Raw genomic sequence first — 72,089 nt, forward strand, 5'->3', positions numbered from 1 at the left:
GCTAGCCAGTTCCGGCCAGTACCCAAAACTCTGGCTGTCAAAGATTGCTTTAAGTCACGGTTCATTCGCTCCACTACACTATTACCCTCAGGCCGGTATGGAGACGAAAATTTGACTTGGACCCCCAAATTTCTCATGGCCTCTTTGTACGCCTTAGAGGCGAACGCCGGGCCCTGATCAGAATGAAAGGTACCACATGCAAAACTCCCAACAAAGACACGCAAATCTTTTATGACAGTGCGAGAATCAGCACTCCTTTGTGGCCACACCCACAGAAAACGTGTGCACGAATCAAGTGCAACCAAGATGTATTTGTACGCAGTATCAGAGGTAAATGGACCGCAATAATCTAAATAAACACAACCCATTGGTTTATTAGATATGTACAACTGAGTTTGTGGTAGGCGCGCCGCAGTTGAAGGCTTAATCTGCTGGCAAATGTCGCAATTAAGAACATAAGCTCTGGCTTGTTTATACAAACCGCACCACCAGTAACGCTGTTGTAACAGAGATACAGTAGCTGCAACGCCGGCATGTGCGGACGCCATGCCCTCGTGAGCCGCTAATATCAAAGAAGGTCTGCAGTCCGCGTTGGGAATCAATCTGTCACCAATGTCGTTAATCCTCACTAATGGGACTTTATCAGGACTTAAGCGATAATGGTAACGAGCAGGGAAACCTCTTGGTGGCTTCGTTCCCTGCTCTGTAGCAGCAATAGCTGCCAAGATGTCATCATCAATCTTACTTTTGGATCTTGTAACTGCTGCTACTAAATATGTCGCCACTGCTGGTTTTGCTGCCTCGTCAGCTAGGCTGTTGCCGACAGCATGGACACCAACTCGTTGGTGACCAAGAGTGTGAATTACATTCACGAGAGGCAGACGTCCTTTAAGATCTGCCACTTGAACCCAAAGCAATTTATGCTTAATCGTGCTACCTTTGGAATCATGGTAGTCATTCTGAGACCAAAAATGTAGATTGTCGTTGTAAGATTGAACACAATAAAAGGAGTCACTCACTATAAGGGTAGTGACTCGGGGATCAGCAAACTCTAGCGCTAGCACTAGAGCACGAAGCTCCGCCAACTGCGCGGTACAATCACCCAATGACTGCGTATGCACGACATCGGACTGAAATTCTCCATTTACGAAAGTACCGACCACAATTGCGCAAGCCGCTGAATAGGCGTGCTTCGATCAAGTTGCCGGTTGCGCAGAACCGTCAGTGTATATGACACAATGGTAATCCTCGAGCGGGCGCAAGGACAGAGGAGCCGGATGAACAAATTCATACTGCAAAAACTCCTGAGTCTGAAGTGCCGCGTCAAAGATATATGTGACGTCCGGCGATGTCAAGGAAGTGGCCCATTGTATCCACCGTGGATGCAAAGCTTTAGAATTCGGTACACTTGCCTTTGTCACCACCTCAAGGGCAGGATACATGCGTTTATCTTGTGACAGCGCTCGTTCTTTCAGAATCGCCATCTGCACCGCCGTCAGAACTTTCTCGACAGCGGAAAAACGCAGTTCAGCTGAAGTGTACAAGTGAGATTTGTAAGCAATGGGGACGGTGTCGCCCTCATTGAACGTTAAGTACGTGAAACCCACTGCGCCAGGCACAATTCTAATGACCAGGTTAGTGTGGTTATCACGCGTCAGTAAGTATTTAGAAGCAAGAAGATCAGTTTGCAATGACTGCACTATAGCTGAATGCTCTGGCAGCCAACAAGATTTGGAAAAAGTAGGTTGTACCAAGGCATAAAGCGGCTTGATACGCTGGGCATAATCCGGGATGTAAGTTCGACCGAAATTCAGAAAACCCAGCAGAGATTGTAATTTCTTCAGCGACGTAGGAGCACGGAGGCATGCACACTTCTCTAGAAAGTGCGGAGCCAATCCTCGACCTTCATTGTTGAGTTCGTACCCCAAGAACAACACTGTATATTCCGCAATGTGAGACTTCGCAAATTTGAATTTGTAACCGAAGTCTGCAAACAAAACAATAATGCGATCAATGCGACGGAGATGCGGGTCCAACTCGTCATCTGTGAGATAAATGTCATCCCCATACGAGTACACATCAGGGTCTACACCCTCTAAGAGAGAGACCACGCAAGCGGCAAAGACTCCAGGGCTGTTTTTATAGCCCATTGGTAATCTTTTGAATTGTTTTTGTTTGCCACCCGAGGTGAACGCCGTCCACTCACTACTAAGAGAGGACAGGTTATGGCTGTAAAAGTCATTGGAAATGTCAAGTGTGGTTTCAAACCTTTTTCTCACGAGACTATCGACGAGAGCCGAACTGTGGGTGTTCTATACTGCACAGGTCCGGCAATGAGAGTTTAGGTGCCGGTAATCCAAAACTAGGTGGTCAACCCGTCAGGCTTCGTCACAGTGAACAAAGGGTTATTCATAGGTGACACACATGTTTCGATTACTCCTTGATATTCCAATTGTTCAAGGATCGACGCGACGTGAGGTCTAGCTTCGCGACGCATGGGGTATTGGGGTTGAGGTTGGGGCGTAGTCTGCAACGGAATCTCATGGCCGGGAGACAATTTATCCCAGCCAACCTGATTCCGATATAACGCAGGCGCTTGCACCTGAGCTCATTCCGCGGCGTACTTTTTAGCTAGGACCTTAGGCACTGTGTGCGCAAAGGACGGGAGGATTACCTCCTCCCCACTAGGTTCATCTAAAACGAAAGCCGGGGGCCAATCTGCCTCCGCCAATAGAACATCATAGGAAGTGGTCAGATTATCCAAAAAAAACCCTTGAATTGTACGTTGTATGTCACCTTCAATTTGAATGACTATATTATGCAGTCTATCGGGGAGACACCCGAGTGTCAGCAGTTTCAATATTCACGAATATTTCAGTTGCTGTCGCCACCAGATATGGACGCAGTGCTTGTCGCACTACTGTAACTTCCGCCGTGCTGTCTAGCAGCGTTAGCGCCCATGTCAGCTTCTGAAGCTGCGTCCGTACCATCTGAGGCATACCTCGCTGTCAGTGCAGCAACTCTCTTCTTCTGAAACGGGGGTCTTTGACGAGCAGATTCGTCCTGCTTGCCTTTGCCGTCTGACTGGCGGGGCTGCTCGCGACTCGGAGCACCCCTTCCTTTCCCACGGTCTCCGCCACCGGATTGTGAAGCGGATCTTTCCTGTGAAGAACGAGGAGAGCGTTGTTCAGAAACCTGAAATCTATCAGGTGACTTAATACAAGATCGATCGCGCAGATCATATGTGCGTTCGGTAGACGACTGTACCGGGGAGGCAGGACGTGACCCCTGTTTCTGTTGCTGTTTCCCCTGTTTCTTAGCTCTCCAACTTTGTTTAGGAAAGTTGGAGCGTTCGTCTTTCGTAGACGAGCTCACCTTAGTTTGCTGTACTATATCAGGAATGATCACAGTCGGTTTTACACCCAAGGCACTTCGACCCACGGTCCTATATGACTTCGCAATTACTTTAGCGAACTCTTTGGGCTTGTCGAGTTCATCCACGCGGTCCATCATATTTGCAACTTGGAACTGCATGGCATCTCCTTTGAGGTTGCCCATTACCATGGAGCATACCACATCGAAGCTGTCGACAAGCCTCATTCCCAATTCAATAGCAGCCTCCGGACCATGATTCTCCTGAACCTTTTTGATGACGGATGGTAGCACAGACATAGACGGAGTGCCATAGCACTTCGAATAGGTCGCGGCAAAGACCTTACCCCAGTTGTCACAATCGGCCATATCCGGGACTAGGTCTTTAGGCAAAGTAATGGTGAGGATCCTGTGTTTCTCCACAGGAGATGTATTTGGAAAAACCGCTTCCAACTGGTCAAATTTCTTAGCAAGCCAATAAGGAAATTCATCCTTACTTTGGGGGCGCTTGCCGACCACCGAATTAACCATAACAGGACTAATGACCACCGCGTGGTGGTCAGTAGGTTGTCCCGCAACAGCAGGTGCCCCCACCTGCACGTTACACGACACGTACTGCACTAAAGCTCTATGGACCGTAATCAGGGCTGTGTATAGTACACGCAACTCAGCCACCCCCACCGTGAGATAGCGGGAATGAGGCGTAAAGCCGGCCAGCACCGGCCATGTGGCCCCTGCAATAGACAACGGGCCCATTCTCGCCGGTGCAACCGAATGGGGAAGGGCACCATTAAACCAAATAGTATGCTGCCAGGCAGAGATTGGAATTTCCTGTGTCCTATATGGGGTATAGACCGCAGGCAGCTGTGTGGCAGTGTGGGTGTGAAACGTATCATCGTCATCCACCGCCGGAAAAGTCACCCATGAGTAAAACAACTCATATGGGTATGACGCATCAGCGCTTACCACAAAAATTACAGCCATCCCATCATCCGGCACCCGATACGTCGTCAAATGACGGCGCAGAGGTGCACGGCTATGCGCGGCTATGTCAACCGCCATCAGGACACACTAAAGAGTGTCAACGATTTCAACTGTAGCACTGGGGTTCAGAAAAAATAACCTTTTAATGATCAAGCTTGAAGGAACCTATTAGTCGAAACACAGGTAGGTTAAACCGTCACTCCCGTTATCCGGAAACCAGAGTGAGAGTGTTGTGGACTAATACAAGCACTACTAAGGCGTTTCAAATCAATAGACCAAACGTTAGGTGCGCCATGTTGCAGGGATTCTGCTTATGCACAGAACTATGCGCAGGAACCCAGGCCCTCAGTGAATTGTGGTGTACCAAAAACTCACCTCAGAACTCAGAACCCCTTATCCGGCCAGCATCAGTGTCCCATTCGTTATCCGAGGTTTAGCTCGGCGGTCCCAATGCAAAGACAACCCAGAACAAGCGACTTAGTATATTTCTCAGGAATGGTGGGAATCAGAAATACCTTTTCGTAATTATTCTCATACCAGTCCACAACAGAATAAACAGAGACACGTAAAAGTTTAAAGAGTTTATTTTATAAACCTCGTGTCCTAAGATGCAGCAGTTTGGCTAACATAAGCAGACAAACGATTAAAATCAAAACCATCATCATAGTTAAAATACCATAGAAAATGAAAGGAGTAATCATACTAAAATGACAGTGGATCTAAGCCACCTTCCCTTCTCTAGTAAACTAATAGTATTATTATTAGACTAGTAAAAGGTCTCTAGGCTTGAATGGGCAACCCCATACCGTAAAGATCAGCTCAGTGAGTTCACATCACAGGATCAGCTATGCTCTGCTCCTGGGAAAGCTCTTCTTCCGAATGTATTGAAAACATGCAACACTGCAATATTAAAAGCACTCGACTTTCAGGTATTTGCAGCTGCGTGCGTGTTATGGCTAAACTAGTGGGCCGATCAACCTGAACTCAACAACAGTTGCGACCCAAACTGTTTCTTTACACTGTGTATAGACCAAGGTCGCAGCTCACTGTTTGGGATGTGAACAACAGACAGTTCTCATGTGAAGCAAAGTCGAGCAAGCATTTCTCAATTTAATAACACGTGACTACAGTGTCGTGTGCAAAAGCAGCAAAAGCGGCAAGATGGCTTTCTAACATCTAACACGGTTGTGCTAACTTAGCATTGTACATATGTAGATAACGATCTTCACTACAAGGGGGGTACTAGAGGGGAGGTCTACCAAGGATCTAAGAAAGCAATTTTCAATGCTAGACAGACAATTTGTTTTGCCACGCGTACCCCAAAGTTCTGCTCCATAAAGTGCCCCCCCCAGAACCTTGATGTTATAAATTTCGAAAGCTGGTGTGACTTGCCTGGGCAGCGTTTTCCTGTGAATTCTACTAATATGAGCAGTCTGTTGAATTAGTAGCAATTTCACTTTCTCAATGTGGGCGGCCCAGTGAATTGATGGAGTCAGGCGAATACCTAAATAGTCAAAGACGTCAACTTGCTTTAGTTTGCTACTACCAACGTGCATGGGTCTTTTGGAGGGTTTAACCGCTCCCCTAGAGAAGATCATATATTTGGTTTTAGCCTCATTTAGCACCAGGCCTTGCTCGTCACAGAACCTTGTGAAATCGTTCAACAGTTGTTGTAGACCCTATGGGGATATAGAGATTAAAAGGGTATCGTCGGCAAAAAGAAGAGCAGGTGCTCTTCCCATACCAGTTTTAGGGGCATCACACAAAGAGTAAAAAGTGTGGGAGCTAACTCACATCCCTATCTCACTCCACGTTGGACTTGGAAGGTTTACGTGACTTGATTGTCACCCCCACCCCCGACCTGACCTGTGCTGTGTTAGATGAGTGTAGTCTAATAAAAACATCTAAAAGATTTCCCAGCAAACCCATCTCTTTTAAAACTCTCCGAAGGCTGGTTTGGGGGACTAGGTCGAACGCAGACCGTAAATCAACAAAGGCCACACAAAGCTTCCCTCCTTTAACAGCAACTTCCTTCCAGTAAATCAGAGGAGGCGGAAAGCCTGGTCCAGAGAATTAATTTTGGCACGGAAATCCGCTTGATAGTCACTCAGGATTCGGGAATCTAAGGGCCCGATTCACAGAACTAACTTAAGACAAAATCCTAAACTTACAACTTTTGGTATTCACAGAAGTTAGGATTTTGTCTTAAGTTTGTCTTAAGAAAAACTTAAGACAGACTTAAGTTAGGATTCTGTCTTAAGTTTGTCTTAAGTTTGTCTTAAGTCTGTCTTAAGTCTGTCTTCAGTTTGTCTTAAGTCTGTCTTAAGTCTGTCTTAAGTTTGTCTTAAGACAAACTTAAGACAAAATCCTAACTTCTGTGAATACCAAAAGTAGTAAGTTTAGGATTTTGTCTTAAGTTAGTTCTGTGAATCGGCCCTTAAGATTCAATCCTGGATTCTGCCTAAAATCTGTATGCTGAAGAATTTTGGGAGGGACTCAATAAGGCTAATAGGCCTGTCACTGTCCGGCTTTACTCTATCTTCCTTCTTGTAGATGGTAACTATTTCTGCTATTTTCCGCGAAGGGGGAAAAGCAGCGCTAGACATAATGGAGTTAGTAAATACATTTATGTAGAAGCTCCAAAGAGTTATGTCCTCTCTGTACAAATGGTTTGGAATTCTGTCAGGGCCGGGGGCACGTGCTGGAACACACAAACGAATTGCGGCTTGCGTTTCCTCAATAGAAAAAGCCAGAGATCACCTACTCCACCGGAAACCCTCCCCCACCAGTCACTAACTTCCTCTATTACCGTATGCCTGATTCATAAAGGGAACCATAATGCACTACCCACTCCTCAGGCTGGACTGTAAATTTCAAGGCCGACTTGTTACCCTTGAGCCAGTGCACTGCTTTTTTCCAAAACATTTTGGAGTCTTTGGCTGTCGAAGCCCTCTGTAAGGAGGACCACGGGAAACCCTCCCACTTCTTCTTGGATGTCTCTATTACCTGCCTATACTTGGCTCTACATACCGCTACCTCCGGGAGTGCTTTCAGTTTTTCTGCACGTACAAGCGCCCCCTTTGCATTTATGCAGTCCTGGTTATACCAAGCAACCTGGGGATCAGACCTCAAATGTGTGCCATTCCCCACTTTATTTTGAGCTTTAAGCGGTTGGCTTAGCATATCCCTAATCTCATTGTATAGTGACTCATGGCGTGATCCCAGGATCGTCACAACATCGTTAGGGGGGTATTTGGCTAGCTCCTCTAGTTCCAGGGGAACTTTACCTTTAACAGCAGCAATGGCACCGGGATGTTCCTCCACCCAGTCTCATCTAATTGATTTCTGATTATTTGTCAATGAGAGGACACCCAGATCAGGACTACCTCTAAGAAACGCGTTACTTACCTGTAACAGCAATTATCCAGTATTGGTGTCTTTCATAGATTCACATGCCTGAATCATTCCCCGTCGTCGAGACGGGAGCCTCCGGTACATAAAAAAGTAATGTCCTATAGACATACATAGAGAAAATAGGCCTAAGGGCCTCCCCTTAGTGGCCTATCCTTGTCCTTATGTAAAAAGGACCAAACTCTCAGAGCCAGCCAATCAGCCCTCACCTCCCTCTAGAACCTTCCTGACAGGAGCCTCAGTCCCTCAGATTTTCGTACGCACTAAGCTAGGTAGGCGTAATAAAGTTAGAGAGAGACGTGAGTCCTTCCAGGGGAGGCGGGAGGGTTGCATGTGAATCTATGAAAGACACCAATACTGGATAACTGCTGTTACAGGTAAGTAACGCGTTTCTTATCCAGTATTAGGGGTGTCTTTCATAGATTCACATGCCTGAATCAGAGTAGTCAGCAATACATTATGCACATTTCTGATGTAATCATGCCATATAGTCATTTTAGATAATACACATATTACCATGCAGGTTTGAAACATTGGCATACATCAATACATCATAGCAGCAAGAGATGTGCATACCAGGATGGCGGGATGTTGGAAGGCTCACCTCACTGGAATAGATGGCGAAGCACCGCCTGGCCCACTGCTGCATCCTTCATAAGTTCAGCATCCAGGCAGTAGTGTCTGGAGAAGGTGTGCGGTGACTTCCACGTCGCCGCTCTACATATGTCCAAAATCGGCACTCCAGCGAACAGCGCTGCTGATGTGGACATCGCTCTGGTGGAATGCGCTTCCACCCTAGCTCTCAAAGGCCGTCCGGCCCCGTCATGGCAGAATGCTATCGCTGAGGAGATCCACCGTGAGATGCTTTGTTTCGTTAGATGCATACCCAGCCTTGGCCTACTGTAGGCCACAAATAGCTGTGATGACTTCCTGAAGCTCTTTGTTTTGTCTATGTAAAACTTTAGACACCTTTTGAGGTCCAAGGAGTGGAGCGTCCTTTCTGCTGCGGTGGTAGGGTTTGCAAAGAAGGAACGTAGAACCACTGGTTCATTGAGGTGAAAGTCTGAAGGCACTTTAGGTATGAACCTGGGATTTGTCCTCAGCACCACCCTGTCCTGTTTGAACTGCATGAAGGGCTCCTGAATGGATAGAGCCTGTAGCTCGCTGACTCTCCTGGCAGATGTTAGAGCGAGCAGCAGAGCCGTTTTCCATGAGATGTACTTGATGGAAGCTCGATGAATGGGCTCAAAAGGGTGCTTCATGAGTTGGTTAAGGACTAAATTGAGGTGCCACGTCGGTGGGACCCGTCTAGGTCTTGGGAAGGACCTATATAGTCCCTTTAGGAACTGCTTGATAAGCCTACTGGACCAGAGAGACGGTCCTTTGTAAGTCCTGGTGAATCGTGAAATGGCCGCCAGATGCACCTTTATGGATGCGTGCGCCAATCCTGACTGTGCCAAGTGCAGTAGATATGGCAGTATCTGCTCGGGTTTGATATGGAGTGGTCTCAGGCCTTTCTCTGAACACCATGTGCAGAATCGTTTCCATTTTAGAGAGTAGGTTTTGTTGGTACTGACCGCTCTTGCTTTTGCCAGCACGTCCCTGCAGTCCTGCGGGATGTTTAAATGACAGAACTCTCTGTGCTCAGGAGCCAGGCCGATAACCTGAGCGATTGCAGGTTCGGGTACTGCACCTGCCCGTTGGACATTGTCAGCAGGTTCGGGTGCTGCCTCAGACGAATCGGTGTCCTGATGGAGAGGCGATGAAGATCCGAGAACCAGTGCTGTCTCGGCCAGAACGAGGCAATTAGGATCAGGGTACATGGCTCCGCCTTCATCTTCCTGAGAACCCTGGAAATCATCGGAAACGGTGGAAAAGCGTACGCAAATACGCTGAACCAACCTATGGAAAAGGCATTTCCGAGTGACCTTGGTTGGGGACGCCAGCTTGCGTAGCTTGGACATTTGGCGTTCTCCTTGGTGGCAAACAGGTCGATTCCTGGGACTCCCCATTCTGAGAATATGTGATCCAGCGTACTCTTGTCTAGCTCCCATTCGTGGGAGAGGGATTTCTGTCTGCTTAGGGCGTCCGCAATGGTGTTGTCCTTGCCCGGGACATAGTCCGCCCTGAGTGTGATCCCATGGAGTACAAGCCAGTTCCAGATTTTTTGCGATTCGCGTGATAGAGTGAGCGAACGCGTTCCTCCCTGTTTGTTGAGATAGTGCATCGTCGTGGTGTTGTCCGTTCTGACGAGCACCTGGGAGTTCTGGATGCGTGGTAAAAAGGCCTGCAGCGCCAGATACACAGCCCTCAATTCCAGGAGATTGATATGGAGATGCTTCTCCTGATCTGTCCATTTGCCGCTTACTTGGAGGTCCTGTAGGACGGCTCCCCAGCCTTCCAGGGATGCATCAGTGGTGATCACCAGCGGTGCTGCTGGAAGCAGGAATGGCAGTCCTATAGACAAATTCCTGCGATTTCTCCACCATTCCAGGCTCTTGGATATTTGCGGTGTTATCCTCACAATGTCTTCGAACGAACCTGTACTCTGCGTCCATTGGTTCGTGAGGGCTTCTTGCAATGGACGCATCCGGAGTCTGCAGTGAGGGATGAGGAGTATACAAGAAGACATCATTCCTAGGAGTGATTTGTAGGTTCGAACTCTTAGGGACTTCCTTGATGCCACAGCCGTGGCCAGAGATATTATCTTGTTTTTCCTTTCCTCTGAAGGAAATGCCCTTGCGCATTCCGTGTTCAAGGTCGCCCCGAGGAAGGTGATGCTTCTTGTTGGGGACATCTAGGATTTCTCGTGATTGAGAGTCAATCCTAGATGTTGAAAAAGATTGGTGCAGGCGTTGGAGGATTCTGTCGCGCCTGCAGCTGAAGGTGCCTTTACCAGCCAGTCGTCGAGGTAGGGGAAGACTTGGTGACCCATTTGACGCAGGAAAGCTGCCACAGGTGAAAGGCACTTGGTAAAAATCCGCGGAGCGGATTTGAGGCCAAACGGTAGGACCTTGAATTGGTAGTGTTGTCCTGCCACCTCGAATCTTAGAAACTTTCTGTGCCCCCTGAGTATCGGGATGTGGTAGTAGGCATCCTTCCAGCGGCACTCATCCTCCTAGACCTCTCCGCAGCATTTGACACTGTCTGCCACCGCACACTAGTCCAACGCCTCAACGACACCGGCATCCAAGGGAAGGCTCTGGAATGGATCATCTCATACCTCTCCGGCAGAACACAGAGAGTACGCCTCCCTCCGTTCCGCTCCGAGGCCACCGAAGTCATCTGCGGCGTCCCGCAAGGATCGTCGCTCAGCCCTACTCTCTTCAACATCTACATGAAACCCCTCGCTGCCATCGCACGCCAACACAACCTCAACATCATTTCCTACGCCGATGACACCCAGCTGATTCTCTCCCTCTCCAGAGACCCCGACACCGCCAAAGCCAGCCTGCACGAAGGGATGACAGACGTCGCTGAATGGATGAACATCAGCCGCCTGAAACTGAACACGGACAAGACAGAAGTCCTCATTCTGGGACCATCACCCTCCGCATGGGACGACTCCTGGTGGCCCCCGGCACTAGGCACCGCACCTGAACCGACGGACCACGCACGCAACTTGGGCGTCATACTGGATTCCTCCCTATCGATGACCAGACAAGTCAACGCCGTCTCCTCAGCTTGCTTCCACAACCTCCGCTTGCTCCGAAAGATCTTCCGATGGATCCCGACCGAGACCAGGAAGACGGTCACCCACGCTCTCGTCACCAGCAGACTAGACTACGGAAACACCCTCTACGCCGGTACTACAGCCAAGCTTCAGAAAAGACTTCAGCGTATCCAGAACGCCTCCGCCCGACTCATCCTGGACGTCCCCCGACGCAGCCACATCTCGTGCCACCTGAGAGACCTGCACTGGCTCCCTGTCAACAAGAGGATCACGTTCAGACTCCTCACCCACGCACACAAGTCCCTCCACGACCTAGGCCCAGGGTACCTCAACAGCCGCCTCACCTTCTACACGCCCACCCGCCGGCTACGTTCCGCTAACCTCGCCCTCGCCGTCGTCCCTCGCATCCAGAGAGCCACCGCTGGAGGAAGGTCATTCTCCTACCTGGCAGCTAAGACTTGGAACTCCCTACCCGTCCACCTGCGGATGACCCAGGACCACCTGGCCTTCAGGAAACAGCTCAAGACCTGGCTGTTCGAGCAGTAGCAGACCCCCTTCCCCAAGCGCCTTGAGACCCTTACGGGTGAGTAGTGCGCGATATAAGTTCCATGATTGATTGATTGATTGATTGAAGATCCAAAGATGTCATGAAATCTCCTTTTTCTAGAATGCCTAGTATTTCTTGGATCGTCACCATCCTGAAAGACTGACTCTTCAGGAAAGAGTTGAGTGCCCTGAGGTCTAGAATGGGCCTCCACTTTTTCTCTTTCTTGCGTATAAGAAAGAAGCGGGAATAGAATCCTTTCTCCCTTTGAGACGATGGAACTCGCTCGATCGCTCCTTTCTTCAACATCGCAGATATTTCTCGGAGTAGCAGTCGCAGATGTTTGTGTGGAAGCCTGCGGGGAGGGGTTGCAGGTGGGATGGTGGTGAATTCCAGGGAATGGCCGAATCTTATTAATTGAAGTACCCAGCGATCCGTGGTGATGAGATGCCAATTTTCTAGGAAATGGGTCAATTTTCCTCCAATCTTTGATGAGGGAAATAGTCGCTGGACTGGCTGGAGTAATTGGTCACTGGCGTCCGCCGGTGCCCCTCTTCTAGTTTTTACCCCTGAAGTTTGATCTCCCATAAGAAGTCTGACGACCTTGTTGCTGCTTCTGTTGGTACTGGGATTTATTCTGGTAGGAATACGAGGACCTATTTTGATAGGATCCCCTGTCGGAGGACTGGCCTCTGGATTTGTTGCCTCGAAAGGACTGATTCCTTGCCTGCAAAGTACCAAGCGCTCTAGCAGTATCAGTGTCTTTCTTGATTGCTTGGAGCGCCTCGTCAATCTTATCCCCGAAAAGGTGTTGGCCGTCGAAGGGCATGTCCAGCACTTTCGTCTGCACCTCCTGCCTGAATGATGTTGCCTTAAGCCATCCCTGACGGCGCAGGACTGCTGCCCCAGCTAGTTGTCGAAATCCTGTCATGGCCACATCTATGGCACAATCAATGATCTCCGCTGCCGAGGTTTGGCCCTCCGTAAGTAGTGCCTTGACCTCCTCCTGAACTGTGTTTGGCAGCTCCGCTATATATGGGGCTATATCTTCCCAAAGCTGGCGGTTATAACGCCCTAACAGGGCTATGGAGTTGGCCACCTTGATGGTCATGGCCGATGTCGTAGAAAACCTCTTACCGATCATGTCCAACTTCCTGCCTTTCTTGTCTGGTGGGGCTGACAGAGGAGAGGAAGGGTTGCGAGAATTCTTCTGGGCCGCCTGGGTTACGACCGAATCCGGTTTCGGGTGCCCAGTAAGGCAAGCTGGCGCCGTGGTTGGAGCCTTGTACTTTTTATCCAGGCGTGGAACAACCGCAGGTACAAAGGCCGGCGTCAGCATCAGTTTCTTTCCCTGGTCCCAGAGAAAGTCAATTATTGGGATCTACTTCGTTGTCTTCTTTGTTTGCTCCTTGAAGTCATGTAAGAAGCACTCGGTCTCAGTCGATTCCATCACCATATGAAACCGCGTCGCTGCTCTTTCCACTATCCTATGGAAACCGCCAATGTCCACTGGCGGTGAATCTGCTTGGCGCGGTTGCGGTGAAGCTGGGGAGGATGCCACATACTCTTCCTCCTCATCGTGATCCGTCCGGTCTTCCTGGACTTCCCCCTCTTCTATTTCCTCAGCCTCCTCATCTGATGATTCTATCACCTGAGGTGGCACTTTCTCCTGGCGGACCTGAGTAGTTGGCCGTGTCTGTTTTGGGGCTGTCGCTGGTGTAATTGTAGTAGGCGTCGGGCCCCCTGTCTCAGTTGCTGGTGATTCCGGGAAACGTTGTTTGTAGTCCCGGATAAGGTATTTGAGGTCATTTACAATTGACACTGGAAGGCATACCATCTGGGTGACCTCCGTGCGAACCTGATCCCGGAAAGGGTGTTCCTGGTAGCTCATCTCCTCCTGGTCTTCGTCCGTGCTCTGACATTTGACGTGCAGCTCTGAAGGGGAAGTAGCCTGATCCAGGAATTCTTCTTCAGATTCCTCACTCTGGAGAATCTCCATAGGCAAATGAGTTTGCACCTTACTTGGAGACGTTGTTTCTGGTGTAATCTGCTTCCTGGTCAGTTTGCCAGACACAGAATCCTGTGCAGGATCCCCTGCCGTCGTCCGTGGTGTTGTCGACGGTGGTAGGGTCATAAAACATAAACAGCAAAAGGCGCACCACTTCCACAAATATAAATAATATCAAATTAGTCCATGTACATGAGATATTTTCTTTTTCAAATTGATCTTCTTTATTGTTCATTTGTTAAAATGACATTTAAGAACAGCCAAAGCAGCCGACGCGTTTCGTCCAACTTGGGACTTCTTCAGGGCTGCAAAGTATATATATAAAACAATGTATAAATACCACGAATACCCACATCAAATATATAGAAATCCAACATACATAGTCATTAATATTAAACAAAATCAAAAACGTATTACAAAAAAAGAAACGACACTATTAACAGTACATAGAAGACATAAACAAGTTAAAAACAGGATTGTAAGTGAATTAACCATTATTGTAAATTCATGTTCATTAATTTTCGATAAGAACAGATTATCAACTTACTGACATGTTTCTGGTTAAATAACAATTTAAGATTGTACATTAATGAAGTACAACTGGTTTCTTTAAACCAAGTCTCATTCCTCAGCCAAGTTTGCATCGACCATAATTAATTGGGTCAGAAAGGATTAAGAATTTATTATCAACAGGCTCAATGAAGTTTCAAAGAAAGCAGCAAGAGAAAGGGGAGACTCAAGAGTGTACCCACCGTAATAGACAATGCATCTGTTTGTGTATGTTTTTCTTGAAATTTCTAAAACGTCATTCAAAAATCACTAGAAAAAGTCAAAGTGAGAGGGCATTACTCAACAGAATACCCTAGTGATTGTAAGTAACAAATTGCCAAAAGGTGCGTAATATGTTGTGATGGCCTAAGTCCTGACTAGAAGAAGTTAAACAAGGAGATAAGCGTAAAGCAAAAGGTCATATAAAGGATTTCATAGTACGAATTAGCAAACGTATAACTCCTAATCAAGTGTCCCATATATACCCCTAAGGAAACGTTTTCTATATATATGTACAAATGTACAAAGGGGCTAGAGGAGACAACAAAATCCCCCTGGGGGTATATGTACTTACATTCAAAATATAAAGAATGTGTCGAATAGGATACTGGTCTAAATCCGACAAATGGTAATCGTTGGTCCCGTCTTTTTTTATCAATGATATAGCACCGGGTCAAAAGTTTATCCAATGATAAGGATAGGAGTCAAATTCTTTATGATGCCTAAAAATGAAAGCACGGTAAACTGATAATCCAAAAGAAAACAGAGCGTGTTGAGTTAAATAGACACACTCACTCATTAGTTTCTATGTAGGTATACCCATATTTAAAAACAGAAAAAATCAAGGAGTATTAAAGAGTAACCTAACGAACCAAATAAGATGTCTGATCAGCCTATTTGTAATCAAATTAACAATCTAAGATGGGATGGTCTAAGTGTTACCATCCGTAGTATTTTAAAAGCGATAATTAAAGGCAAGTATCCGGTGCTAGCATAGAAAATCGGGTTAATGTAATATTGACATGAAGACATGTTACTAAATTGCCACCAGCCCTTAGATCTATGCTTAGTAAAGATTTAAGTTAATTAGAAGAAAAAAGATTAACAAATTAGGTTATCCAAAAGATCACAAAATAAGGCACAATACAAAGTTCCTACAGAACCTACCCGATTCAGCATATTCCAAATCCTGGACGGGACCCTATCCTTTGGCAATCTGTAACAAACGGGACTCGCGCTCGTATGTTTAAATAGTAATTGACCCCATGTAAACTCAAAACACCTGGGATTCACGTCATAGCGTAATCGCTAAGAACTGTATGTAAACCAAGTTGCCATCTTGGAAGGGTAAAAAGTATCAAACATTCCTATGTGGCAAACATACAATAAGAAGTTTTATGATTGATGAAAGAAAGCAATAAACCAACGAAGCGCAATTTAAATACCGTATGACTAGTAAAGTAACAGTCATTTACAGTTGTATTGGTACAAACAAGTCACCACTCCGTATCGATTTAGAAGCCAACAACCCAGCGGCCATGTTGGAATGGGCATGTTTTGAAAGTATCGACTGTATGGGTAAACAACTTTACAAACCATTATCTCGGCTCCAATATATTTAATGGTTTAGAAAAGCAAAGAGACTAACCGAATTTACATCGATGACATCAAATTTCGGTTTTCTCGTGGCACGCGCTGCGTATTTTAGCGAGCATCAAAGCCGGCTGCCATATTGGGAAGGTAAATTGCACCATATTCACCAAGTGAAGCCGGTTTAGTATTTCCGAAATCAAGAGACAACAATGTACCTAGGGAAAGTACATCATCTTCACCAAATGAAGCCGGTCAAGTCTATACGAAAGCAAGAGAAAATAATGTACCTAGAGAGTGAGTGCCCCAGGGATTATAGATCTAAACCATTTTAAGTTTATTCCTAGCACGTGCATCGCATAACAGTAAGGGTCTAAAAATGGCGGTAATATTAGTAGGGCAAAGTACATCATATCTTCTCGAAAGCTCAAGTCCATATCATAAGATATAAAAAACAGATGTGCATATCGGATGTATTTCAAGGTATCAACTCATATGTGTGGTGTCGCTCTAGGTGTAAGTGTCTAACGGGTCATATGGAAAAAACCGATGTGCTACATTTTGTTTATGGGGTCACCCAACGGTGTTCAGCAAATCCAGTGACATAGCCTGACGTTCCAAGAGGAACCAACACAATTAATGTAATTGTCATTAATGAGAGATTAACAGGCAATAACTGTGGTGAGAATGAAATTCAAACACAGGGACCGAGGGTTGAACAGTTGTAAATAGATGGCAAAACATTGACTATACCAAAAAGATAGCAGTAATTGCAACTGAATGACAACACGATGCGTAGCAATTATCAGGATGCTATGTTGCAAATTCATACATAGGGACCCATAGGTCCAACAAGATTGTACACAATCACATAAACATTGGCATTACTCTATTAACAGTCAAGGAGCGATGAGGTTAAGTTAGTAGGCACTGATGGTGAAATGATACAAAAGATTCATGTGCTAACAAACATAGTAATATGCAGTAAACCCGAGTTATTCTTTCATGAATTCATTTCTACAGGAAATAATGCATTTCGGATTCAGTGTTGTGCCCCATTTCCACACATCGAAGCCTACATATCCAACCTGCCTCATTTCGTCTTAATTCCAGCTCTCTATTTCCCCCTCTAGGGGATGGTGGTATATGGTCTATCCCAAAGAACCACAATTCATTGGGCTTATGCCCTTTGTCCTGGATATGTGTGGTAAGGGGATACTTAGAGTCACCCTTCACTGCCGCTCTCAGATGTTCCTGTATCCTGATCTTAAGTTCCCTTTTGGTGCTGCCTACATAGATGATGTCACACGGACAGCCCAATATGTATGTAACAAAGTTTGATTTACACGTGATGGTATGTTTGATCTTATGTGTTTTGTCAGTGTTATATCGGAACGTACGTGTTCTATTTTTTCCCAGTTTGCACACATTGCATTTCATGCATGTGAAAAAAAACCCTTGGCCCTCTGTCAGCCAGTTTGAAGGTTTGGGGGACGTTACAAAACTAGGGCATAGCAGATTCCTCAGGTTTTGACCTCGTCTATAGGTGACCCTGGGTGTCCTAGGAATTTCATCCTTTAAGCCTGGTATTTCACAGAGCAATCTCCAGGGTCATAGACGACGTTTCTATGAGCTTGGATTTCTTCCATGGCTCAGTAATCGGTCGATGACGATTCCTCCGCCGACGATACCCTCGTCGACGGTATGGCCTTCGTCGACGGTGCCCCCGTCGACGATATTTTCTTCGTCGACGATGCGCTCGTCGACGATGCGCTCGTCGACGATTCATTTGTCGTCGACGCCTTCATCGTCGACGACGAAGGCGTCGACGATGAAGGCGTCGACGTCTTCGTCGTCGACCCTCCCGTCGACGGGGGGCTCCTCATCGACGATGTCGTCGTCGACGGGACAATCTTCGTCGTCGACGAGGTCTTGGACGTCGACGACGGCTTTAGCAGTATTACAGATGAAATGGGTGTACCTGCTGACGACGATGAAGGAGTGGTCGTCGTCGACGAGAAGACTGACGACGCTGTCGTCGTTGACATAGTGGTCGTCGCTGTGGAGACATAACCTGGCGCCCCAACTCTTTTTTGCGCTGAGGAGGTTGTCGCCAATTTGCTGGCCGACTGAGTAGGCTTCTTAAAAGTCTGAGCATCCTTTTCAGACACTGAAGATTTTGAAGATCTTGCCTCTGAAGACTTCTTGTGTGCCTTCATAGGAGGAGTGTCTGAGGGGCCAGGAGACGCCACTCTTGGCCTCTTCAGGGAGACTTCAGAGGTCCTTGAAAAGCTTCCCTCTGAGGATACCACACTCTCCCTGTCCTTAAGCCTGTCCAGCCAGATAAGCAGACGACCTTCTCTGTCCCTCAAGGTCTTGTGAGGGAAAGACCTACATATCTTACAGTCCTTAGGTACGTGGTCAGGATAAAGGCAATATAGGCAGAGGTCATGCTTGTCGTCCACATGTAGCCTTTTCTTCCCACATGAAGAGCAGGCCCTGAAAAGGGCTTTCTTCTGGGATTCAGACATGCCAGAATTTAGAAGAAATAAATCACTCACTGCAGTGATAAGTGGCTTGAAGCAATCTCTGTTCAAGTCCTTGAAGAAATAAGTCGCTTTTAAAAGTGAACAAGTTGGTTTTGAAGAAATCCTGAGGAGAACTCAGGCTGGAGACTCCCTAGCACAACGTGCGGTAGAAAATCTGATGGACTGAGGCTCCTGTCAGGAAGGTTCTAGAGGGAGGTGAGGGCTGATTGGCTGGCTCTGAGAGTTTGGTCCTTTTTACATAAGGACAAGGATAGGCCACTAAGGGGAGGCCCTTAGGCCTATTTTCTCTATGTATGTCTATAGGACATTACTTTTTTATGTACCGGAGGCTCCCGTCTCGACGACGGGGAATGATTCAGGCATGTGAATCTATGAAAGACACCCCTAATACTGGATAATGTCAGGTTCTTGAGTGCGCTGCTTGATAAAGGTAAGGGCAAGGGGGTTGTGGTCACTGTCAGATCTTTTAACCACTGCCATATTATCGACTATGGGCCATAGTTTAAGACCGACCAAACAATAGGTGATTCTACTAGCGTGGCCAGGTCTGTTAAAATAAGTTTCTCCTTTCAAATCAGAATTGATCCTCCCATTTGTGGCTATGAAGTCATGCTGCAAAGTAAGAGCCAACACCTGACCTCCTCTCTTTGTCCTCCTGACTATAGGGAGATCTAACTGTGGAATATGCCACTCCCGGTCCCACTCCTCAGTCAAGTCTGGGGGAATGAGGGTAATGGGTTCAAAGGTACAATTAAGATCACCTGCCACTAATACAGGAAAGGTATCTGAGAATTGGGACAGGAAGTGATCTATGAAGCGGATTGTGTTGGTTTCATCAGAGCCCCGCACCACTGTATAATATACATGAAAAATCCAGATTTTCAAGCCACTGTAGTTCAAGAGCTAATATATCTTGTGATTCAACGTGGAGAAGCTTGACTTTGGACCCCAGTGCAGATTTGTCCCAGACTGCTAAACCTCCTGAGGGTCTGCCCACCTCGGTCCTGGTGGCATTGATATTATAGGCAGAAAAAACACTTCTGGGTGGAGTGCACAAACTCCAGGTTTCCTGAAATAATCACATCATGGGAATCCACAAAGGAACATCAATCCGGGTCAGCTATTAGCTTGGAAATCCATGCCACATTCCAAACAAGTAACCTTAAATGAGTGATCAGTGGATTCACCCCCTCCCGCAATACCAGGTGAGATGGAAACCCTGCAACTACTTATGTCCGGGGCGGTTGGGTCACAAGGGACCTCGGTAGTAGGTGTGAGCCCTAGTGGCGGTGAGGCTTCTAGTTGGGGCAGGTTTGGTGGTGCCCCTAAGCTAGTGTCTAGGGATACCCAGTCCCTAATCTGAAGTCATCTTTGCCCTCTCCACTCACCCATATTTCGTGTGAAAAGACCCGCTATGGAGGGTTTGAAGGACACTGTAGTCCAGTAACCATATCCTTGTCAAAGAAACTTACTTCAATCGTATCCCATAGTGACCCTGGGAGGGGCAGTCTTTCTACAGACTAGATATCATCTCTGATGATTGAATAACAGTGTTGGGTAGACCTGAACCAATGAATGACTTTATTTTCAAGTGACTCCTGATCTTAGTGTTTAACCCTGGAGAGTTTGGGAACCTCTGTGAGGTGGATCAGGTATAGACACCATCCCTAACTGCGCCCTTTCCCAATACTTTCCTATGGTCTAAGGATCAGTTACTTACCTGTAATCCTAGTTCTCTTCCAGGGGTATACTCATCAAAGTCATAAGCACCGAATAGCCCCGCCCACGTGCGGGGACCCCGGAGCAATAACAAATTATATATATATATATATCTATATATATATATATATATATAAAAGAAGCAGAGAACTCTGGGTAGTTCTCAAGTTTAGGTGGAAAGCAGCTCCTATATAGAGCACACTCAACACCAGCAACACTCCAGATCTGCAAACCTCAAATGTCTGCTTTTCTATCATAGTTTTTAAGCATAGGATTAGCACAGTGCCATCCACGCCGAGATAGAAAGGAACAAAGTCTTTTGCCATTTCTACAGCAAAGTCTTTAAGCATAGGACTACCTCAGTGCTGTCCTTGCCGAGCTGTAAAATGACAAAAGCCGTTTACCACTCCAGGCACAATACTACAGCTTTGAATTGGTAAAATACCAACCAAGCCAACCTGAAATGAGTAAAAGCAACCCCTGATACAGTGTTTCGCTATAATTCGAGCACTTCAGAGAGTGATAGCTTTGTCCAGACACAAGGGTGCACCCAGTATAAGTAAAAAACATACCCTTTCAGGCATAGAGTGACAAATAAATTATGCAAAAAAGAAACAGAGAACTCTGGGTAGTTCTCAAGTTTAGGTGGAAAGCAGCTCCTGTATAGAGCACTCTCAACACCAGCAACACTCTAGATCTGCTCACTTCAAATGTCTGCTTTTCTATCAAAGTTTTTAAGCATAGGATTAGCACAGTGCCATCCACTATGAGATAGAAAGGGACAAAATCTTTTGCCATTTCTACAGCAAAGGCTTTAAGAATAGGACTAGCACAGTGCTATCCTTGCTGCGTTGTAAAATGACAAAAGCCATTTACCACTTGAGGCACAATACTACAGTTTTGAATAGGTAAAATACCAATCAAGCCAACCTGAAATGAGTAAAAGCAACCCCTGACACAGTGTTTCGCTCTAATTAGAGCTCTTCAGAGAGGTATAGCTTTGTCCAGACACAAGGGAGCACTCAGTATAAGTAAAAAAAATACCCTTTCAGGCATGGAATGACAAATAAATTATGAAAAAAATAAACAGAGAACTCTGGGTAGTTCTCAAGTTTAGGTGGAAAGCAGCTCCTGTATAGAACACTCTTAACAGCAGCGACACTCTAGATCTGCTCACCTCAAATGTCTGCTTTTCTATCAACGTTTTTAAGCATAGAATTAGCACAGTGCCATCCACACCGAGATAGAAAGGGACAAAGTCTTTTGCCATTTCTACCTACCATTTCTAACTACCACAAACAACAGGGGAATTAGGAAGCGAATCGGACATTAGTGTAAGCGAAAATGAGGCCACAACCAGTAAAAACATACCAAGCACGATCACTTTTTTAGAAGAGATGTGCCTTGCCAACCTGGACCAAAATCTATCACGAAACCAGGGACAGGGCAGAGGCAGAGGCAGAGGGTTTGGAAGAGGCAATACACAGTCTTCAGAAGCCTCAGCAAAACCAGAAGATCCAAGCATAAAAAGACAATATCCACTCAGGAACGAACCAAGAGGAATTAAACTCTGAGAACCTAATAATCAACTTATCTGACTACACTCCTACAAAAATAGAATGCCAAGTACTAAATAAAGGTCTTTCCTTCTGTGCTCAAAAGCATTTCAATTACCCTAACACCAAAATCGATATGTACAAGTATGTGCGCAAACTAAAACTAGCTAAAGTCCATGCCAACAAACATGCGCCCAGCAACCAATTGCAAAACGCTCAAGACATATCAAACTGCCAAACCAATAATGATGCATCATTAACAATAGAAGAAATACCTCATCTCCAAACTCTATATGATCTAGCCAATGATTTGGAAAATGATGAAACCACAGAGATTGAAATACTCCAAAATCTTCAAATCAATACAAAACAACATGAAAGTAGTGGCCTGAAGAACAAATCAAAATACTGCCCATAGTTATCTCCAGGCAATAAAATCGACTCCTTTTCAGAAGTAATAATGAATGAAATCGATAAAATGGAAAAATTGAGAAATAGTAAATCAAGAGAGAACACATAATGAAGTGAAAATCAAGCAATTCAAACATTGGCTAATAACACAAACATAATCATTAAGCCCGCAGACAAGGGCAGAAATATTGTAATCCAAAATACGTGTGACTACAAAAAGAAGGCATAACGGCAACTACATGATCTGGACAAATACAGACAATTAACCACCAATCAAATCTAAAAAATGATTGAAGAAATCAAAAGACATCTAGATGAATGGCACAAACAAAAGCTAATTGATGTCGAAGAGCGCAAATTCCTCTTCAAGGAGAACCCAACAATCCCCACAATATATTTTCTGCCGAAGGTCCACAAAACTCTGATTGACCCTCCCGGCAGACCAATCGTGTCTTAGTTCAACTATTTGTATGAAAGCATCTCCTCTTATGTAGACCACTATCTAGCCCAAATGGTCAGAAATTTGAACTCATATATCCAAGACACAGGAGATTTTCTTCGGGTACTCTCGAATACAACATGGAGCCCGTCCTACCTGATGATCACGATTGATGTAGTCTCTCTATACACATCTATTGAACACCTCAGTGGGATTATTGAACACCTCAGTGGGATTATGTGCATGAAGCAGAGAAACGTAAGTGAACTGGAACACTCTGCGATGTTACTCACAATGATACAGATGTGCCTAAATAACATCTTCTTTTTCGACCATGAGCTGTGCCATGGGCATTTCCATCTCCCCCAACTACGCAAACCTGACTATGGGTTGGTGGGAGAAGGAAATAGCCTGGGGCACAAACAACAGAAAGGCCCTGGAAAAGATGTTATGTTATTTTAATTTATTCAGCGCACAGCTACTCGGAAGTGTCCCGGTGCAACTCGTCCTGGCTATCCCTGTGAGATGGTCCCTTTCTGGGTATCTCCAAGGTGAAACCAGGCATCCCCGGCGTCTGTGGGGGGCCGTTGTAGAGATGAGGCAAGCTTAATGCCCAGAGTTGCCAAGTGTGTTCCAGGTTAGAGTAGGTACCGAGGCGAGAATTATCGAGTCCGTTTTTACCCTGGTCCACAACCCTGCCGCATCGGGAATTAAACCCTGGTCCCTGGCCGATTCTCTGCTTACAGGTCTGCCGCCTCTAACCAGTGAGCCACACCTCTCTACAAGATAATACTCTGGTCACGATACATAGATGATCTGTTCCTAATCTGGAATGGGAACAAGGATGAGTTCATGGAATATTTTGAATCACTTAACAAAAACAAGCATTTGCAATGCAATAGGTCTCGCATTTGTTGCAGTTGGAGCTACTGGCATTGTAAATGGCAGTGTTTTTTTATCAATGTTTTTGTTTGCAGTGGAGTGATTATTTAAAAATTACACACTATACCATATTATAAGCTATTCTAGCAACTGTACAGTAAAGCTATGGCTATTTTAACGTAAAGGAGTGTGAATGGATGAATAAAAATACAAAAAACAGGATCTAAAAATTTACGATGGAATGTATAGCAGGGGACAGGGACTACCGATCACAACAAATGTACTTGAAGTGATTGGGGCATCATATGCAATAAAAAAATCGGTAGTACGGGGTGTCAGCGACGCTTGTGCAAATGTTGTTCAGCTGGTGAAGTGGTGATCTCTGTTTGCAGATGCAAAGTGGTGAAAGGTGAAGTATTCAGCTCTGTTTGCAGGCACAAAAGGATGAATGGTGAAGTGGTCACTCTCTTCAGTGGTAAACATGCTCTTTACTGTTGCTCATGGGCATCAAGAGACTCTGCCGGGTCTAAGGCATTCCAGAGACCTTATATGATGGCTGGGGTTTGTAAATGAACCTACATTAAACACCACTAAGAGATGAAGCGATTTCTGCAACATCACATGATTTTTCTCCAAAATGTGTTTTTTCAGTTTTACTTTTTGGATTCCTGGGATGCTCTGGCATAAGATTCCCGGTTCCACCATGATTCATTTGGTACAGTAAATAAACACAATAACCAAAAATACTCTCAAACTGCAGTTTAACGGAGACGTGGTTTTCTGTGTAACAGACAATCGCCTGACCATGGTCCCAGCAGGGGCACGTGCAACCTAATCTAGAGACACTTCTCTCACAGGAGTTGTGCCAACTCACCTGCAGCCAAAGCTATGGGTCACAGGAAAATGGGATGGAGAGTAAGGGGGGTACAGGGAGAGAGAGAAAGGGGGCACAGGGAGAGAGAAATGGGGGCATGGAGAGAAATGGCGGACCGAGAGAGAACGAGGGAAGAGAGGCTGGAAGGGTGAAAACGAAAGGGAGAGAGGGCACTAGTGAGGGGGGTACCGGAAGGGGAAGGAGGTGGACAGGTGATATACATTTTAAAAAGCAGGTCTTTGGCAGTAGGTGATGACTGCTGGCAAGGACCTACACCCGGAAAGGAGGTTTGACATCCGAGCCCCCACTATTATAATGTGAAACTATCATGCAACTACAATATCTACAAGATTCTTATAAGTCCCAAGAACATAAAGACAAATTCATCTGGCACATTGGAAAAAAATTATACTTTTCAAATAGCCCTCCGTATTAAATTTGCTCCATTTCTACGCTCGGTTGACAGATATAACTACTACCCAATCAATGGTATTCAATTGATCCACCTCGGAAGAATGAAGGCTGAGGCAGACTTGCCGGGAGTGTAACCTCTGCCCCTTACAAGTGTACGTCTCACTGAGCCCTTCTGCCGGTATTGTGTTGGACAGCTGGTTACAATTCGATCAGTTGAGCCCCTTATGTGTAGCCTTTAAACAGAAACACAGCAAAGCCCGCTTTTGTATTCGCCAGATAACTAGGAAAACCAGCTATAAACAAGGCGCGAGCAGCAACCGGAGTCACAGAGGTAGAGAGACCAGCCTTGGCTCCGCCGGTTATGAATAACTTAACATCCACGTACCTACCAAACATGAATGTGTCCTTCTATAATGGATGTGGTATACATGTAAAGTGCTCCAATACCTACGGATTGAGTTTGCGCTAAATAAAAAAAACTAAAAAATAAATACAAACACCTAACAGATCTGTTCCAGGTCAGGCAGCGGAGTCATAGTTCGCCCGACCCTTGTGAAGACAGAGCAGCCGTCCCTGAAAATCAGCAGGGCAAGGGCGAGGATGTGGTCCGTCGGCTAAACTGCCGACTTTGGTGCTGGAAACCAGAGTTTGAGGCCCGAGGTCGCATCAACATCCTGTGATTCTGGGTAAATCACTTCATCTCCCCGTGCCTGAATGTGTAATGTAAATACGGTGCTCGTGTAAAGCGCTCCAATAAACTTCGGGTCGAGTTCGTGCTATATATATCTGCAAAAAAAAAATAGTGCAAAGGCAAGTAACAGTACAAGGACATGTCGCCAGCTAGTCACATGCACTCATAACCACACCTACAGGCGACGCAACAGCACAGTGAACCCATCCGCCCAACACCGGACATTTTGCAACTTGCTTTTATATGGTGTACGCATAATTATACATTTGCCACACTTGCCTCATACCATCATCTCCTGCATATTTTTCCTTTTCTCGCATAATTTAGCCAACCCTGCCAGTTATACTATAATAAAGTAAACAAACTAAACAGTTCACAGAACTTACCCCAGTAAAACAAGCGTCTTCAAATAGGTTGTGTCTCCAATGAATGTCGCTGATTCGCCTTCTTTGAAAATGTTCAGTGCTGCACGTTTAAATAGAGCATTGGATGCACGAAAGATATCACTAATAGCACTAAGTAAACAAAGTAATTGCTAAAAATGTCCTAAAACATGCCGCCCTAATTATCGCTTGCCATGCAGCTTTTATGACTAATAAAGGCGTGGCGGTGGTGCCAGTAATACGCCTGCTCCCGATCACAACACAGAAAGTGAGAATTATCACAGCATGAGACCCCACAGTAATCATTAGCACAGCATGTCGACAGGCGCCCCAGGCTGCTGGAGCACTCAACTATAATTAATATGCAGCACGTCTTCCGGAGACGAGCACTCAACTGGAATTAACGCGCACAAGCTGTTCCACTGTGAAGCGCGTTCACAGACCAGAATCGGCTCGTGTCCAGACCAGAATCGGCTCGTGCAGAGGTCTGTCTCCCTTGGGAGTAAACACGGCAACAATAGTCTCGTTGAAAGCAGCGCTTCGCGCTGCAACGCCAGCGAGACCTAATGAAATGGGACTCTCCTTTACCTGCACTGTCAGCCACCACAAAATAGACTTTTTGGACATCTCAGTCTACATTGATAAAGGGCAAATACAAACTACACTATATAGAAAACTGCAACAAACAGTATCCTCCTCGCTGAAAGCTTCCATCCCAAGCCCCTAATAAGGAGCATCCCCTTCGGGGAATTCATCAGGATGAGAAGGAACTGCTCGGAAAATGAAGATGCGGAAAATGAAATTCAGAAGAGTGCAAACAGATTAGGAAAAAGAGAACGAGACCTCAACAAAAGCATGAAGAAAATCAAAGAGATGACACAAACTGAAATCCTGGTCAAAAAATCTACACAAACAAGTGACATGAACAAAGAAGTAAAACAACCAGCACCCAGACTGATACTGACAATCAGCAAAGAGGCACACAAACTAAGACAAAGTGTTCAAAAATTCCTGCCACTGTTGCAACAGGACCAAGACCTGGAGAAAATTATTGGTACCAAACCGCAAATCACCTTCAGAAAGGCACCTTCAATCAAAGATACAATAGTTCAGAGCCATTATCAATCTAAAGGAAAAGCAAAGAACTGGCTGGAACTACAACAGAATGGGTTCAAAAGATGTAACAATTGCAAAGCCTGTAAGATTGGTGTAAACAAGAAAAATATAAGAGATCCAGAAGGAAGAATCATTCAGATCAATCAAAAAATAACATGCTCAACAAAATATGTAATCTACGCCACACAATATAACTGTGGCATGATGTACATAGGCAGCACCATCTGCATGTTGAAGAAACGGATACTGGAGCACATCAGGGCAGTGAAAAATAAAGATCTAACATATGCAACTGCCAAACATCGATTCACTTGCCAGGGCGGGGACTGGCGCAACATGAGCTTCTTTGCTATAGATACAGTAGAATACAATGAAAGGATGGGAGACCGAAAGAAGAAACTTAGACAGCTCGAGTCTAAATACATCATTAGACTGCCTACAAAGAATCCGAAGGGAATGAACGTGGATGAAGAACTTTATGTTCATTTATAAGAATATTACGAATGATATGGACTGATCTGTGTAATTGACACTCTCGGAATCATGAATAAAGTCCCACAGTACGAACTGTGAAAACAGATTTTTGCTCAACCATGATGGCCAATATATAGAACAATTTGGACAGCATCGAGGGTACTATACCGATCACAGTTGGACTTATAAAGCCAAAATCCAAAAGTACACAGGATGGTAATGAATATCACAAATGTACTCCACATCCAGTTTTTGTTTCATACATATGAACCATGGGCGAAATACACGAAAAATTGCCCAAAAATATTTATACTATGATATATGTGTAATTGGGTTATAATGCCAGTGAAACTTGACCGGTAATTGTGAAATGTAAACATCACAGTGTTTTATATATATAAAATAACGTATCTGTCACAAGGTGATCTGTATGGAACAATAATGAAACTACAAATCCCAGAAGTCAATGGGATGACGTAATGACAGGAGATGTAATAAAAAAGCAAAAAGTAGTGCCACCTACCGTGAGAAAGGCCGTCTAGGCCGAAACGTGTCGGTGTGACAGACTGGGCTCTGTACAATAAAATCTAGAAATACAAGTTCCAGAGTGCGGTGTCCTTTGTTGCAAAATTGATTTTGGCCATTGGTTTGGCCCAACGCCTGCACCCGCTGCTGAGTGATCCGGCAGTAAACCACATTGAGGAGAAATATATAGGAGGAGAAGTTTTTTCGTCGACTTTCACGATCGGAGGATTGCGGAAGGAGAGCAAAAGCACCCGACAGAAGGCTCCGGTAAGCGTGGCGAAATTGGGAGGGCTCGGGAGTCGAATTGGACACATTGAACTGTCACGAGAAGGCTTTCCGTGGTTATAAGAGCAGTGTGAAGAAACTAGGGGAATACATCGGCGATAAAATGTGTGATGAGGAATATGCGGCACGCGAGGAGGAAGCTAAAAAGCTTTTTGAAAACATGCCAAAAACGCAAGAGAAAAACAGCAATGTCTCTAATGTGGGAGGAGTTAATGATTTGACAAAACAGTTACATGACTTTGAGAAATTAAAAAAAAGAGAAATATCTCGGTGATGGGAGGTGGCCTCCCTAAGGCAGTATTTACAAGTAGGAAGAGTCCCGAGAGGACTACGAATAATGATTACGCCAACGTATGAGAATCCCCATGTTGATATGTTGAGCGAATGGGCAGAAAACAATGCGAACAGCTCGACTAATATGATGCGCATATTGTTGAAGTATGCTGATAAAGAGCATGGGGAAGTGGTGGAGAAGATCAAGGAATTAAATGAAATCTTTGGGAAACATGCTGAGAAAGCAAAAATAGAGAAATTCAGAACAGATCTTAAAATACGGCTAGAAAAATATGAGAAGCGCATCAAAGATAGAAAAGCCACAAAATTCACGCGTGACCGACTCGATTATGAGACAGGAAGAATATACACTTTTGCCAAAAAATTTGATTCCGTTAGACGGAAGCAAATTCAAAGTGGGACTGCAACACCACAAGAGGCCTCATGCAGTGAATTAAGCTCCGATACAGGCTCGGAACAGGAGCAGGAACCTGATAGAAGGAAGGGGCAAAGTGATATTCGTCTGGCGGTAACAGATGAGTTCCGTTTTTTACAAATGGAACTGCAGACAGACCACCGACCTTCGAGGGGCCGCGGAAGGGGAAGAGGTGCAGGAAGAGGAAACAGAGAAGGGGAGGAGAAGGATACAGGAGGAGCACCAGATTGGCAAGCAAAACGCTCAATGCGCTCGAACATGAAAAAATCAACAAAGTAACCTCAAACAAGACCATTATAAATCTGAGCACCATTAATCTAACAACAGAAGAGCAATCTGTGTTAGAATTAGGGTTATCATACTGTGACGATAATGAATTTAATTATCCCCATAGTAGAATGGACTTGTACTTGTACGTGCGAAAATTAAAACTTGCCAAAATGTTTGCGAATAAACGACCTGACAGAACCCCTACAGATCAGTCACAAACTATTCTAACTACGAATTCGAGTGGCTTAAATACCTGGGATGCTGCAATTCTTGGCGATTTAATGGAACTGTGTAATGAAAATGACTGTCCTTCCATAGACTCTTCGCAGATAGAAACTTTGAATGAAGGAGATACACTCGGATTATTGAGTAGCGACCACACACCATTTCGACCACGATCTAAATTCTTGCCACAAACAGTGCGAGATAATTTGGACATTTTCTCTGAAAACGTGACGAGGGATCTGAAATCACTGTATAGGAATTTAGCGGATCAGAAGAAGGAAAGAGACCCTCAAAAAGAAATCATACAGCAAACGGTGGAGAAATTGATTAAAGATGATGGTGTGTTGGTGAAACCCTCCGACAAAGGAGGAAATGTTGTATTATGGGGACGAGAATTATATAAGAAAGAAGCCCTTACTCAATTAAATAATACTGAATGTTATATAAGGATTGACATGCGAGAGTTTACTTTGGTGAAAGAAAAATACCATGCTAGATTAGATGTTTGGAAGGCAGAGGATTTATTGAACTGGGATGAGTACAAATTTATAAAACAAAATAATCCAATTCTCCCAGTTTTTTATATGCTCCCCAAAGTTCACAAGAGTATGGCTTCACCACCAGGAAGACCCATCATTTCCTCTTGTGGAAGCCTCTTTGAAAATACCTCAAAATATATAGATTATTTTTTAAACCCTATAGTTAAGACCTTGACCTCTTATATTAAGGATTCCACTGATTTTTTAAAATGTATCTATGATATAAGATGGGATGAAAACAGTATGATATTATTAACGCTTGACATTGCTACTCTGTATACGAGTATACGACATACTGAGGGTTTGAGAGCAACTGAATTTTATCTAAACAGGAGGCCTCTGAGGTTTTTTAAACAAAATGAAATGATTTTAGAAATGATGCAATGGTGTTTAACCAAAAATATGTTTTTGTTTGGGGAAGAAATGTTCCAACAGGAACAAGGAACAGCGATGGGCACCTGCTTCGCCCCCAGTTATGCCAGTCTACATCTGGGCTGGTGGGAGGAGCAGGTGCTCAGAGGCCCACAATTAGAACATTGGAGTAACAACATACTTTTGTGGGTGCGATTTATCGATGATGTTTTTGTGCTGTGGGAGGGCACGGAAGCATCAATTGAGGTATTTATTAATGAGATAAATTGTAACACCCTTAACCTGAAATTCACTGGACAACACAGTAAATCCTGTATAGATTTTTTGGACATAAGAGTAAAGACTGCTGAGGGAAAACTAGAAACTACTGTTTTTAGGAAGCCCACCTCAGGAAATACAATTTTACATGCGGAGAGCGCTCATCCGGCCCCGTTAATTAGAAGTATTCCCTTTGGTGAGTTTTATAGAGCCAGAAGAACATGTAGCAGCCTTGAAGAATACATAAAAATTGAGGAGGAAATGAGCGAAAGATTCCTACAGAGAGGCTACCCACAGAATATAATAGAAGGGGCAGCCTCAAAAGCAAGAAAACTAGACAGGAAAAAGGTTTTATTTGAACCCTCGAAAACTGAACAGAAAAAGAAAAAGAGGAATCTGGGACAAAGACAAAGTGATTGTAGATTTATCACTACATTCAATAAGAATCACAAAGAAGTCAGAATGATTTTAAACAAACACTGGCATCTTGTGAAGAATGATCCAATACTTGGTCCTAATATGAAAACGCATCCTGAGTTGACCTTTCGCAAATCTAAATCATTAAAGGATCGAATTGTAAACAGTGAATATACTGAAAGAAAGAAATTGGGACCGCCTACTTGGTTGACACCGAAAATGGGTTTTAGGAAATGTTTTAAATGTAAGGCGTGCCAGCATGGAGTGAATCGGACGCATTTTAAAACATCTTTTAACAAAACCATTAAAATCAGAGGCTTTTTAACGTGTAGATCCAGTTTTGTGGTTTATGCCTTACAGTGCCCCTGCCAAAAGATGTATATAGGGAGTACCACCTTACCAGTGTTCCAACGAGTACTGCAACACAGGAGAGCGATTGTAAATAAAGATAGAACGTATCCAATCGCAAGACATTTCGAAAGGTGTCATCAGAGTGATCCAACAGGCCTACAATACAGTTGTATTGCAGAAATCCCAATGAAAACACGAGGAGGGGATAGAGAGAAGGAACTCCGCAAATTAGAAACTTATTATATTTTGGAGTTCGACTGCAAAGAACCACAGGGTTTGAATGTGGATGAAGATCTACACACGTGTCTGTATTAAGAAATGAAATAGTTGCTAATAAAAAAGTATAGTCAAGGTAACTGAAAAAGTTCAATGAAACTCCGACTTGAATTAATATTAAAATAAGAGATGCCGCTTATTTAATGAATTATTCGTTTTTGAGAGGATGCTATACAAATTTTATGGCAGTCAGGTGGGAGATTGTATATACATCAAAAACCTTTTTTAACCTTTTAAAAGTCTACACTGATTCACTTGAAGCACTAGCACTTTATTAAAATAGATCAATAAAGATAATTTGTTTACATGGAAAGCACTAGCACTTTGTAAACAGAAAAGGTATATGCACTGGCACTTTAGTTGAAATCAAGTGTAAAAGTTTACATCGACAAGCACTAGCACTTTATAAATAAATCAAGATAATCGTCGGTACTTGCGATTAGTCTTTTGAAAAAAGGTTGAGAAATTGAAAAATTTCGAGGTTTTGATTTTTGTATATAGAAATCAATTAAGGATTAATAAATTGCATGTAGAAATAATTGCAAGCAATTTACGCCAATGAAAATGTTATGTTGGAATAACAATTCATAATGTCATTGTAATGATTGAGTGCAAGGCATTGACATGGAAAGACGTTCCAAAATGGCGGGAGCTTTTGACCTACCGTTTACCATGGTTGATAAAACAATTTGATAGCCCCTCTTTTATGTTTTATATGTCACATGTCTGTTTTAAAAAGAGGAACGAATGGTTTTTTTCATTATCGTGAACAAGGTGGCGAGAGGCCATCGAAACGCGTTGATGTGAAACTCATCAATAAAAAGCCGAATGAAATAATCCCCCTGGGAGTGCAGTGTGGTTTTTGCTGAAAACGACTTGAACCGTATGCTGAATATATATATATATATATATATATATATATATATATCCAGCTCGGGCTTGTTTCCAACACAGTGAGAGGCACTCGAGCGCAGACACGAGCCTCAAGCGGCAGCTCAATCTTGTGTCAGGAACTCCGGACTTCCGATACCTTTGGCAGCCCAACCACCACTGCCTGACGCGTTTCAATAATCTTCCTCAGAGGCTGTTCGTGGAAAGGAACACGCACAGTCCGGAACTGCAGGTGAGAGATTTCTTTAATTGCGCGCCCCCTATAGGCTGCTTCAATAAGACTGCGCATTGTCTGCTGGTACCTGTAGTTCCAGAGGGATACAGATATCCCCTCTAAAGTGCGTTTGAATGTTCTGCCGGAATATATAAGCCCCCAATGAGCCTCAGAAGTCGGGGGTTCCCTCAATTTAGTGTCTTACGCCCCACATCACGAGGCTGCTGAATGTACTCCTCTGCGGCCCCCAGGTTCCCGGGGTGGTGCACTCTCGGCGGCTTGGCAACCGCCTATAGATCCAGCTCGGGCTTGTTTCCAACACAGTGAGAGGCACTCGAGCGCAGACACGAGCCTCAAGCAGCAGCTCAATCTTGTGTCAGGAACTCCGGACTTCCGATACCTTTGGCAGCCCAACCACCACTGCCTGACGCGTTTCAATAATCTTCCTCAGAGGCTGTTCGTGGAAAGGAACACGCACAGTCCGGAACTGCAGGTGAGAGATTTCTTTAATTGCGCGCCCCCTATAGGCTGCTTCAATAAGACTGCGCATTGTCTGCTGGTACCTGTAGTTCCAGAGGGATACAGATATCCCCTCTAAAGTGCGTTTGAATGTTCTGCCGGAATATATAAGCCCCCAATGAGCCTCAGAAGTCGGGGGTTCCCTCAATTTAGTGTCTTACGCCCCACATCACGAGGCTGCTGAATGTACTCCTCTGCGGCCCCCAGGTTCCCGGGGTGGTGCACTCTCGGCGGCTTGGCAACCGCCTATAGATCCAGCTCGGGCTTGTTTCCAACACAGTGAGAGGCACTCGAGCGCAGACACGAGCCTCAAGCGGCAGCTCAATCTTGTGTCAGGAACTCCGGACTTCCGATACCTTTGGCAGCCCAACCACCACTGCCTGACGCGTTTCAATAATCTTCCTCAGAGGCTGTTCGTGGAAAGGAACACGCACAGTCCGGAACTGCAGGTGAGAGATTTCTTTAATTGCGCGCCCCCTATAGGCTGCTTCAATAAGACTGCGCATTGTCTGCTGGTACCTGTAGTTCCAGAGGGATACAGATATCCCCTCTAAAGTGCGTTTGAATGTTCTGCCGGAATATATAAGCCCCCAATGAGCCTCAGAAGTCGGGGGTTCCCTCAATTTAGTGTCTTACGCCCCACATCACGAGGCTGCTGAATGTACTCCTCTGCGGCCCCCAGGTTCCCGGGGTGGTGCACTCTCGGCGGCTTGGCAACCGCCTATAGATCCAGCTCGGGCTTGTTTCCAACACAGTGAGAGGCACTCGAGCGCAGACACGAGCCTCAAGCGGCAGCTCAATCTTGTGTCAGGAACTCCGGACTTCCGATACCTTTGGCAGCCCAACCACCACTGCCTGACGCGTTTCAATAATCTTCCTCAGAGGCTGTTCGTGGAAAGGAACACGCACAGTCCGGAACTGCAGGTGAGAGATTTCTTTAATTGCGCGCCCCCTATAGGCTGCTTCAATAAGACTGCGCATTGTCTGCTGGTACCTGTAGTTCCAGAGGGATACAGATATCCCCTCTAAAGTGCGTTTGAATGTTCTGCCGGAATATATAAGCCCCCAATGAGCCTCAGAAGTCGGGGGTTCCCTCAATTTAGTGTCTTACGCCCCACATCACGAGGCTGCTGAATGTACTCCTCTGCGGCCCCCAGGTTCCCGGGGTGGTGCACTCTCGGCGGCTTGGCAACCGCCTATAGATCCAGCTCGGGCTTGTTTCCAACACAGTGAGAGGCACTCGAGCGCAGACACGAGCCTCAAGCGGCAGCTCAATCTTGTGTCAGGAACTCCGGACTTCCGATACCTTTGGCAGCCCAACCACCACTGCCTGACGCGTTTCAATAATCTTCCTCAGAGGCTGTTCGTGGAAAGGAACACGCACAGTCCGGAACTGCAGGTGAGAGATTTCTTTAATTGCGCGTTGGAAACAAGCCCGAGCTGGATCTATAGGCGGTTGCCAAGCCGCCGAGAGTGCACCACCCCGGGAACCTGGGGGCCGCAGAGGAGTACATTCAGCAGCCTCGTGATGTGGGGCGTAAGACACTAAATTGAGGGAACCCCCGACTTCTGAGGCTCATTGGGGGCTTATATATTCCGGCAGAACATTCAAACGCACTTTAGAGGGGATATCTGCATCCCTCTGGAACTACAGGTACCAGCAGACAATGCGCAGTCTTATTGAAGCAGCCTATAGGGGGCGCGCAATTAAAGAAATCTCTCACCTGCAGTTCCGGACTGTGCGTGTTCCTTTCCACGAACAGCCTCTGAGGAAGATTATTGAAACGCGTCAGGCAGTGGTGGTTGGGCTGCCAAAGGTATCGGAAGTCCGGAGTTCCTGACACAAGATTGAGCTGCCGCTTGAGGCTCGTGTCTGCGCTCGAGTGCCTCTCACTGTGTTGGAAACAAGCCCGAGCTGGATCTATAGGCGGTTGCCAAGCCGCCGAGAGTGCACCACCCCGGGAACCTGGGGGCCGCAGAGGAGTACATTCAGCAGCCTCGTGATGTGGGGCGTAAGACACTAAATTGAGGGAACCCCCGACTTCTGAGGCTCATTGGGGGCTTATATATTCCGGCAGAACATTCAAACGCACTTTAGAGGGGATATCTGCATCCCTCTGGAACTACAGGTACCAGCAGACAATGCGCAGTCTTATTGAAGCAGCCTATAGGGGGCGCGCAATTAAAGAAATCTCTCACCTGCAGTTCCGGACTGTGCGTGTTCCTTTCCACGAACAGCCTCTGAGGAAGATTATTGAAACGCGTCAGGCAGTGGTGGTTGGGCTGCCAAAGGTATCGGAAGTCCGGAGTTCCTGACACAAGATTGAGCTGCCGCTTGAGGCTCGTGTCTGCGCTCGAGTGCCTCTCACTGTGTTGGAAACAAGCCCGAGCTGGATCTATAGGCGGTTGCCAAGCCGCCGAGAGTGCACCACCCCGGGAACCTGGGGGCCGCAGAGGAGTACATTCAGCAGCCTCGTGATGTGGGGCGTAAGACACTAAATTGAGGGAACCCCCGACTTCTGAGGCTCATTGGGGGCTTATATATTCCGGCAGAACATTCAAACGCACTTTAGAGGGGATATCTGCATCCCTCTGGAACTACAGGTACCAGCAGACAATGCGCAGTCTTATTGAAGCAGCCTATAGGGGGCGCGCAATTAAAGAAATCTCTCACCTGCAGTTCCGGACTGTGCGTGTTCCTTTCCACGAACAGCCTCTGAGGAAGATTATTGAAACGCGTCAGGCAGTGGTGGTTGGGCTGCCAAAGGTATCGGAAGTCCGGAGTTCCTGACACAAGATTGAGCTGCCGCTTGAGGCTCGTGTCTGCGCTCGAGTGCCTCTCACTGTGTTGGAAACAAGCCCGAGCTGGATCTATAGGCGGTTGCCAAGCCGCCGAGAGTGCACCACCCCGGGAACCTGGGGGCCGCAGAGGAGTACATTCAGCAGCCTCGTGATGTGGGGCGTAAGACACTAAATTGAGGGAACCCCCGACTTCTGAGGCTCATTGGGGGCTTATATATTCCGGCAGAACATTCAAACGCACTTTAGAGGGGATATCTGCATCCCTCTGGAACTACAGGTACCAGCAGACAATGCGCAGTCTTATTGAAGCAGCCTATAGGGGGCGCGCAATTAAAGAAATCTCTCACCTGCAGTTCCGGACTGTGCGTGTTCCTTTCCACGAACAGCCTCTGAGGAAGATTATTGAAACGCGTCAGGCAGTGGTGGTTGGGCTGCCAAAGGTATCGGAAGTCCGGAGTTCCTGACACAAGATTGAGCTGCCGCTTGAGGCTCGTGTCTGCGCTCGAGTGCCTCTCACTGTGTTGGAAACAAGCCCGAGCTGGATCTATAGGCGGTTGCCAAGCCGCCGAGAGTGCACCACCCCGGGAACCTGGGGGCCGCAGAGGAGTACATTCAGCAGCCTCGTGATGTGGGGCGTAAGACACTAAATTGAGGGAACCCCCGACTTCTGAGGCTCATTGGGGGCTTATATATTCCGGCAGAACATTCAAACGCACTTTAGAGGGTATATCTGCATCCCTCTGGAACTACAGGTACCAGCAGACAATGCGCAGTCTTATTGAAGCAGCCTATAGGGGGCGCGCAATTAAAGAAATCTCTCACCTGCAGTTCCGGACTGTGCGTGTTCCTTTCCACGAACAGCCTCTGAGGAAGATTATTGAAACGCGTCAGGCAGTGGTGGTTGGGCTGCCAAAGGTATCGGAAGTCCGGAGTTCCTGACACAAGATTGAGCTGCCGCTTGAGGCTCGTGTCTGCGCTCGAGTGCCTCTCACTGTGTTGGAAACAAGCCCGAGCTGGATATATATATATATATATATATATATTTCTGATCTCCTGCAGGACGTCCAGTGTGTCTTATCATGTATCAGTTGCTGCTTGTTTATTAATCAGTATTATTCATTCATTTGATGAGTATTAATCAGTATTATTCATACATTTCCATTATAGTTTGCTATATATATTTGAATCGTGTGCATTTGGCATCTGAGACAGCCTTTGTTTAGAGAGCATTGTGTAATAGAACCCAAGCCTTATTCTAAAAGAGAGAGAGTATTTGCATTTTGGTTAAATAAAACCCCTTTTCAAAAGGTGCTATTTGTTTTGTGTTGAAGTCTTTGCTGCACCAGGGGTGGTAAGACATTCATTACATGCTCAAAAGTGTATATAATTTAAAGGTGCAGTGGTAAATTAGCCTCCCAGAGTGGGAGTGCAGGGTTTGGGTGTGTCCTTTTAGTGAAAAGCAGATTCATTACATCTTGGCGTCATTCTCGTTGAATTTTAAAAGGGAAAATGCTTTCTAAAATGCTTACAGAGTCCCAGATGCCAACTGAGTTATTTAAGAGGGAGCTGGTCTTTCTCAAAGGAGGAAAACAATTTGGTATTTCAGACAGAGACAGTGGTGTCATCTTGAATTTGTTGTTAAGCATGTATCAAAAATGTTAACACTTAGAACAAGAATGTATTATTTGATTTGATAATACGATCTGAAAGACCTAGATCCGCCCCCGTTACTCCTGCAGTGTTATCTATAGTGGTGGGCGAAGGCCAAGCCTTGACGGCGCAAGTTAGAGACGGTGATGGCAATGGTGTAATATCTCCTATATTCCCTATAAATCTGGAAAGCGCAGAGACTTTTGCAACTCACATCATTCAAACTTCTTCTGTAGCGACCCCGGTCTCACGCATAGATAAAAAACGAGAAAAGGAAGATCAAACTAATAGCGCAGGGGAGCAGCAGTCCTCCTCAACCTCTCAGACTCTGGGCTTGGCATCTCCGACATCTGTTTGCACGGCGGTGGCCGTTGAGTCAGCTGAGAACTGTAGTAGTGAAGCCTCGAATCTTAAGATAGCTCTGCAATTGGAACCTACTTTACCTACAGTACTCTCAGTGCTGGCGGCCCAACATGAGGAGACACAGCGCTACTTCCAACAGGCTAGAACAGACAGACAAGAGATCAAGCTTGCTCTGGAGGAGGTCGTTACTAAGGTCTCCAACCTTGGTATCGAAGTTTTAGATCTCCAACAGCGCGTTGCTGAAGTAGAGGAGGTTAATGCTGCCACCTGTGCCTCAATTAAGGTCCAAGATCAGCGGATGATGACTATGCAATCCAAGGTCGAGGATTTAGAAAATCGGCAAAGACGCCAGAATTTGAGGGTCTTTGGGGTACCTGAAGGAAGAGAGGGCGCTGATGCTCGGGTATTTATTGTTAATCTCTTTTCTAAGGTATTTACTGATCTCGCCGATTGGGACATGGACACGCAAGTTCAGAGAGCGCATCGGCTCCCTCTCACAGCTAACACCTCTCGATCCTCAAAATTTCCCCGACCAATATTGGTGTGTATAGGGAATTTTTTATTGAGACAAGCCATCTTCTTGAAAGCTCGACCAACGACCCCAGTACAATACGACTCAATGACTATTTTTGTCCGTTCTGATCTATGCAAACAAACTATGGACAGAAGGTGGCAGTTAAGGCAGCTTATCGACTCTTTTAAGGCTGTCGGTGCATCAGTATTTTTACAAGATCCTGCCCGCCTGAAGGTGATTAAAGATGGGCGCCCGCACATTTTTTTTAATGAGCAACAACTACCAAAGAAATGAAAGGGGGGTCTTGTAATGGCCTTGGTACTCATATGTTTTCTTTTTTGTTTGAGATTTAATCTTTTATGAGCTGTGATTTATGTGTCTGGTGGGGCTTCGTAATGTATTTTCATCTTGCTGTGCTTATTAGCCAGAAGGGCAGTCGGAGGAGGGAGGGGGCTATCTGGGGGTGCACTTCGGTGTAGTGCTGTCTCAGTGACAGCAGAGTAGGGGGTGATTCCGTTCCGTAGGTACAGGGCTGTGGGGGGGTGGACACAGGTCCAACCGTTTTGAGAATTGGTGGATTTAATTTGTACGATTGCACTGGTTCAGGTGGGTGTTTTTGGAGTGGGTAGGGCAGGGGGAGGGGGGTGGGGTGGGTGAAAAATGAAAAAAGCCAAAGGAGTGTTAAAAGTATACAAAGGAACTTTCTTGCAGGGGTTTGGAGGGACTGTGGCTTAGAGCAATATTTGGAAGACAATGCCTAGAACTCGTATAATGTGTTGGAATGTAGCTGGTCTGAACTCCCCTATTAAGCGTCGATTAGTATCGGAGGAACTAAATGCATATAAACCACAGATTGTTGGACTAATAGAGACTCATTTGGCTTTTAAGGACCGTAATTTTTTCAAGCAAATGGGGTTTGAGTTGTTAACATGTACTTCTCAGACTGTTTCGATACGCGGTGTTGCTCTTTTGCAAGCTCGAACCACTAAATTTACGCTACTACGCTCACTTAGCGACAGCAAAGGGCGATGGGTTATTGCTCAACTCTTGGTCTACGGTCATAAACTTACAATCTGTGTGGTTTATGGCCCGAATAACGCCTGTCCAGAGGATATTTCTTTTTTAAATTCAGAACTGCTGGGTTGGGATGGTGAAATTATACTAATGGGAGACTTTAATTGCGTTTTAGATCAGAAAATAGATTCCTCAAATGTCATGGGCCGGGTTAGAATGGTATCTACTAGGGCTGCTATAAAAGATTTATTGCGTATACACCAGTTGGCTGACTTATGGCGGGAGGTTTACCCATCAGTTAACGGTTTTACATATTTTTCGCAACCACATCGCCAATATTCTAGGATAGATATGGTGTTTGTTAATCAAGTTCGTTTAGTTGACTCTAATATCTAGATTTGTCAAAAAATTACATCGGATCACAATCCCTTATTGTTTTCAATATTTTTAGGATTAACAACTCAGCGGACGGTGAGGGGTTTTACATTTCCTAAAAATTTGCTTAAAAGCTACGACTATATTAATTACATGCAAGGACAATTAGCGGACTTTATAAATATAAATGCCCACACTGCTTTATGGTCTATGGTCTGGGATAGTCTCAAGGCTTATATTAGGGGTATTACCCAACAGTATTTATTTTGTCAAAATCAGGTTAGATTTCGGCTTGCAGTGGCTGGGCGCAGGGAATGTTTGGAATTAGAACAGCGTCATATTAAAGCAATACTAAATAAAGAACCTCGAGAAACTGATATTTATCAGCAACTTATAATAGCGAGAGCTAAGATTACTCGTGAGTTAAGGGAGAAAGTTGCTAACCAGTATTATAAATTCAGGCTGCGACAGTATGAATACGGAGAGAGGATTGGACGGGTACTAGCTTACCAGTTGGCGGACTCCAGGGCACATACGCAAATTAAGAGCATTACTGGGGGGGATGGTTTAATGTACCACCAACCTGTAGAGATTTTGGAGCAATTTAGGCAATTCTATATTGATCTCTATAGAGATGATTCGACGTGTGACCAACAAGCGTTGGCAGCCTATCTACAGGAGAGTGGTCTGAATGTATTAAATCCTCTTGCCACTCTTTCAATGGATAGGGATGTGGATGGAGCTGAAATTTTGGAAGCAATTAAGGCTTTACCCTCAGGGAAAGCTGTTGGGGGGGATGCTCTACCTTTGGAGCTCTATAGATCTTTTTTAGGAATTCTGGGTCCGGTTTTTCTGAAGGTGGTGAACGACATACTGAACGGTAGGGACGCTCCCCCGTCTTGGAAACAGACTAATATAATTATGTTTCTTAAAAAAGGGAAGCCCTCAATGGAGAGAGGCTCTTATCGTCCAATCTCACTCATTAATCATGACGCCAAAATCTTTTCCAAAATTCTGTCCTCCCGACTTGCCCCATCTATACAGTTAATAGTGTCAGATCAACAGCGCGGTTTTGTCCCCGGGCGGGATACCACAAAGCATATTAATATTGCCATAGCTGTGTTTGATGCTGCTCAATGTTTGGGTGGCAAAGCAGCCATGCTAATGTTGGATGCCGAGAAGGCGTTCGATCGAGTTACGCGGGGGACACTCTGGGCTAATGCTGGAAGTAGGAATCGGTAGTAAGTTTGTCACAGCCATTCAGAAAATCTATGCAAACTCGCAGGCTGGTATTAGGCTTAATAGACTGACTTCGGGCTCATTTTTCATTCAGAGGGGCACCCGGCAGGGGTGTCCCCTTTCACCTTTGCTTTTTGCAATTTACATTGAACCTTTTATCCGTCATTTGTTACAGAATCAGCATATTAGCCCGGTTTCTTATAATCAAGTACACATTAAAGTAACCGCTTATGCGGACGACATAGCCGTCTTTACAACAGATCCGGTTCAAGCGATGGGGGAGATTGTTTTGGAAGCACAGCGATTTGGATTAATTTCAGGGTACAAGCTTATTACTAATAAAACCAAAACAATAACTAATATTGAACGCATTCCTTGCACACCCATTTTGGGCGTCACTCAAAAAGCTACTTATTTAGGAGTTTGTCTGAATAGTCACACGGAAGAAATAGTGAAGCTTAATTATGAGCCACTATTTAAGAAAGTTGCTACGGACCTACGCAAGTGGCATCAATTGCCCTTAACTATATGGGGGCGTTGTAATATCATTAAGATGAATGTCCTTCCAAAGTTTCTGTATTTGTTTAGGAGCATTCCCCTGCGGGTTCCTTTTGCTTTTTTTAAAAGACTGGGTGGCATCATTGGCAGTTTTATTTGGGGGTATAAAAGGGCTAGGCGGGCTATCAAACTTCTTAAACTGCCATACGAAAGGGGGGGTTTCGGATTACCGGATTTTAAATTATACTTTTGGGCTGCCTTTGCTACACGTCTACAGAGGTTGATGGAAGGTTTTGGTATGTCTCAAATGTGGCTCGCATATCAGTTAGTATGCGGGACGGAGTATAGGTTTGTACTTTCTAGGATGTCTGACCCGAATTACTTTAAACGCGTTCGATTCAAGATATTGAGACACGCTGTTTGGATTTGGCGGGACATTGTAAAGCTGTATAATATCCCTGATTTACATGCTAGCACTTACCTAAGGGGGAATCCCCGTTTGGGGGTTATATTTGGGGATTCTGCTTGGAAGATCTGGCAACATTGCGGTGTACTACAGTTAGGGCAACTGTATGATCAAGACGGATTTAGATCATTTTCTTCTCTTAGAGATGAATTTGGGGTTCCGAACCACTCTTTCTTTAAATTTTTGCAAATCAGAGATCTTCTCATTAACGGGGAAGGTTTAGTGACTGCTAATTTGCTGGGGGAATCTGTAAGCTCATTTTTACAACTTAGGGGCAGGGGCTGTATAGGAAAAATATATAAACACTTAATTATAGGTGTAGCTGATGATGATGTTCAGGCTGTAGAAAAACTAAATCGTTATTTTGGAATAAGTATTACCACAGCTGATTTGCACAGGTCATTATTGACTATTAATACATGTGTTACTTCTAATAATTTAAAACTTCAGCAACATCGTATGTTATTTCTTTTGTACTACACGCCGGAAATTATCTCTAAATGGGCTGCGCCTAATGTGACACCTAAAGCCCACTGCCCTAAATGTCTACTCTTTGCTGCGGATATTAGACATATGTTTATTACGTGTCCAGCACTCTCTGTTTTTTGGTCACTGATTGCAAAGGAGCTATGTAATCTGTCAGGCAGTAACATTATTATCTCTGAGAAAGAGATACTTCTGGGGCTAATAGAGGACACTGGTTCAATATCAGCTGCTTTATTTTCTATTATTATGGCTTGCTGTCGTTTATGTATTGCTAGGGTTTGGATTGAGCCTAAACCTCCAACGCTTGCGGAGTTTTGGCAGTTAATAAGAGGAGTATATGAGATGGAGACTGCCCTAGCCAATGTCAGGGGTCTCTCTTCCCAAATTAGATTAGAACGAACCTGGCTTTGCTTACAATGGGACTAAGTGTTACAGATTGTTAATGCTTTTTCTCCCCTTTTTTCTTTTTGTGCTTGTTTACTGTTTGCATTTATCCAGTCCTGATGCCATGTTATGATATGTAATTTCTTTTGGTTTTTTCTCTTTTGGCAAAATAAAAAATAAAAAAATAAAAATAAAAAACAAGAATGTAGTGAGCTGAAAAGAGAGTTGGCTGATGTTCAATTTAAACATACGTTTTTGAAAACAGAATTAAGCATGTGCCAGGCTCTGAACCCGTTTGCTTTGAACAGCGATGAGTCATACGAGTCATGTGTAAAAAAATGGGAAATGGGAACGTGCCAGTTAATCTGCTGGCTTCACAGACAGTCTTAATTAATTCTTCTGAGGAGGTTATTCAGCCAGAAAGGAATGTAAAGGGAGATAAAAAGACCCGTTTTTTAGACTTAGCGATCGCTGGTTCCAGGTATAAATCAGACATGGCAGAGAACGATGAATCTTGCTTTACATGGAAAGAAGCTATTTTTAAAAATGAAATGCAGCAATGTATTTTTGAACCTGCACAACAGACTGTGCAGAATATTTCAAACATGTGGCCAATTCAGAAATGTGACGATGTATCTTGTGTGCCAGTCCAAGAGCAGTGTGATATTTTTAGTTATTGTGAGGAACAGGGAAAGAAAAATATGCTTTTTAAAGTTGAGGACTGTAACATTTCTTAACGCTGAACAAATACAGATTCTTTTGTGTTTTTGCACATTGAAAGATTCTGGGCAGAGGGCAATAGAATACAATGTGATTTATCAATGGGAGGAAGCAATGGTTATAAAGTGGCAACAGGGACACAGAGGGGTGGTGCCCCAAGCAAAACAAAAGATTAGAGAATTTGCAGTGCCACGAAACAGAAAGGAAGCTCAGAGGTTCATTGGTTTGGTTGGTTTTTGGAGACAGCACATCCCTCACTTGAGTCAGATTTTGGCCCCTTTTTACAAAGTTACGCGAAAGAAAAATGCATTTGAGTGGGGAGAGCAGCAGCAGACTGCATTTGAATTAGCAAAAGAGGCTATACAGCACGCTTTGAATTTGTGGCCAGTGCGAGAGGGGGATGATGAACTGAATGTAACAGTGCAAGGACCATACGCTAATTGGAGTTTGTGGCAGAAGCAGGGAAGAACAAAAGTACCTTTAGGGTTCTGGGCAAAGAAACTGCCAGATGCTGGAGAGAGGTACACCCCCTTTGAAAAACAGTTGTTTGCATGCTATTGGGCTCTGGTGGATACTGAGCAAGTGACCCAAGGGCACAATGTGATTCTGAGACCTGAGATTCCTATAATGCAGTGGGTGATGAGTTCCCCCAAAACTCACAGAATTGGACATGCGCAGGAAGCCAGCAAAATCAAATGGAAGTGGTATATACAGGATAGGGCCCGAATATGTCTCAAAGGCACTGTGGTGTTGCATGAGCAGGTGACGCAGGTGCCAATGGGAGAGAGAGAGGTGTTACATGATGTACACGAAATACAGGAGATTCCTATAAAGTGGGGTGAGCCATTTAGCGAATTGTCCGTAGAGGACAAGAAGTATATGTGGTTTACTGATGGTGCAGCCAGGTATACAGGGGCTAAGAGGCACTGGAAGGCGGTGTCATACAATCCTGTGACCCAGAAATTGTTGACTACTACTGGAGAAGGAAAGAGTATCTAGTTCACAGAACTATATGCTGTGTATCAAGCTTTGAAACAAGAATTGCCAGGAACATTCCATTTTTACACTGATTCGTGCTCCACTGCCAATGGGTTAGCAACTTGACTTCCCACGTGGCATGCTTATAGTTGGATGATAAATGCAAAGGAGGTGTGGGGCAAGGAATTGTGGCAAGAGATTTGGACGATGTTGACACAAAGTACAGTTACTGTGTATCTTGTAGATGCTCATTGCTCCACTGACTCACTTGACCGCTGGTTTAATTTCCTCACAGATGAAAAAGCTAAGATTTCAGAGGTTGAGGTTGAGGTTGGGATTGCGAAGTGGGCACATCAGAAATGCGGACACTTTGGAGAACAGATTACTAGCAGGTGGGCAGAGAATAGAGGGATACACATTCCCCTAGACTTGATGAAAACCATGATTTTGCAGTGTCCTGTTTGTCAGCATGCCCTACATAGATCAGCCTCACAGAAGGTGAAGGGCGAGTTGAAGAAAGGAAAATTACCAGAGCAGCCAGAGCAGCTGGAATGCCTTGGGCCTCTGCCAGTTAATAAAGGGAGCACGTATTCAGCAGTGAGTGGAGAAATAGCCAGGAAGGAGACTGTCCAAGCCCTTTTTGCTGTGCAGGGAAAAAGAGAGTTTCATCCTAAGACCAAGAGTTCAGAGGCTAAAGAATGGGTAGAATTCTCAGACAATTCCCCAGAGCCAGCAGCTTCTGAAAAATGTTTTTTGCAAGAAGAGTGATGCTTGTTTCTTTTCCAGGTCATCATACTGCGAAGTGCTGGTGTGCTTGATGCCCGTGCCCCCGTGTGGATGGGACAGGGGAAATATAACCCTGTTGTATTTCCCCCATCAGTGACTTCCATATCTGCGTTTCAACTTGCTTCTATACCCTTCACCACCCATGCTCATGTTGCTTCTTCACCTTCTGATCCCCCTCAGCAACCATTGTGTTGCTGCATTCGTCCCTCCCCTTAAGTTGTGTTGCCTTCCCCTCCACCCGCCATAACAGAAAAAAAAGCGTTGACGTGGCCAGAGCTGGCTACCGAATAGCGCTTTTTATTCTAACTTTACTTTTAGCCATACTGCACAGCGGCACTGTACAACAGGACTAAAAGATTAAGGCACAAAGCTAATTGCTCTGGCATAGGCGAGACCTATTAGCTTTGACAATGTTTATTTTGACTTTTATTGTAGAACTTGTAGGCCACGATTTATAACGTGGAAAGCAAATACCAGAATGAAAAGTAGAAGTGGATTACCTACCACACCGGACACTACAACTCACAGCTCGGTCTCCTGCGCCCCCTGCCCGCGCAGTGACACTTCAGGATTGAAATGGTGGCTGGATAGCTCCGCAGCTCCGGTTCCTGCTGCAGCCATGTGTATACACCACGAGTTCCAACCTGGAAGCGCCTCCTCCCGAAAGTGGCCACATGCACTGGGGAACGTTTTGAAGGCGTGGGTGTCATCTCAAGTGTCATGAGAGCAGAAAACTCAATCTCTTTTCAAATGTATTTGCAGAAGAAAACACGTTGTGGGCACTCCTAACTCCAACGGAGGGATTACTTTCTAGCCGATTATGTTTGCAACGAAGAACACACATTTTTAGAGTGTACGCTGCTGTGATTTCAGTACAAGAACAGATTGACTCCGGGGGCGGGGATGGCCATTTCCAAACAGCAGCGAGGGTTACATAGAAAGAGGGGTGTCTGTGTTAATTGGTCTCCCTTCTCAAGGTATACTCAGTGCAGTGGCTAAGGAAACTTGAGGGGGCCCACCTTCACAGTACATGAAGGGGGCCCCCTCCGACCACACTCAGGAGCTGAGCTCTGAGTTGGTTTGTAAACTCAGGGTTAGTGCAAGTGGAATATGATCACTAAAGCTAGTAGCTTCTGCCACAAGTGAGCCAAAAAGATTTACGCCATTCACTGAAAGCATTATATGATCAATATATGAACGACTCCTATTCCCTTGGAAGGCTGGGAAAGGAGCTTTCCCTCTAGAATATTTTTGTGCCAACAATTCCGAATCATACTCATACAGTATTTCATTTAGACAATCACCGTAGCTATTGTGTGCCTAGTTATTTCCTATGACATCAGTGTAACCAGAAATTCCTGTTGATGAATACAAACAGGCGCTAATATTAAAATCTCCCACCCAAATATAAACACACTCTGCCTCAAAGCCCTTTGTAAATACTTTTGCCGACCAATGTGCTGATGTGGTAGCAGGGATTATAACTGCAACGAAACCATCAACCGTAAAGATTTCTAGATATCATGTCTCCTGTAAGAATAACAAGTTAGCTTTGTAGATGGGAGATTGCCAGTCTTTGTTATTTAGCTATTTTTTCACACCCATAGTATTCCAAGATCTAAGAGTTAATGTGCGTCTCAGGTACGGCACCTTAATTGTGTGCTGCCGGTCCACACTCGCAGTTCTTACATTTCCCCCAAACAAGCTTTACCATCATCATTCTCCTGACGTCAGTCTTGTTCCTCAAGGCTTGAGAGGGGGACAAATCTGTTTGCAGATGTCATGGTGTTACATATTCAGAGGTTGCTCTGGTCAAATGGTGTCATGGGGCCCTGGGATCTGAGAGTTAGGTCTGATGGTACATGAAAACTCAAGTCTGAGTAAAAGGTACTGGGCTGAAGGGGCCCCCAGGAGCTCGGGTGCCCCCCGCACAACGGGGGCTGCGGGGGCCTTTGTTACGCCCCTGAGTTACGACTTGCTTTGAATTAATCATCACATGCTTTTATGATTTCAGTGCTTCAAACATAGTTGTGCTTTTAATTGTGAAATCAGGTTTTTCAATAGTTTTTGTGTCTTTCAATTGAGAAATGCAGTTTTTGTGCTTTCAGTTAAGTAATGCAATTTTTCATTCGTAGTTGTGTCTTTAGTTAAGAGATTCCGTTTTTGATATATGTGAGTGGTGATAGTCGAAGGTCATGGGGTGAAATGTAATAAAAGAGACACTTTTGTGGTTTGGCACCCAATAATGACCCTCAACTACCACCATTTTAACAGACTTTAACGTGTTATTTTGCCCTAGCCTTGATGTAGGACGGTCCTGCATATGCCTGCTTCTCTTCTTTCTTGTAATCTTGCTGTCTTTCAGTGGGAGCTGTCACGGAGTAGAATAGTCTTGCCAAGAACAGAAGGTGTGGGATGTGCATTTGAAAGCGTGAGAGGGAGAGAGAGGTGTGGAATATACTTTTTGGTCTTGAACTGCAGTGTTGTGAGCGGTGGTGCACACATGTGCTCGGTGTTGTACATTGAGAGGTAAAGTATGTAATGCTATTAGCAGTTGTGCAGAAATGTGTATGGTGTTGTTTGGGTTATGTGAATTATGAGTGCTGACTATTGGCTTTGACATGGCCTCATGTCATCTTGTTTTCGGACTTTGACTATTGGCTTTGACATGACCTTATGTCTGACTTTGCCTTACTCCTGCGTGCACAGCAGTGCTTGCAAGTTGTTAATTATAGGTGCTTACTATTGGCTTTGACATGGCCTTATGTCTTCTTGCTTTCTGACTCTGCCTTGCTGCTGCGTGCACAGCAGTGCTTGCAAGTTGTTTGGGTTATTCACATTCAAGGTCTTTCTGTTGTTCTAGCGATTGCTTTTGTTTAATGTACTCCGAAAGGCCTTGTGGGAGTTTCGTTAAGATAGAGGCTGGAAGATGTGAAAAAAGAGGAAGGGACGTGAGAGCTCCTTACTGCCATGGAGATGCTTGCTTGGAACTTGGCCAGTTCTGGTAAAATTCCTCTGGCACTGGGAGGAGGTCTTTCATGAATCTTCTAGTGTGTTTAAAGCTGAGGGTTGCACACTGAGAAACTGGGAGTTTGGAATACGAGCGATGGCGGTCGTGTCTATCTCGGACCCTGGTTGCTGAGCTCTGAACCCCGGCTATGAGAACTCCCCCGGCCAGAAGTGGGTGAAGATGCAGATGCAGTGTTTGCACCAGGTGATGGATTGAGTGTTGTAGTTATTGTCATTGTGATGTTTAGCCAGTGGCTTTGATCATTTGAGGTGTTTTCCTTGTGGTGTGGGAGGTGCACATCCAGAGTAATCCTCCGCTGTATATATATATGTAGGAAGGTGGATATCTGACTATGGTTACCCCCAACTTTTTGCCTAGTGTCTAGCTGGTTTTTCGACTTAGTTGGCCTGAGATCCTGCCATTCAGGGTCTCAGGCTGTCTGCTCTCTCTTTAAAATGGACTCCATGTACCCTAGGTACATACCCAATTGGTAAGGATCACCTTATTGGACCCTGTACAGTGTACCCTAGGTACCCAGGGAATAGGTGTACCCTAGGCCTCCCAGGGGCTGCAGCATGTATTATGCCACCCCTGGTCTGGCCTTCCAATCAGACACAACTGGCTGATCACTCAGCTGGGGCAAGGTCGTGTAATCACCCCTTGCTTAGATATAGTATACCTATATCTACCCTTATATATAGACACTTGTGTACCTATCAGCCACTCCTATGGCAGGCCTTAACAATCCTGGAGGCAGAGTGCTTGGTAACATGTGAGATGGTGCTCTAGCATGAGCTGAGCCTGTCTGCAGCTTTCGGAACCATTTCCTTATAGCTGTTCTATGATATAGCCTACCATATACTCTTAAAGTGCCTTATAATCTTAAACAGTTATGGTAACTATGGTTTGGCTTTATCAAAACATGTTGTGTCTAACACTTTGGAATAATACCCCCATACCATTTCTGGTGATGAGGATATTATTTCTCCCTTCTAGAGGGAGAGACATGTTAAAATCCTACTTTGCTGTTTATCTCTAACCAAAGCCTCAGCATCACAAAATGGATGCTGCTGCCACGACACAAGTCTGACCTCCTGCTGCTGGGAGTGATCCCGGCAAGGGAGGCTTGGACAATAGGTTTCCTGCCTTGGGAGGTGCGAGCACCACCCCAGACAGGCCTTAGTGTATTGGGGCAGGGAGGGATGAATGAAACGAGACACTGCCTGGGGCACACAAGGTGTCCCATGCATAGTCCAGTTCAAACCGGTGCTGGGGCACACCAGCCCCAGTCCTGGCGCGAAACTGGACAAAGGGAAGGGGGTGTAACCACCCCCCTCCCAGGTCCCACCCATAAGGCGTGACCTAGCAGGCAACCCAGCCCCCCAGATTAGTATAAGAGTGGTAGCTGGGCCTCAGGAGATTAGATTATCCTGAACCTGCAACTTGAACAGAAACTCTGGACCTTCGACATTCGACGAAAGAAGAAGACTGAAGAATCTCCCTTGTGGCCAAGGAGTGGCTACCCTGTGCAAACAGGCACCATCAAGAGACTACCCTTTGCTTTGCTAAAGTTCTACGAGGGACCGACTGCAGAGCCTGACCAGAGCCTTGACTTCCAGACTTTTCCGACCCTGATCCACATCCTGAGCCGAGCTGAGATCCGTGGAGGCGACGAGAGACGTGGGACCGGCTACCTGGGAAAAGTGGCAAGTATCTTCCAGCGCAGCTTCTGAGGTACCCTCGAAGTTGTGCACCGGGGATTGAGAAGCCCCAACCCCAAGCACCATCTGCACCGAAGATCAGCCCCCCACACTCCACGAGTCCTGCGTGGGGTCCTTCTGCATTTTCCTGCTTGCCGCGTCTGTCCGGTTGCTTGCCCGTTGGCTAGCTGCCTCTGTGACGACACACCTTGAAATCTTCACTGCTGGTTTGGCTCCTCCAGACTGGCTCCCGCTTCTTTGCAAAAGAGAAGCACCCCAGACCTTCCTGGTCTGCACCAGAAGCAAGTCCTCCATTCTTCGTGGGTTCCGCTTGCCAAGGCTTGGTGAGTCCTAGTTCGACTTCGACGCCGCCGACAGCAAGAGCCTTTGTGGGACAGCTCGACTCCTGGTCCTGGTCGTCCTCGACGTCTCCTGGTACCCGTGGCTGCAGCGACAAGCTTCACCCTTCACCTGCAATCTTCACGACATCGCGTGGTTCCTTCCTGGTTCCACGTGGTCACTGGCTAGTGACCTTGACTCTGTCCCTTCTGCTTGCAGGTATCCTCTCTTCTTGATCCCAGCCTTGGGATCCACCGGACACTCTTCACTGACTGCCTGTCAGCAACTTTCCTTCAGGCATCCATAGAAGTCCACGACGAAACCCGACGCTAGTTCACACCTATGCACCCGCAGCCCGTGGGCTAGGTAACTTGGGTACGTCGGTGCTCACAAGGGTAGTGACTATCCTAGGGTCTAGTTTCCGAGTCTCGACTCTCTAGCTGCTTCAGAAGTGTCCTTAAACTGCTTATTTCAAAACTGTACTATTTCTATCGACTATACGCATTACGCGTGAGTGTTTCCACTCTGCACCTGAATCCCGTGGGCCTCCCACTTCCTAACTGTTGCTAGTGTAGTGTAGCCCCAGCGATTCCCTAGGCCTAGGCCTATTCTATTTCCGTGACAGTGGTCCTTATACCACTTCTTTAGTATATGGTTTGCGTGGCCCCTAGGGCCTAACTGTATTACTTACCTGTGTCTTAATGTATGCTTAAATAAGACTGTGTTGTACTTACCTCGAATCTCATAAAGAGTGCTGAGGGTTTGACTAGAATAAATACACTTTATTTTATATATATATCTGTTGTGGTGTCCTTTCATTTGGTATTCAAGGGATTATATATGGTATCACAGCGGGCTTCACATGCCATTCAGAGTTTAGCCTAAGACTGCTCTTGTCCATGCTACCACTAGGATAGCTGGTCTATAAGGTTGACTTTACAACCAATCACCATAAGGGTTGTTTGGACTGATATAAGGTGTACACTAGAACTAGTGACATCATACATCAGGCCAACTTCTCACATTGGTGGCAGCGGTGGGATCTGAGCTTGCTGTTGTAATACCATTGTAATCTTGAGATACTAAATTGAAAGATCACACAGATATTGTTTAGGTACATATAACATAGATTATAATACTTAAGTCCTACTGGACTTAGTTGTTGTAGGTTGAAGGGCCTAACACACCCTGATTACAACTACTAGAGAGGTTTAGTAGATACAACTAGTGTAGGTAGGTGCACACACCACACCTCACTAGAATCATGTCCCTGAATGGAGATCACACTGATCCTCCCTCAGGAGAGGAGAATCCTGGACAGATTCCCTCTAGATATGATGCATTCACTTTCCAGGAGATGAGACAACTGTGTACCTCCAGGAGATTAAAAAAGGGTTCCAACCCTACCCTTAGACAGCTAGTGGAGCTTCTGGAGGCCTATGATGCTGAAAGAGCTGCCAAGTATGGTGCCATAGCTGTAGATAAGGGCCTCCCCTCCACAGAAGAGACCCCTGACTTAACTGATACAGATGAGTTAGAAGAGACCTCAGAGGAAGAGGGTGGTAGCCAGACCCCAGTCAGAAGACTTAGTCAGGCTAACTTAAGCTTGCATGGGAGCTTGCATGGGAGCTTCCCTTACAGGCCCCCAAGTAATCTTAAAAAGAGAAATAGGAGGGGTAGATCTCCCTCAGGGGACACTCTCCACTCCTATCACTCAAGAAGCTCCAATGCTTCATCCCACAGGGGGATGACTTCCCCCCAGAGGAGAGAGCATGAGGCCAGGACGACGGAAGCTACACTGAGGATTGAAAGGGAAGAACTTGCCCTTGCCAAAGAGAAGCTTGCTCTGGCCAGAGAGCAAAAATTGTGTGGGTCAGAACCCACTGGTGGCAGCAACATTCCTAGAGATAGGGATAGGTCTTATGACCATAGAAACCTAAGCAAGATAGTCCCCCCATATCAGAATGGGGATGACATCCACAAGTGGATGACTGCTTTGGAGAGGGCCTGCAAAGTACAGCAGGTACCCCAGAGTCAGTGGGCAGCTATCTTGTGGCTCTCCTTTTCTGACAAAGGCAGAGACAAGCTCCTCACAGTTAGTGATGAGGATGCTAACAATTACAAAGTCCTGAAGAGTGCTCTGATAGATGGGTTTGGCTTAACCACTGAGCAATATAGGTTGTTGTTCAGAGACACCCAGAATACACAGACACAGGACTGGTCTGATTTTGTGGATTGTGCCACTAAGGCTTTGGAAGGTTGGTTAACTGGCAGCAAGGTGCAGGACTATACAGGATTGTACAACTTGATTATGAGGGAGCAGATCCTTAGTAATTGTCAGAACCAGCTTCTCCATCAACACCTGGTAGACTCAGATTTGACCTCTCCCCAAGAATTGGGAAAGAGGGCATATAAATGGGTCAGGACCAGGATTAGGCCTAAAAATCAGGGTGGTGACCAAAAGAAAGATACCACCAAGCCTCAAGAGAAGGGTGGGGATAAAACAAAAGAGAAATCTTCCTCAGGGCCCCAAAACTCCACACAGGGTGGTGGTTCCCAAGCTCCCTCCTCTACCACAGTTAAAAAGCCTTACTGCCATGAGTGTAAAACTCCTGGGCATTGGAAAGCTGACAGCAGTTGCCCAAAGGCTAAAAACAAAACTGTTCCTCCAACTACTCCTGTCACACCACCTATTACTGTCAGCAGTAATCCCCCAGGTGGTGGGAGTGCCCCCAAAAATTTGGTTGGGTTTTCTTGGGGAACACAGGGGGACCCTGGCTTAGCCAATTCCCCCACAGCAGCTACTCTTGTCTGTGATGGTGGCATGGGGTTTGCCAACTTCACTGCCTGTCCCAACACTTTGGGTAGGTACAGACAGGAGCCCTACATCAATGGTAGAAAAGCTGAGGCCTACAGAGACACTGGAGCTAGCATCACTATGGTGGCCCATAGGCTAGTTCCCTCTGAGCAGCTTTTGCCTGGTTTTTCATACCAGGTAACTAACATTGATGGCAAACAGAACAGTCATCCCATGGCAGAGGTATGTCTCAGCTGGGGAGGTGTCACTGGCCCTAAAAGGGTGGCAGTGTCCCCAACCTTGCCTGTAGACTGCTTACTGGGGAATGACTTAGAACTCTCAGCTTGGGCTGGAGTTGAACAAGACACCCATTCTAAAATGGTAGGCCTGTCACAAAAGGGTAGTGGGGTTGTGCCAGCCACAACCCCTGTCCAAGTAGATTTCCTCCCTGAAAAGGTTGGAAGGGCAGTGGTAGCCACAGCCCAGGCAAAGACAGACTTCCCTGTAGAGACTGGCAGAGCTGTGACAGTCACAGCTCAAACCCAAACTGAGTGCCTCCCTGAAAAGGTTGGCAGGACTGTAATGGTCTCAGTCCATACTCAGACTGACATAGGTGTAGTGAAGCCTGAGACTATGGATCACTCCACACAAACAGAGAGTAGTGGGGAGGAAGAAAAGTCTCCCTCTCCCCAGACATTGGGAAAAGGTCAGCCTCCTCAGGGATCTGACCTCACCCCTTGTGAAGGAACTGCCCCAGAGGTAGCCAGGCCTGGCCTGGCAGAGCCTCTGATGTCAGTGGCCCCTTCCAAGGTGGAACCCAGTCTGGTGCAGGTAGCCTGCCTCTCTCTACCCTGCCTCAGTCAGCCCAGGGCTGCAGAGGTCAGGGAGGCCAGTGGACCCCAAGAGGGCCCCTGTCCACAAGAACCCCCCCATCAAAAGAATGAGGATTGCCTGGCTAGTAGCCCTAGCCAGGTGATGGTTAAAAACATTCCTGAGGGATCCCCTTTACAGGTAGTTAAGGACCTCCCCCGGAGAGATTCTGTTGGGCACAGGCAAACATGGGACCTTAGGGCCCCAAACCTGACCTGTCCCTCCAGTAAGCCCACAAAAGGGACCCAGCCTCCAGCTTTAGGTAGCCAGAGGCTGACCCTGAGAGCCTAGTGCAACTCAGTTAAAGAAAGAAAGGCATCCATGGTGGAGGATGATTGGAGGAAGCTGAGGCCTCACTTTGAGGACACTCACTTAAGTACTCCATCTCAACACCAGCCTTTTACTTTGCAAAGACACACCAAAGGTAGAGATTCCCTATGGTGGAGACCCTATGATACCTTTAGGGTGAGGGATTACTTAGTGGACCATGAGACGGGGGTAACCATGCCAGTGCTGGTTCTTCCTTATATGGCCACTTAGGCAATAGAGGCTTACCTTGTCAAGGACAGCCTTATCTCCTTTCGTTTGGGGGGGGGGGTTGTGTAGGAAGGTGGATATCTGACTATGGTTACCCCCAACTTTTTGCCTAGTGTCTAGCTGGTTTTTCGACTTAGTTGGCCTGAGATCCTGCCATTCAGGGTCTCAGGCTGTCTGCTCTCTCTTTAAAATGGACTCCATGTACCCTAGGTACATACCCAATTGGTAAGGATCACCTTATTGGACCCTGTACAGTGTACCCTAGGTACCCAGGGCATAGGTGTACCCTAGGCCTCCCAGGGGCTGCAGCATGTATTATGCCACCCCTGGTCTGGCCTTCCAATCAGACACAACTGGCTGATCACTCAGCTGGGGCAAGGTTGTGTAATCACCCCTTGCTTAGATATAGTATAACTATATCTACCCTTATATATAGACACATGTGTACCTATCAGCAACTCCTATGGCAGGCCTTAACAATCCTGGAGGCAGAGTGCTTGGTAACATGTGAGATGGTGCTCTAGCATGAGCTGAGCCTGTCTGCAGCTTTCGGAACCATGTCCTTATAGCTGTTCTATGATATAGCCTACCATATACTCTTAAAGTGCCTTATAATCTTAAACGGTTATGGTAACTATGGTTTGTCTTTATCAAAACATGTCGTGTAAGGTGTCTAACACTTTGGAATAATACCCCCATACCATTTCTGGTGATGTTATGTTATGTTATGTTATATAATTTTATATAGCGCACGGCTGCCGCAGCAAAGTGGCGTCCCGGCGCTTTGGAGAGTAGTAAACACAACACGACAGAAAAAATGAAAAAGATGGGCCTAAATTGTGGTGAAAAGGAAAGTTTTAAGAGCCTTTCTAAAAGGAAGCAACTCAGAGATGGAACGCAGAGGGGCAGGCAGAGAATTCCAAAGAGTAGCCGCCAACACTGAGAAAGAGCGTCCGCCCATCCTAGATTTTTGGAAACGTGGCACGATGACCAGATTAGATCCAGCAGAGCGAAGAGCTCTGGCAGGAACATAGTGCTGGATAGTCTGTGCAAGGATGGGAGGGGAGGCTGCTTTGAGAATCTTAAAAGTTAAGCAAAGAGCTTTAAACTTAATTCTCTGCCCCACCGGCAACCAATGAAGATCCTGAATAGTCCGACGGGCCGAGACAAACTTCGGAAGGCCAACAAGCATCCTAGCTGCCGCTGAGGATATTATTCCTCCCTTCTAGAGGGAGAGACATGTTAAAATCCTACTTTGCTGTTTAACTCTAACCAAAGCCTCAGCATCACAAAATGGATGCTGCTGCCACGACTCAAGTCTGACCTCCTGCTGCTGGGAGTGATCCCGGCAAGGGAGGCTTGGACAATAGGTTTCCTGCCTTGGGAGGTGCGAGCACCACCCCAGACAGGCCTTAGTGTATTGGGGCAGGGAGGGATGAATGAAACGAGACACTGCCTGGGGCACACAAGGTGTCCCATGCATAGTCCAGTTCAAACCGGTGCTGGGGCACACCAGCCCCAGTCCTGGCGCGAAACTGGACAAAGGGAAGGGGGTGTAACCACCCCCCTCCCAGGTCCCACCCATAAGGCGTGACCTAGCAGGCAACCCAGCCCCCCAGATTAGTATAAGAGTGGTAGCTGGGCCTCAGGAGATTAGATTATCCTGAACCTGCAACTTGAACAGAAACTCTGGACCTTCGACATTCGACGAAAGAAGAAGACTGAAGAATCTCCCTTGTGGCCAAGGAGTGGCTACCCTGTGCAAACAGGCACCATCAAGAGACTACCCTTTGCTTTGCTAAAGTTCTACGAGGGACCGACTGCAGAGCCCGACCAGAGCCTTGACTTCCAGACTTCTCCGACCCTGATCCACATCCACAGCCGAGCTGAGATCCGTGGAGGCGACGAGAGACGTGGGACCGGCTACCTGGGAAAAGTGGCGAGTATCTTCCAGCGCAGCTTCTGAGGTACCCTCGAAGTTGTGCACCGGGGATTGAGAAGCCCCAACCCCAAGCACCATCTGCACCGAAGATCAGCCCCCCACACTCCACGAGTCTTGCGTGGGGCCCTTCTGCATTTTCCTGCTTGCCGCGTCTGTCCGGTTGCTTGCCCGTTGGCTAGCGGCCTCTGTGACGACACACCTTGAAATCTTCACTGCTGGTTTGGCTCCTCCAGACTGGCTCCCGCTTCTTTGCAAAAGAGGAGCACCCCAGACCTTCCTGGTCTGCACCAGAAGCAAGTCCTCCGTTCTTCGTGGGTTCCGCTTGCCAAGGCTTGGTGAGTCCTAGTTCGACTTCGACGCCGCCGACAGCAAGAGCCTTCGTGGGACAGCTCGCCTCCTGGTCCTGGTCGTCCTCGACGTCTCCTGGTACCCGTGGCTGCAGCGACAAGCTTCACCCTTCACCTGCAATCTTCACAACATCGCCTGGTTCCTTCCTGGTTCCACGTGGTCACTGGCTAGTGACCTTGACTCTGTCCCTTCTGCTTGCAGGTATCCTCTCTTCTTGATCCCAGCCTTGGGATCCACCGGACACTCTTCACTGACTGCCTGTCAGCAACTTTCCTTCAGGCATCCATAGAAGTCCACGACGAAACCCGACGCAAGTTCACACCGATGCACCCGCAGCCCGTGGGCTAGGTAACTTGGGTACTTCGGTGCTCACAAGGGTAGTGACTATCCTAGGGTCTAGTTTCCGAGTCTCGACTCTCTAGCTGCTTCAGAATTGTCCTTAAACTGCTTATTTCAAAACTGTACTATTTCTATCGACTATACGCATTACGCGTGAGTGTTTCCACTCTGCACCTGAATCCCGTGGGCCTCCCACTTCCTAACTGTTGCTAGTGTAGTGTAGCCCCAGCGATTCCCTAGGCCTAGGCCTATCCTATTTCCGTGACAGTGGTCCTTATACCACTGCTTTAGTATATGGTTTGCGTGGCCCCTAGGGCCTAACTGTATTACTTACCTGTGTGACTTAATGTATGCTTAAATAAGACTGTGTTGTACTTACCTCGAATCTCATAAAGAGTGCTGAGGATTTGACTAGAATAAATACACTTTATTTTATATATATATCTGTTGTGGTGTCCTTTCATTTGGTATTCAAGGGATTATATATGGTATCACAGCTGGCTTCACATACCATTCAGAGTTTAGCCTAAGACTGCTCTTGTCCATGCTACCACTAGGATAGCTGGTCTATAAGGTTGACTTTACAACCAATCACCATAAGGGTTGTTTGGACTGATATAAGGTGTACACTAGAGCTAGTGACATCATACATCAGGCCAACTTCTCACAATATATATATATATATTACCTACTGGCGGTCGCCAGTAGGTAGTTATAGTTAGGACCACGTTTCCATAGGAAATCCGCAACATTCTATTTTGAATAACTTTTGCGCCGGTGGACGAATCCTTGCGAATTTTTCAAAATAGGTGGGGCGCTACGCTCCGCTCCTACCCTGAAAGTCTCGGGGGATTCGTCAAGCGGGGGCTGAGATAAAAGGGGGGTCCCAAAACGTGTTTTTCCCATGCATTTTTCCATAGGACCTTTAGACACAGCTAACTATAACATGTGTGAAACCTATGGTTTTTTCAGTGAATATATATATATTCACTGAAAAAACCATAGGTTTCACACATGTTATAGTTAGCGGAAATTTTACTGATAAAAAACCAATGAAATTCCCCCGTTATAGTTAGTGCAGGCAACTATAACTCACGCGACCGCAATCCTCTGCTGATGCTAATACTGTATTTAGACACTTATTTGCCCATGTCTTCTTCCATACATTTTTAGCTATACATATATTACAAATATTTTTTTTTCATAAAGACACATATGTCATCAGCAGAAGATTGCGGTCGCGTGAGTTATAGTTGCCTGCACTAACTATAACGGGGGAATTTCATTTGTTTTTTATCAGTAAAATTTCCGCTAACTATAACATGTGTGAAACCTATGGTTTTTTCAGTGAATTTGCAAGGTTTTTTAAATGCTAATTCCTAACTATAACGTGTGTGAAACCTATGGTTTTTTCAGTGAATTTGTACGGTTTTTTAAATGCTAAGTTACTTTACGCCATTCGTGGCGTGCGCGCCCACTTAACGCAGTTCGTTCTGTGCGCGCACGGTGCGCTTCGCGCACCGTGCGCGCACAGTGAGCACGCGGTGCGCTTCGCGCACCGCTCGCCCACTTTACGCAGTTAGTGCCGTGCACGCACGGTGGGCACGCGGTGCGCTACGCGCACCGCGTGCCCACGTTACGCTAGATGGGCCATGTACGCACGATGCGCTTCGCGCACCGTGCGCACATGGAGGACATATGATGCACTTCGTTTTGAAAGGTAATATTTTAATTTTTCGTATATTTTATAAGCCATGCACAAATGGTGCCCTTAGGGCACCATTTGCACACGGGGTGGAGAGAGTGTGGATAATTTTTTTTTTTATTATTATTTTTTTTAATATTTTAGTTTATCTCATGTATAATAAACCATGCACAATTGGTGCCCTTCGGGCACCAATTGCACACGGGGAGGAGAAAGTGTGGATAATTTTTATTTTTTTTTAATTTTTTACCGTACGCGTAATCGGCGAAATTACCGAAAAAATAAAAATTCCGTTTTTGGCCTTGGGGGATCTTTGGGGACTCCCTCAACATGGCTATGTGTGTGGGAGCTGTCTAAACAGCCCCTTTACATGTTTTTGGGCTTTATATTTTAAAAATCACTCTCAGTGCGAGAGAGAAAATGGCGGCCGCCGCTTCCTGGTTTCGGCCGATTCGAATGTTTACTAAGATCTAAGAGCCAATCAGAATCGCGCTCGCGCACGCCACCGTACGCGTACGGTAAGCGTACGGTAAGCGCACCGTAAGCTGGCTCAGATATATATATTGATTTAAAGGCTATTTTGTCAGAATCTACTGAACAGATTTACACCAAACCTACAAAAGGCACTTCCTTGACCTGAGGACTACCTCTCTGCCAAATTTCTAGTAATTCTGTTCAGCCGTTTGGGCTGTAGCCCTGTCTAAAGGTCCTATGGAAAAATGCATGGGAAAAACGCGTTTTGGGACCCCCCTTTTATCTCAGCCCCCGCTTGACGAATCCCCCCGAGACTTTCAGGGTAGGAGCGGAGCGTAGCGCCCCACCTATTTTGAGAAATTCGCGAGGATTCGTCGACCGGCGCCAAAGTTATTCAAAATAGAATGTTGCGGATTTCCTATGGAAACGTGGTCCTAACTATAACTACCTACTGGCGACCGCCAGTAGGTAATATATATATATATATATATATATATATATATATATATATATATATATATATATATATATATATCAACACAGACGTGAGCACCAGACTTAGTGAGCCGCACGTCTTGTGTATACACACACATATATATATATTCAAACGCAACTAGTCCTTGGAGAGGGGAGCTTGGAGTCTGTGCATGCGGCGAGACAAGGACAAAGTCTCGCACCAATATTATCCACAATGATAAACCACGCAGCACTCACATACAGATGTTTTATTTGGTCGTAACTCTCCTAAGGAGTTACGACCAAATAAAACATCTGTACCTGCCAAGAGGAGTGCTGCGTGGTTTATCATTGTGGATAATACATACATACATACATAATCTTTCTGATCTCTTGCAGGACGTCCAGTGTGTCTTATCTTATATCAGTTGCTGCTTGTTTATTAATGAGTATTATTCATACATTTGATGAGTATTAATCAGTATTATTCATGCACTTAGATTATAGTTTGTTACATATATTTGAATCTTGTGCATTTGGCATCTGAGACAGCCTTTGTTTAGAGAGCATTATGTAATAAACCCCAAGCCTTATTCTAAAAGAGAGAGAGTCCTTGCATTTTGGTTAAATAAAACCTCTCTTCAAAAGGTGCTGTTTGTTTTGTGTTGAAGTCTTTGCTGCACCAGGGGTGGTAAGACATTCATTACATTCTTAAAAGTGTATATAATTTAAAGGTGCAGTGGTAAATTAGCCTCCCAGAGTGGGAGTGCAGGGTTTGGGTGTGTCTTTTCAGTGAAAAGCAGATTCATTACATCCTTGAGAGCCAGATGCATGTTTATGTGGTATAGCTGTTCTCTTTCTGACCACATTCCTTGTATCTGTGGGACTCCATGTGAGTGCCCCATCCCTGAAGGGACACGTCCGTCACCAGAGTCTGCTTGGGAAGCTCCTCGTGAAAGGGGACTCCTATCAGAAGATGAGGCCGCTGCATCCACCATCTGATGGAGAGGCGGACAGATAGAGGCAGGGTTACAGTGTCCTCCCAGCAATTGGAGATTTGAGACTATTGATCCTCCAGAGTTTGCTGCAGAGGTCTCATGTGAAGGCTGGCATTTGGGACCAGAAAAATGCACGAGGCTATTGAACCCAGTAGAGATTAAACCTGTCTGGCCGTAGGATGAGGTATCTTCAGGAGGGTCTGACACTTGCGGAGAATGGATGATAGTCTCTCCTACGAAGGATACGCTCTTGATTTACTGTATCCAGAGATGCACCCAGGTAATGTATCCTCTGAGTTGAATTGAGGATGGAAATTGACATTCTGACCTAACTGATGCAGTAGCTGAATACAGCAAGCGAGGTGTTTCTGCAGAAGAGATCAGAGGCATCCGCTGCCGCACTAATGACCTGATTGGCCACCAGACTCCCCTCCTGAGGATCTCCTTGAAGTCCTGCCTGTCTTCCTTCGGTAGCTTCTCTGTGAAGCGTGAGAGAGAGTCCCACAGAGAACGGTCATATCGACCCAGTAATGCTGAGGCGCTGGCCACTTTTATATAGGATGCTGATGTATTACACATCCTCTTGCCGATGGAGTCCATGGCCTTACTGTCTTTATCTGGAGGTACCGCAGATGATGCTGCCCTGTCCGGTTCTTCCGTGCTGCTGACACGATGACCCAGTCAGGAGGAGGGTCAGCTCTCAGAAAGAGTGGGTCCTGCTCAGGAGCTTGGTGATCCGTGACGGAGCTGCTCCCACTGACCCTGGAGTCAGGAATTTCTGAAGAGCAGGCTCTAGTAGACCCAGGACCAGGGGAAGCAGAGGCCTAGATGAAGACCTGTGATGAAGGGTCTCGAAGATGACCGATGTGGAAGAGGCAGAGACAGGCATATCGATATTATGTTTTGCAGCACCCCTACACAAGACCTCGTTGAAGGTCACAATGTCATCAATGGGCGATACCCTGCACAGTGGTGGGTAGCCAATCGTCTAGGTAAGGGTAGACGAAGATTTGTTTCCTCCTCAAGAACGCAGCTACTACTGCCATGCACTTCGAGAATGTGCAAGGGGCCGACTTCAGCCCGAAAGGCAGGATCGTGAACTGGAAGTGGTCTGACTGGATCTGAAATCTTAGAAACTTCCGATGCCTTCGAGAGTAGTCTGCTTTTGAAGGTCTGGAGTCTGAGGACCACAAAGAAGATCTGTGGCTTTGCCTTCTAGGAGAGCGGTGGCGAGCTCTTGAAGACCAACTCCTAGGAGATCTTGAACTACGCTTTCTCAAAGTTGGCGACCTTTGAGACGTGGCACGCCGCTCACGTCCCACAGACGAGTGAACGGATTGTAGGACATGATCGGAGACCTAGACCTGCTAGGAGTATGATCCGGCCTTGACATTCTGTGAATCTTCTACTCTCTTATGCTCCCCAGCCATCTCGGAGAGATGTTAGTTGGAGGGGCTGCAGCCGTTGGCGAGGTTTCAGGAGTGACTTTCACTATCCGGATTTCCGGGGAAGAAGAAACACTCCTGGAGGTTACCACCTGGACATCCTTCGGCGTCGATTTGTCCCTCGACGTCGCTCTAGGTCTCTTGGCAGGAGGGGACCGGTGACTGGATTGCGACTGCCTCGATGTCGATCTCCTCGACGTCGACCTGGACCGCTGTGTTCTCCGCGGTGACCGTCTGAGCCCCGAGGGCGATCCGCGTGGTCTCGACGTCGACCTTCTCGGTGACAGATGTTTCGACGTCGACCTCCTCAGTGACGGAAGCTTCAACGTCAACCTTCTCGGTGATGGATGCTTTGACTTCGACCTCCTTGTAACAAATGCTTTGACGCCGAGTGCTTTGGCGGCGACTTCCTCGTAGGCGACGTCGACCTCCTCGAAGGCGATCGCCTGCTATGATGCTCAGCAGGAGAATGACTGAGTCTTACTGGTGTCGAGCCCCTTGGTGTCCGGCTTGATATTGATGCTTATGCCACTCTCGATGTCGGCGGTGTCTTCGACGTCGTTACAGGTCCTCTCGGAGGCGGGTGTTCTGCCGATGTTGATATGTCGACATCGAGCGACTGCCTCCCGATGTCGTAGGCGAGCCACAACTGGACCGCCTACGAGATGGTGTTGACGTCGGCCTGTGATGGGACTTCGTACCTGAAGTTGTTCACTTCTCCGGCAAATGGGGCCTCGACGTCAACTGTGATGCTGAAGGGGAGCACAAGGGTACTTTCGATGCCGATCTGTCCCCCGAAGGTGTATGAGACCGGTGTTCCTCTTCTCACCCTTCTCTTTGCGCTCCAACTTTTTTTGAGAGGAGGTCTTCTTCGAGAGATGTTCTTCTCGGTCACTTGCTGATTCCTTCCTCTCTCCTGCATAGCATGCAGTTTGATTTTCTCCCTTTCTCTAAGGGTTCTTCTAGAAAACTTTTTGCAGTGGTAGCACTCATCTGGTCTGTGAGATGAAAGTATGCAGACCGAGTGCGGGTCTCATTTAGCCATCTTTTTTTTCACAGGCCGGGCACTTACTAAATAAGGCCGGCATTTTGACAGGACAAAATTGACCACATTCAGAAAAACAGAAGGATTTAGTACCCCAAGTACTAAAGACGTTGAGTGAAAGCCAAAAAATTCATTTTAGACCAACAATTAGTGAGAAAAACCCACTAACTGACGAGCTCAATGTTCAAGGATCCTCACAGAAGGAGCCGGAAAAAAGAACTAACCTAACTGTCACCTGTGGGGCATGTTGGGAGCCTGGAGGTTCCTCAAGGTCTTACAGGCACGGCGCCAGTTTTTTCCAACTGTTCTATATGCAGCCTCTCTTGCATTTTTACCTTTGAAAATAAAGGCTACGATTTCAAAGCAAACTGAAAGCAGTTTTCTTTCCTGTATCATGAAAATATCATGGTGTATGTTTCTTTATTATTTCAAATGTAAACAAATTTACAATGCAATTTTGGGCATATTTGAGCCTAGTAATATGTTTTTTAGGCTGCATATGTATATATATATATAGGAACTGACGATGGCACTAAGCCCAACCCACTGAGGAAGTCTAATAAAAATCACACCTGTATGAAGTAAATGCGTGATGCCTGTTTTCTCAAAGCCCAAGAAGAAGAGGCGTGTTAGCCTCGAAACGCGTCGGCAACATGAGGAGAACGAATGGCTGGTCCAAGGCAAGCTGCAGCGAGGCATGACAATACCGTTGGTATGGGGCGCTGTTGAGTGACCTTTTCAAAATGCTGGGGCAATTGTTTGAACACATACTTACGCGGCGGCCCGCCGTGGGAAAAGGAGCACCATTTCCTGTATCAAGTGAAAGGCTGTGGGGAGGAACTGTTTCTTTCTACCAGGCACAGCATCTCTTTGCAGATAAAGCCCGCCTTAAACCTGCCTACCTACGAAGGATGAAAAATGCTTTTAACAATTAACAGGACATCAACCTACTAAAGGATAATTATTTTATTTACTTCATAGGACCGCAAGTCCCATAATGCACAGGAACTGACAATGGTACTAAGCCCAACCCACTGACGAAGTCTAATAAAAATCACACCTGTATGAAGTAAATGCGTGATGCCTGTTTTCTCAAAGCCCAAGAAGAAGCCTCGAAACGCGTCGGCAACATGAGGAGAACGAATGGCTGGTCCAAGGCAAGCTGCAGCGAGGCATGACAATACCGTTGGTATGGGGCGCTGTTGAGTGACCTTTTCAAAATGCTGGGGCAATTTGTTTGAACATATATATATATTCAATGAAAAAAACCATAGGTTTCACACATGTTATAGTTAGCTGGAAATTTTACTGATAAAAAACCAATGAAATTCCCCCGTTATAGTTACTGTAGGCAACTATAACTCACGCGACCGTAATCCTCTGCTGATGCTAATACTGTATTTAGACACTTATTTGCCCATGTCTTCTTCCATTAAATTTTAGCTATACATATTTTACAAATTTTTTTTTTTCATAAAGACACATATGTCATCACCAGAGGATTACGGTCGCGTGAGTTATAGTTGCCTACAGTAACTATAACGGGGGAATTTCATTGGTTTTTTATCAGTAAAATTTCCAGCTAACTATAACATGTGTGAAACCTATGGTTTTTTCATTGAATTAGCAAGGTTTTTTAAATGCTAATTCCTAACTATAACGTGTGTGAAACCTATGGTTTTTTCAGTGAATTTGTACGGTTTTTTTAAATGCTAAGTTACTTTACGCCATTCGTGGCGTGCACGCCCACTTAACGCAGTTCGTTCCGTGCGTGCACGGTGCGCTTCGCGCACCGTGCGCGCCCACTTGACGCAGTTAGTGCCGTACACGCAAGGTGGGCACGCAGTGCGCTACGCACACCGCGTGCCCACGTTACGCACCGTGCGCACATGGAGGACATATTATGCGCTTCCTTGTGATAGGTAATCTGTTAAATTTAATTTGTAAGTGATGACAATAATATGCCATGCACAGAGAGTGTTTTTTTTTTAATTAAAATTATTAGCGTAAGCGCACCGTACGCGTACGGTAAGCGTAATCGGCGAAATTTTCAAAAAATAAAAATTTACCGTTTTTGGCCTTGGGGGATCTTTGAGGACTCAACTAACATGGCTATGTGCATGGGCGCTGTCTAAACAGCCCCTTTATATGTTTTTTGCCTTTGTTTACAGCCCCCCCCTCAGAGTGCGAGAGAGAAAATGGCGGCCGCCGCTTCCTGGTTTCGGCCGATTCGAATGTTTACTAAGATCTAACAGCCAATCAGAATCGCGCTCGCGCACGCCACCGTACGCGTATGGTAAGCTTACGGTAAGCGTACCGTAAGCTGGCTCAGATATATATATTGATTTAAAGGCTATTTTCTCAGAATCTACTGAACAGATTTACACCAAACCTACAAAAGGCACTTCCTTGACCTGAGGACTACCTCTCTGCCAAATTTCTAGTAATTCTGTTCAGCCGTTCGGGCTGTAGCCCTGTCTAAAGGTCCTATGGAAAAATGCATGGGAAAAACGCGTTTTGGGACCCCCCTTTTATCTCAGCCCCCGCTTGACGAATCCCCCCGAGACTTTCAGGGTAGGAGCGGAGCGTAGCGCCCCACCTATTTTGAGAAATTCGCGAGGATTCGTCGACCGGCGCCAAAGTTATTCAAAATAGATGTTGCGGATTTCCTATGGAAACAGGGTCCTAACTATAACTACCTACTGGCGACCGCCAGTAGGTAATATGTATATATATATATATATATGTATATATATATATATATATGTATATATATATATATATGTATATATATGCATATTACCTTTATATAAATGTATATAGGTATATGCATATAATTTGTTATTGCTCCGGGGTCCCCGCACGTGGGTGGGACTATCTATTCAGTGCTTATGACTATTGATGAGTATCCCCTGGAAGAGAACTATGGAGTACACCCTTCATCTAATGTGACCTCGCCTCTATATATGGTCCTACGCCCACCTCTACCTTCGCCAACATCTCGCAGATTTTCTGCCATTGGATTAAATGGTTCACTGGAACAGTGATCTCTAATACGAAGGGGGGGGGAGGATGTATGAGCCTAGTTATGGCAACATTATGTGACCTACAGAGTCCCGGGCGCCTGACTTCAGCTCCCTTCATGGCCGAGGACGGGAAGGCTATCAGTGGAACCACCTTGCCAGATTTTACCCTCTCTGTTAAACTGGCAACCTCCCCTCATAGTGCAACAACCTCATCTCTCGAAGTCTAAATTAATGTTTTTAGAGCCTGAATCTCACATGTAGGAATTTTACAAAATTCCTTACGGTCAGATATCCCAAACCCTGGCATCCCAGCTTCCTCAATTGCAAGGACATCAAATCTGTTCTGACACTCAACATGTGTAACAAACGATGTAACGGGAGAAACCTTGACTCATTACAAGATGGGATGACGGCTGGGCCAGGCTACGGGTCAAAAGAACGAGGAGGGCAACCAAGAAGACACTAAACAAGGGAAGTGCTGAAGCACACGCGAGGATAAAAGACGAAGACTTCAATCTGATCTCTGAACCCTCAACAAGCGGGATGGCAAGTAGTTCAAGCAGTGACCCTAACTTGCCCAAGTTAAGTTACCAGCCTAAAATGTACACAACATTTTCATTCATATAGGATGGCGGGCCGTTATTGTGTTTAAATAGCGGCAAAGTAACTAACCTCCCCGATCCACTCCAACCTCTCAATGCACATCAAATGGAATTCCAGTTGGCACAACAGCAGCAATGGCAGCAGTCGGGGCCAGATTGCAAAGGCTTATCAGCTGCCGGCAAAAGCCATGGTAGTGGCGATGCAAGTCCTAAAGAGGGAAAAGACGCACCAGCCATAATCAAGGAGGCAAAGACTCAAGGAATCGAGGTAAACGATCATCTAGGATACAATGACCTGAGTCAACTGGAGATAGTCCTGTCTATAAACATCGCAATAGATAATGAGCGCAGGCCCCACACGACTGGAAAGATGGTGAGCCGCAGAGCAATAACCGCAGAGGGAGGAACAGAAGGAATGAAGGAAAAAAAGGGGAAAGCACTAACAACTGCATCCCCTACAAGCACACCAAGGATGGATCCTTGGATAAAATGCTAACACAGCAATTGGGAGGAGAGGTGGAAGCTTCAGAAGAACAAAAGCACAGCACAGCTCTTCACGGATCCTTACAGCGACCAGATACGCCGCTAAAGGCCAAAGCGGAAGATAGTCCCAATGATAACACTTTCTCCTCGGGTACTCTTGGTCAGGATTCACCGGAGAGACTTGGGACACGTGAACACAAGGAGGCGGGCGCGGCTAACATGAGCACGGCTAACCTGAGCAAAGCAGATAGCGAAGACTCCTATAATATAACAAAAAACATCGAAGCCGGAAAAGCACCATTAGCACAAGATGAGCATGCTCAACCAACCCGGGAACCGGGAAAAACCCAAAACTCAACATGGTCATGGCATTGTCGCAGCCCAACCCAACTGTAATACACAACGGGCGCCAACACGATTACTAATATCTCAAGAAATTGAGATCATCATATCTTACACCTGAAGAATGGGAGGAATTAGTCGCGTCATATTCCACTGCCATCGGAGGTGAGCCAGAAAGAAGGAATAACGGCTCTCTGAAATTCAACATCGAAAAGGATAAATTACAAGACAAAGATGATATCTGGCCCACTCTGCTGCACACAGTGCAAATGTCTGTGAACGCATTGCAGTATAAATCAGACAAGATGGACCTCTAATTGTCAGTCCTCAAGTCACTCTTCATTTTTGTTGCTAGCATAGATGATAAGCTGGCAGACCTTAACAATCTGATCAAGAGGGCACAGTCAGAGACACAATTTGCCCAGGCTAGCTGCACCTGCATAACAATGCATAACAATTGTAGACAAGCTAGCAACATTACCATCAGCACTGGATAACCTCCTTGCCAATATAAGGAAGGCAGTGCCAGCCCAACCAGCGCCGGGCTTGGCCCACACCAGCATCAGCGGGCAACCAACAACAAACCTAAGTAAAGTACAAAGACCCAAGGCACAGGGTAAGCAAACTGCAATTGCGGCCCAGATATCAGATGGCAGGCAGTTTTGCGAGGATGGGGACTTACCCATATGAGGGCTTAACAACAGTGCACTAACCCAAGGAGCAACAGCACCCCTGACGAGCAACACCTCGCAACCCAGCAAATCCCTGGAAAAACAGGTACCGACTGAAGGTGCACAATTATCCTCCAAACAGTGGAGAAAACAAAGGAGAAAGGGGCGAAACCAAAAACCCACGCAGGCATTGCCGCATAGCATGGATGGAATTTATAGTCCCCGGGATTCACCAATGGAGGACCAACAAGTCTCCTCTAGTAGGGAGGAAGAAAATACAGTCCCGGGTCGGGAATAGAAAAAGAGTCCAATCCAGGAAAAAGCACTGGAAAATATTGAGCGAACAACTGCCAATTAATTAATAATTGATGGACTGGAGCAGAAATCGGGGAACAAAAGCAGGAGCACGACAGGGGAACCACCTATAACAATAATAAAGGAATGGGCACTCAACAAGGCAATACAAGGCTTAGCAACATCATTAACAAAAGGGCCGACGGAGCCAGCAGGCAAAAAACACAGCCCCACAGAGTAGCATTTGCACGGAGGGGGAGATAATTATAACGTCAGCGTTAAGTACAGAGAAAGCTTCAGCAAGCAACAGCGAGCTACTCGGCCTGACTATACCATCACGGGGGCCATCACTGTTAACAGAGGTCTCCACAGTGACAGAGAACATCCTGGACAAACAAATAGGGCACTCAGGCGCAACAACAACAGTCATGTTTTACCCAGAGTATATATCAAAGGGACGGGTTGATACACTAAACAGGGACAACATCCTGCGTTTATTAAGGTCCATCAACACCTTAAGGAACATAAAAACCACCGACCTGGAATCAGTCCAGTTTAAAGAATTACCTGATTGTCCAGGAACAGAGCTAACGAAAAAAGTCTGGGCTACACCAGACCTAGCCGAGAGAGTCCTAAAGAAACAAACTAGATTCAACGAATAGGGCATTAAACTTCGGCCACTTGCAAAAGAAGGTATCCTGATCCCTTATTGGCCGAATCAAAGCGCCAAGAAGAAAACCCTAGCTCTGGACAACCGAGCCTACGATTATTCTCAGTACTGCGAGGGGCACGCAGCAACAGCACAGAGTATTGGGGAAACGGAGAACATAATGCACTAAGGGCACACTCGGACAGAAGGAAACCCACACCGGAGTGGAGCAGGGTTTCCAGGACAATAAACATCAAAATTGAAAGACCGTGACACTCTAAGCATAATGCACCCCCATATAAGAACTTTCTGAAAATCTGTTCCTGGAACATCAATGGGCTGGGAGACCTCGGACCCGGAACTGCTATCTTATCTGCAGAAATTTGATATAATTTCGCTCCAAGAAACATGGAGTGAAGTACCAACGGCATTGCACGGCTTTAACATGCTCTATCTACCGGCAACAAGAAGCGCTAAATTCGGCCACAATAAGGGAGGCCTAGCTACATACAGCTCCATAAGCAGCATTTACGCAGCAGAACCTTTACCACACAACCTAGCGCTAACAAATGAAATGCAAGTAACTCGAATTACCCTACAGGGGAAGAGAAGTAAAGAATATATAATACTTGTAAACCTCTATCTCCACCCACGTGATAAAAATAAAGGGAGTCAACAACTAAAGGAGGAACTGGTGAAAATAATAACAGAAGAGAAAACAAATGACTAGATAATCACAGGGGACTTCAACCTAAACATGCTCAGGAAAAGAGCTGATGACATCTACTCAGAGGAGGATCCATTTGCTTGGGAGGAAATGTCTCCAGACATCAACAAAGACGAAAGACTCACAAACAACTCGAAAAATCTATTGTCGCTTTTAGAGCTACTGGGCTCACGTGCATTAAACGGCAGATTTCCTGGAGATCGCCCACAAACAGCAACATTTAACAACGCAGTAACAATTAAAAAAACTATCGCATTGGGAGCGTAGATTTCAGCGATCACTTACCCCAGGAAATCACGGTAGAAGAGCCATCAACATACAAACTGCCCCCAGCAAATACACTCTGCTCAGAATATACCAACATCGAGAGAAGAGTAAAATGCAGCACCAATGATCCCGAAGGCCTCCTCTCTTTTGCGAAACAACTCTGGGAAGAAGGGGAAGCAGCCAACCCCGACATAATTGGAGGCTGGGAGGCATTCACAAAAGCCCTACGAAACAGCTACGGAGATATAAAGGGACACTCTCGAAACAGGAGAATAATGCGCCATCAAAACCTGCGGCCAGGCTCCAACCTATGGAATAACGCCAAATTAAAACAGCTAAAAGCACGGATAAACTTTACACTACGGAGGTTGAAGAAAGACCCCTCGGCATTACAAGAACTGAGGTAGTTAAAAGCTATCCGTAAAAAACGTATTTGGCAAAACAAAAAGGAAGCCGAAGAATCTCTTTGGGCCAGACTCCTGTACGACATCAAAAACAACAATAGCATACAATTTTGGAAGAAGATTAATGCCCTATCTAACCCGCAAGGTCAATGCATCAGCTCCAACGTCACAGAAGAAGCATGGATAACTTACCTCGAACCACACTTTAACAAAGAACAGACTCCCCAAATTGGCTTAAATAACCCTGCGCCTAGAATGGAAATTCAACCATTCCAGCCAAACTCTAAGGCAGAACATGGACAGAACTTCATAATCACAAACACCCAAGTTCGCTAAAGAATCTCGAAAAGCAGACGGGAGGGAGCTCCAGCCCCAAATGGGATTCCGCCCATATTATTCAAACAAGACCCTGAATTTTGGGCTACAGTTCTAAAACCGATCTTTGACAGAATCCTGCAGACATCAACAGCACCATCATCGTGGAGGGGCTCAATATTCTCTCCCATCTATAAAAAAGGCAACAGGAGTGATCAAAAGAGCTATCGGTTGGTAGCTCTTTTGGACAATGAAGCCAAATATTATGCCGGGGTACTCCTTCAAGAATTAACAACATGGGCCACAGAAATTAAAGCAATACCCTACAATCAAACCGGTGCCCTCTCACTAATGATAGACGCTGCACTTGTAATTAAACAGCCCCTGTACATCTGCTTTATTGATTACAGTTCAGCGTTTGATCATATAAACAGAAATATTCTGTGGCAAAAACTAAAAACGTTAGGTATCCCATCATTGCTCCTAAAACAACTAATCCTTCTGCATAGTAACACCTGGGTACAAGTAAAGTTGGGGGC

The sequence above is a fragment of the Triturus cristatus genome, chromosome 8, assembly GCF_964204655.1.
Source record: "Triturus cristatus chromosome 8, aTriCri1.1, whole genome shotgun sequence".
In the NCBI taxonomy this organism is placed as follows: Eukaryota; Metazoa; Chordata; class Amphibia; order Caudata; family Salamandridae; genus Triturus; species Triturus cristatus.